The sequence below is a fragment of the Lepisosteus platostomus genome, chromosome 15, assembly GCF_059453375.1.
Source record: "Lepisosteus platostomus isolate fLepPlt1 chromosome 15, fLepPlt1.hap1, whole genome shotgun sequence".
Classification (NCBI taxonomy): domain Eukaryota; kingdom Metazoa; phylum Chordata; class Actinopteri; order Semionotiformes; family Lepisosteidae; genus Lepisosteus; species Lepisosteus platostomus.
The window spans coordinates 27,748,365-27,820,453 of record NC_142625.1 but is presented as its reverse complement, the minus strand read 5'-3'; the positions used below and the strand labels follow the sequence as shown (position 1 = coordinate 27,820,453).

Here is a 72,089-nt window from a genome sequence, read left to right as displayed (position 1 = left end):
GGCCAAATTTCCCATTGGCCCTTATCAATCATGGCCTTCTAATAATCCCCCTCTATGAATTGGCTACAGTACTCTGTTCTCCTCCCCACTGATAGCTGATGTGTGGTGAGCGTTCTGGCGCACTATGGCTGCCGTCGCATCATCCAGGTGGATGCTGCACATTGGTGGTGGTGGAGGGGAGTCCCCATTACCTGTAAAGCGCTTTGAGTGGAGTGTCCAGAAAAGCGCTATATAAGTGTAAGCAATTATAATTATTATTATTATTATTATTAGTAGTAGTATCCAGACTGGTAGGTCGGATCCCGGAGCGGATCAGACTCCCATGGGATCTGGACTGGTAGACTGAAACCTGGTGCGGATCGGACATCCAAGGGATCCGGACTCGTAGGCTAAAGTCTAGTATCCGGATAGACTAGTATCCGGACTGGTAGGACGGAACCCGGAGTGGATCAGACTCCCATGGGATCTGGTGTGGTAGTGTAAAACCCAGAGAGGATCAGAATTCTATGGGATCCCGTCAAGTAGATTAAGACCCGAACCGGATCACACTTCCAAGCAATCCAAACTGGTGAAGTAAAACTCGGAGTGGATCAGACTCCCCAGAGATCCGGAGTGGTAAAGCGAAACCAAGAGCGGATCACACTTCTATGGAATCTGGACTGGAAGAGAAAAACACGGTGCGGATTATACTTCCATGGGGTCAGGACTGGTAGAGTAAAACCCGGAGCAGATCAGACTCCCATTGTATCCAGACTGGTAGAGCGAAACCTGGAGCGGATCAGACATCCATGGGATCTGGACCATTAGAATAAATCCCGGAGCAGATCAGAAATCCAAGGGATCCGGAATGGTAGATTAAAACCCGAACCGGATCAGACTTCCAACCAATCCGGACTGGTGGAATAAAACCTGGAGCGGATCAGTCTCCCATTGGATCCGGACTGGTAGAGTGAAACCTAGAGCGGATCAGTCTTCAAAGCAATCTGGAATGGTAGAGTGAAACACAGAGCGGATCATCCAGTAAATCCTGGAGTGGATCAGACATCCAAGGGATCTGGACTCTTAGGCTAAAGTCTAGTATCCGGATAGATTAGTATCCAAATTGGTAGATCGAAACCCGGAGCGGATCACACTTCAATGGGATCCGGAATGGTAGAGTAAAACCCGAACCAGATCAGACTTCCAAGCAATGGTGGAGTAAACCCCGAACCGGATCAGACATTCAAGCAATCCGGACTGGTCGATCGAGACTACTATGGGATTCGGACTGGTAGAATAAAGCCTGGAGCGGATCAGACTCCCCAGGGATCCGGACTGGTAGAGTTAAACCCAAACCGGATCATACTTCCATGGGATAGGGACTGTTAGGTTAAGGAAGATCCTATGGAAGTGTGAATCGCTAAACCCAGAGCAGATCAGACTTCCATGGGATCCGGTATGATAGGGTAAAACCTGGAGCGGATCAGACATTCAAGGGATCCGGGCTCGTAGACTAAAGACTATTTTCCGGACTGGTAGATTTACACCCAGAGCGGATCACACTTCTATGGGATCAGGAATGGTAGAGTGAAACCTGAACTGGATCAGAATTCCAAGCTATCCGGACTAGTGGATTAAATCCCGGAGCGGATCAGACTCACATAGGATCCAGACTCGTAGACTAAAGTCTAGTATACGGATAGACTACTATCCGAACTGGTAGATCGAAACACGGAGTGGATCAGATATCCATCGGATTTGGTCAGGTAGAGTAAATCCAGGACTGGACCAGACATCCTGGGGATCCGGACTGGTTTAGTAAAACCCAGAGCGAATCATACTTCCATGGGATCCAGTATAGTAGTGTAAAACCTGGACCGGATCAGACTCCCATGGGATCCGGACTGGCAGAGCAAATCTTGGAACGGATCGGAATCTCAAGGGATCCGGATTGTAAGAGCAAATCCAGGAAATTTTAAGACTTCTATGGGATCTGGTCTGGTAGAGGAAAACCCGGAGCGGATCGGACTACCATGGGATTTGGACTGGTGGAGTAAATCCCGGAGCGGATCAGACTACCATGGGATTCGGACTGGTAGAGTAAAACCCGGAGCGGTTCAGACTCCCAAGGGATCCGGACTGGAAGAGTTAAACCCGAACCGGATCATACTTCCAAGCAATCCGGGCTGGTAGAGTAAAACCCAGAGTGAATCAGACTTTCATGGCATACGGACTGGTAGAGCTAAACCCGGTACAGATCAAACTGCCCATGGATCCGGATTGTTAGAGAAAAAACCCAAACCGGAACAGACTCCCATTGTAACCGGACTGGTAGAGCGAATCCTGGAGCGGATCAGAGATCCATGTGATCCAGACCGGTAGAGTAAATCCTGGAGCGGATCAGAAATCCAAGGAATCCGGACTGGTAGAGAAAAACCCGGAGAGGATCAGAAATCCCAGGGAACCGGACTGGTAGAGAAAAACCCGAACCAGATCAGACTTCCAAGCAATCTTGACCGGTGGAATAAAACCTGGAGCGGATCAGTCTCCCAATGGATCCGGACAGGTTGATCGAAACCTGGAGCAGATCAGACTCCCATGGGATCCAGACGGGTAGAGTGAAACCTGGAGCGGATCAGACATCCAAGGGATCCGGAATGGTAGAGTAAAACCCGAACCGGGTCAGACATCCAAGCAATCCAGACTGGTCGATCGAAACCCAGACAGGATCAGACTTCCATCAGATCCAGAATGGTAGAGTTAAACCCGGAGCGGATCATACTCCCCAGGGATCCGGACTAGTAGACTAAACACTAGTATCCAAATAGATTAGTATCCAGACGGATAGGTCGGATCCCATAGCGGATCAGACTCCCATGGGATCCGGACTCGTAGGCTAAAGTCTAGTATCCGGAAAGACTAGTATCCGGACTGGCAGATCGGAACCCAGAGCGGATCAGACTCCCATGGTATCTGGTGTGGTAGAGTAAAACCCAGAGTGAATCAGACTTTCATGGCATCCGGACTGGTAGAGCAAAACCCGGAACAGATCACTCTGCCCAGGGATCCGGATTGGTGGAGAAAAACCCCAAACCGGAACAGACTCCACAGGGAGCCGGGCTGGTAGAGCAAAACCCGGAACTGATCATACTTCCATGGGATCTGGATTGGTTGCGTAAAACCCATACCAGATCAGACTCCCACTGTATCAGGACTGGTAGACCGAATCCTGGAGCGGATCAGACATCCATGTTATCCGGACTGGTAGAGTAAATCCCGGAGCGGATCAGAAATCCAAGGAATCCGGACTGGTAGAGAAAAACCCGAACCGGATCAGACTTCCAAGCAATCCGAACCGGTGGAATAAAACCCGGAACAGATCAGACTCCCATGGGATCCGGACTGGTTGATCGAAACCTGGAGCAGATCAGACTCCCACGGGATCCAGACGGGTAGAGTGAAACCTGGAGCGGATCAGACATCCAAGGGATCCGTAATGGTAGAGTAAAACCCGAACCGGGTCAGACATCCAAGCAATCCGGAATGGTCGATCGAAACCCGGACAGGATCAAACTTCCATCAGATCAAGAATGGTAGAGTTAAACCCGGAGCGGATCATTCTCCCCAGGGATCCGGACTAGTAGACTAAACACTAGTATCCAGACAGCAGCCATATCACCCTGCAACTCACAACTGGCAACCCACTGAAGCTAAGCAGGTGTGAGCCTGGTCAGTACCTGGATGGGAGACCTCATGGGAAAACTAAGGTTGCTGCTGGAAGAGGTGTTAGTGGGGCCAGCAGGGGGCGCTCACCCTGCGGTCCATGTGGGTCCTAATGCCCCAGTATAGTGACGGGGACACTATACTGTAAACAGGCGCCGTCCTTCGGATGAGACGTAAAACCGAGGTCCTGACTCTCTGTGGTCGTTAAAAATCCCAGGGCGTTTCTCGAATAGAGTAGGGGTGTAAATTTCCCATTGGCCCTTATCAATCATGGCCTTCTAACAATCCCCCTCTATGAATTGGCTACATTACTCTGTTCTCCTCCCCACTGATAGCTGATGTGTGGTGAGCGTTCTGGCGCACTATGGCTGCCGTCGCATCATCCAGGTGGATGCTGCACATTGGTGGTGGTGGAGGGGAGTCCCCATTACCTGTAAAGCGCTTTGAGTGGAGTGTCCAGAAAAGCGCTATATAAGTGTAAGCAATTATAATAATTATTATTATTATTAGTATCCAGACTGGTAGGTCGGATCCCGGAGCGGATCAGACTCCCATGGGATCCGGACTGGTAGAGTGAAACCTGGTGCGGATCGGACATCCAAGGGATCCGGACTCGTAGGCTAAAGTCTAGTATCCGGATAGACTAGTATCCGGACTGGTAGGACGGAACCCGGAGTGGATCAGACTCCCATGGGATCTGGTGTGGTAGAGTAAAACCCAGAGAGGATCAGAATTCTATGGGATCCGGTCAGGTAGATTAAGACCCGAACCGGATCACACTTCCAAGCAATCCAAACTGGTGAAGTAAACCTCGGAGTGGATCAGACTCCCCAGAGATCCGGAGTGGTAAAGCGAAACCAGGAGCGGATAACACTTCTATGGAATCTGGACTGGAAGAGAAAAACACGGTGCGGATCAGACTCCCATTGTATCCAGACTGGTAGAGCGAAACCTGGAGCGGATCAGACATCCATGGGATCTGGACCATTAGAGTAAATCCCGGGGCAGATCAGAAATCCAAGGGATCCGGAATGGTAGATTAAAACCCGAACCGGATCAGACTTCCAACCAATCTGGACTGGTGGAATAAAATCTAGAGCGGATCAGTCTCCCATTGGATCCGGACTGGTAGAGTGAAACCTAGAGCGGATCAGTCTTCAATGCAATCTGGAATGGTAGAGTGAAACACAGAGCGGATCGTCCAGTAAATCCTGGAGTGGATCACACATCCAAGGGATCTGGACTCTTAGGATAAAGTCTAGTATCCGGATAGATTAGTATCCAAATTGGTAGATCGAAACCCGGAGCGGATCACACTTCAATGGGATCCAGAATGGTAGAGTAAAACCCGAACCAGATCAGACTTCCAAGCAATGGTGGAGTAAACCCCGAACTGGATCAGACATTCAAGCAAATCGGACTGGTCGATCGAAACCCGGAGCGGATCAACTCCCATGGGATCCGGACTGGTAGGGTAAAACCCGGACCGGATCACAATCCCATGGCATCCGGATTGGTAGAGCAAATCTCGGAACAGCTCGGACTCCCAAGGGCAAAACCGGAACATTTTCAGACTCCCATGGGATCTGGACTGGTAGAGGGAAACCCGGACCGGATCAGAATTCCAAGGGATCTGGACTATTTGAAGGAAACCCAGACCGGATCAGACTTCCAAGGATTCTGGACTGATAGAGGGAAACTCAGACCGGATCACATTTCCACAAGATCCTGACTGGTAGAGTAAAACCCGGAGCGGTTCAGACTCCCAAGGGATCCGGACTGGTAGAGTTAAAACCGAACCGGATCATACTTCCAAGCAATCTGGGCTGGTAGAGTAAAACCCAGAGTGAATCAGACTTTCATGGCATACGGACTGGTAGAGCTAAACCCGGTACAGATCAAACTGCCCAGGGATCCGGATTGTTAGAGAAAAAAAACAAACCGGAACAGACTCCCATTGTATCCGGACTGGTAGAGCGAATCCTGGAGCGGATCAGACATCTATGTGATCCGGACCGGTAGAGTGAATCCCGGAGCGAATCAGAAATGCAAGGAATCCGGACTGGTAGAGAAAAACCCGGAGAGGATCACAAATTCCAGGGAACCGGACTGGTAGAGAAAATTCGAACCGGATCAGACTTCCAAGCAATCTGGACCGGTGGAATAAAACCCGGAAAGGATCAGACTCTCATGGGATCCAGACAGGTAGAGTGAAACCTGGAGCGGATCAGACATCCAAGGGATCCGGAATGGTAGAGTAAAACCCGAACCGGGTCAGACATCCAAGCAATCCGGACTGGTCGATCGAAACCCGGACAGGATCAGACTTCCATCAGATCCAGAATGGTAGAGTTAAACCCGGAGCGGATCATACTCCCTAGGGATCCGGACTAGTAGACTAAACACTAGTATCCACATAGATTAGTATCCAGACGGGTAGGTCGGATCCCGGAGCGGATCAGACTCCCATGGGATCCGGACTGGTAGAATTAAACCCGATCCGGATCATACTTCCAAGCAATCCGGACTGGTGGAGTAAAACCCGGAGCGGAAAAGACTCTTAGTGATCCGGAGTAGTAGACTAAAGACTTTTAACCAGAAAAACTAGTGTCCGGAATGATAGATCGAAACTCAGGGCAGATCACACCTCTATGGGATCAGGACTGGTAGAGTGCATCCAGAAACCGGATCAGACTTCCAAGCAATCGGGGCTGGTAGAGTAAAACCCAGAGTGAATCAGACTTTCATGTCATCCGGTCTGGTAGAAATAAACCCGGAACAGATCAAACTGCCCAGGGATCCGGATTGTTAGAGAAAAACCCCAAACCGGAACAGACTCCACAGGGATCCGGACTGCTAGAGCAAAACCCGGAACTGATCATAGTTCCGTGGGATCTGGTTTGGTTGTGTAAAACCCATACCGGATCAGACTCCCATTGTATCCGGACTGGTAGAGCGAATCCTGGAGCGGATCAGACATCCATGTGATCCGGACCGGTAGAGTAAATCCCGGAGCGGATCAGCAATCCAAGAAATCCGGACTGGTAGAGAAAAACCTGGAGAGGATCAGAAATCCCAGGGAACCGGACTGGTAGAGAATCCCAGGGCGTCTCTCGTAAAGAGTAGGGGTGTAACCCCAGCGTCCTGGCCAAATTTCCCATTGGCCCTTACCAATCATGGCCTCCTAATAATCCCCCTCTATGAACTGGCTTCATTACTCTGCTCTCCTCCCCACTGATAGCTGATGTGTGGTGAGCGTTCTGGCGCACTATGGCTGCCGTCGCATCATCCAGGTGGATGCTGCACATTGGTGGTGGTGGAGGGGAGTCCCCATTACCTGTAAAGCGCTTTGAGTGGAGTGTCCAGAAAAGCGCTATATAAGTGTAAGCAATTATAATAATTATTATTATTATTAGTATCCAGACTGGTAGGTCGGATCCCGGAGCGGATCAGACTCCCATGGGATCCGGACTGGTAGAGTGAAACCTGGTGCGGATCGGACATCCAAGGGATCCGGACTCGTAGGCTAAAGTCTAGTATCCGGATAGACTAGTATCCGGACTGGTAGGACGGAACCCGGAGTGGATCAGACTCCCATGGGATCTGGTGTGGTAGAGTAAAACCCAGAGAGGATCAGAATTCTATGGGATCCGGTCAGGTAGATTAAGACCCGAACCGGATCACACTTCCAAGCAATCCAAACTGGTGAAGTAAAACTCGGAGTGGATCAGACTCCCCAGAGATCCGGAGTGGTAAAGCGAAACCAGGAGCGGATAACACTTCTATGGAATCTGGACTGGAAGAGAAAAACACGGTGCGGATCAGACTCCCATTGTATCCAGACTGGTAGAGCGAAACCTGGAGCGGATCAGACATCCATGGGATCTGGACCATTAGAGTAAATCCCGGGGCAGATCAGAAATCCAAGGGATCCGGAATGGTAGATTAAAACCCGAACCGGATCAGACTTCCAACCAATCTGGACTGGTGGAATAAAATCTAGAGCGGATCAGTCTCCCATTGGATCCGGACTGGTAGAGTGAAACCTAGAGCGGATCAGTCTTCAATGCAATCTGGAATGGTAGAGTGAAACACAGAGCGGATCGTCCAGTAAATCCTGGAGTGGATCACACATCCAAGGGATCTGGACTCTTAGGATAAAGTCTAGTATCCGGATAGATTAGTATCCAAATTGGTAGATCGAAACCCGGAGCGGATCACACTTCAATGGGATCCAGAATGGTAGAGTAAAACCCGAACCAGATCAGACTTCCAAGCAATGGTGGAGTAAACCCCGAACTGGATCAGACATTCAAGCAATCCGGACTGGTCGATCGAAACCCGGAGCGGATCAACTCCCATGGGATCCGGACTGGTAGGGTAAAACCCGGACCGGATCACAATCCCATGGCATCCGGATTGGTAGAGCAAATCTCGGAACAGCTCGGACTCCCAAGGGCAAAACCGGAACATTTTCAGACTCCCATGGGATCTGGACTGGTAGAGGGAAACCCGGACCGGATCAGAATTCCAAGGGATCTGGACTATTTGAAGGAAACCCAGACCGGATCAGACTTCCAAGGATTCTGGACTGATAGAGGGAAACTCAGACCGGATCACATTTCCACAAGATCCTGACTGGTAGAGTAAAACCCGGAGCGGTTCAGACTCCCAAGGGATCCGGACTGGTAGAGTTAAAACCGAACCGGATCATACTTCCAAGCAATCTGGGCTGGTAGAGTAAAACCCAGAGTGAATCAGACTTTCATGGCATACGGACTGGTAGAGCTAAACCCGGTACAGATCAAACTGCCCAGGGATCCGGATTGTTAGAGAAAAAAAACAAACCGGAACAGACTCCCATTGTATCCGGACTGGTAGAGCGAATCCTGGAGCGGATCAGACATCTATGTGATCCGGACCGGTAGAGTGAATCCCGGAGCGAATCAGAAATGCAAGGAATCCGGACTGGTAGAGAAAAACCCGGAGAGGATCACAAATTCCAGGGAACCGGACTGGTAGAGAAAATTCGAACCGGATCAGACTTCCAAGCAATCTGGACCGGTGGAATAAAACCCGGAAAGGATCAGACTCTCATGGGATCCAGACAGGTAGAGTGAAACCTGGAGCGGATCAGACATCCAAGGGATCCGGAATGGTAGAGTAAAACCCGAACCGGGTCAGACATCCAAGCAATCCGGACTGGTCGATCGAAACCCGGACAGGATCAGACTTCCATCAGATCCAGAATGGTAGAGTTAAACCCGGAGCGGATCATACTCCCTAGGGATCCGGACTAGTAGACTAAACACTAGTATCCACATAGATTAGTATCCAGACGGGTAGGTCGGATCCCGGAGCGGATCAGACTCCCATGGGATCCGGACTGGTAGAATTAAACCCGATCCGGATCATACTTCCAAGCAATCCGGACTGGTGGAGTAAAACCCGGAGCGGAAAAGACTCTTAGTGATCCGGAGTAGTAGACTAAAGACTTTTAACCAGAAAAACTAGTGTCCGGAATGATAGATCGAAACTCAGGGCAGATCACACCTCTATGGGATCAGGACTGGTAGAGTGCATCCAGAAACCGGATCAGACTTCCAAGCAATCGGGGCTGGTAGAGTAAAACCCAGAGTGAATCAGACTTTCATGTCATCCGGTCTGGTAGAAATAAACCCGGAACAGATCAAACTGCCCAGGGATCCGGATTGTTAGAGAAAAACCCCAAACCGGATCAGACTCCCATGGGATCCGGACTGGTAGAGTGAAACCTGGAGCGGATCGGACATCCAAGGGATCCGGATACGTAGGCTAAAGTCTAGTATCCGGATAGACTAGTATCCGGACTGGTAGGACGGAACCCGGAGTGGATCAGACTCCCATGGGATCTGGTGTGGTAGAGTGAAACCCAGGGAGGATCAGAATTCTATGGGATCCGGTCAGGACCATTTCCACAAGATCCTGACTTGTAGAATGAAACCCGGAGCGGATCATACTACTATGGGATTCGGACTGGTAGAATAAAACCTGGAGCGGATCAGACTCCCCAGGGATCCGGACTGGTAGAGTTAAACCCAAACCGGATCATACTTCCATGGGATCGGGACTGTTAGGTTAAGGAAAATCCTATGGAAGTGTGATTCGCTAAACCCAGAGCAGATCACACTTCTATGGGATCTGGACTGGAAGAGAGAAACACAGTGCGGATCAGACTTCCATGGGATCCGGTATGATAGGGTAAAACCTGGAGCGGATCAGACTTCCAAGGGATCCGAGCTCGTAGACTAAAGACTATTTTCCGGACTGGTAGATCTACACCCAGAGCGGATCACACTTCTATGGGATCAGGAATGGTAGAGTAAAACCTGAACTGGATCAGAATTCCAAGCAATCCGGACTAGTGGATTAAAACCCGGAGCGGATCAGACTCATATAGGATCCGGACTCGTAGACTAAAGTCTAGTATACGGATAGACTACTATCCGAACTGGTAGATCGAAACACGGAGTGGATCAGATATCCATCGGATTCGGTCAGGTAGAGTAAATCCAGGACTGGATCAGACATCCTGGGGATCCGGACTGGTTTAGTAAAACCCAGAGCGAATCATACTTCCGTGGGATCCAGTATAGTAGTGTAAAACCTGGACCGGATCAGACTCCCATGGGATCCAGACTGACAGAACAAATCTTGGAACGGATTGAAATCCCAAGGGATCCGGATTGTAAGAGCAAATCCAGGAAATTTTAAGACTTCTATGGGATCTGGTCGGGTAGAGGAAAACCCGGAGCAGATCAGACTACCATGGGATTCGGACTGGTAGAGTGAAACCCGGAGCGGATCAGACTACCATGGGATTCGGACTGGTAGAGTAAAACCCGTAGCGGTTCAGACTCCCAAGGGATCCGGACTGGTAGAGTTAAACCCGAACCAGATCATACTTCCAAGCAATCCGGGCTGGTAGAGTAAAACCCGGAGCTGATCGGACTGCCATGGGATTCGGACTGGTAGAGTTAAACCCGGAGCGGATCAGACTAACAAGCAATCCGGGCTGGTAGAGTAAAACCCAGAGTGAATCAGACTTTCATGGCATCCGGACTGGTAGAGCTAAACCTGGTACAGATCAAACTGCCCAGGGATCCGGATTGTTAGAGAAAAACCCCAAACCGGAACAGACTCCACAGGGATCCGGACTGGTAGAGCAAAACCCGGAACTGATCATACTTCCGTGGGATCTGGTTTGGTTGCGTAAAACCCATACCGGATCAGACTCCCATTGTATCCGGACTGGTAGAACGAATCCTGGAGTGGATCAGACATCCATATGATCCAGACTGGTAGAGTAAATCCCGGAGCGGATCAGAAATCCCAGGGAACCGGACTGTTAGAGAAAAACCCGAACCAGATCAGACTTCCAAGCAATCTGGACCGGTGGAATGAAACCCGGAACGGATCAGATTCCCATGGGATCCAGACGGCTAGAGTGAAACCTGGAGCGGATCAGACATCCAAGGGATCCGTAATGGTAGAGTAAAACCCGAACCGGGTCAGACATCCAAGCAATCCGGACTGGTCGATCGAAACCCTGATAGGATCAGACTTCCATCAGATCTAGAATGGTAGAGTTAAACCCGGAACGGATCATACTCCCCAGGGATCCGGACTAGTAGACTAAACACTAGTATCCAGATAGCAGCCATATCACCCTGCAACTCACAACTGGCAACCCACTGAAGCTAAGCAGGTGTGAGCCTGTTCAGTACCTGGATGGGAGACCTCCTGGGAAAAACTAAGGTTGCTGCTGGAAGAGGCGTTAGTGGGGCCAGCAGGGGGCGCTCACCCTGTGGCTCATGTGGGTCCTAATGCCCCAGTGTAGTGACGGGGACACTATACTGTAAATAGGCGCCGTCCTTCGGATGAGATGTAAAACCGAGGTCCTGACTCTCTGTGGTCATTAAAAATCCCAGGGTGCCTCTCGAAAAGTGTAGAGGTGTAACCCCCGTGTGGCTAAATTTCCAATTGGCCCTTACCAATCATTGCCTCCTAATAATCCCCCTCTATGAATTGGCTACATTACTCTGCTCTCCTCCCCACTGATAGCTGATGTGTGGTGAGCATTCTGGCGCACTATGGCTGCCGTCGCATCATCCAGGTGGATGCTGCACATTGATGGTGGTGGTGGAGGGGAGTCCCCATTACCTGTAAAGCGCTTTGAGTGTAGTGTCCAGAAAAGCGCTATATAAGTGTAAGAAATTCTTATTATTATTATTATTATTATCCCAGGGAAGTCCGCTCAGGTTTTGTTCTAACAATCCAGATCCCCTGGAAGTATGATCCGGTCCAGGTTTATTCCCCAGTCTGGATCCCACAGATGTCTGATCCAGTCCAGGTGTTGCTCTACTAGTCCGGATCCCATAAAAATCTGATCCGGTCTGGGTTTATTCTACCAGTCCGTATCCCATGGATGTCTGATCCACTCCGGGTTTTACTCTAACAGTTCTGAACCCTCAGAAGTCTTATCTGTTCCGGTTTTTACTCTACCAGTCCCCAACCCCTGGGAGTATGATCTGGTCCAGGTTAATTCTACCAGTCCAGATCAAATGGATTTCTGATCCACTCCGGGATTTACTCTAACAGTCCAGATCCCATGGAAGTCTGATCCAGTCCGGGTTTAACTCTGCCACTCCGGATCCCATGGATGTCTGATCTAATCTGGGTTTATTCTACCACTCCGTATCCTATTGATGTCTGATCCAGTCCAGGTTTTGCTATACTAGTCCAGATCCCATGGAAGTCTGATCCTGTCCTGTTCTACTCTACCAGTTTGGATCCCTGGATAGGTTTATTCTACCAATCCGGATCCCATGGAATTCTGATCCAGTCCAGGTTTTTCACTACCATTCCGGACCCATGGAAGTGTGATCCGCACCGGGTTTTTCTCTACCACTCCAGATCCTATGGAAGTCCAATCCAATCTGGTTTTATTCTAACAAACTGGATCCCCTGGAAGTATGATCCCTAACCCAGTCCGAATTCAATGGAAGTGTGATCCGGTCCAGTTTTTACTCTAACAATCCGGATCCCTTGGAAGTCTAATCCGCTCTGGGTTTTACTCTTACAATCCATATCCCATGGAAATCTGATCCAGTCCGGGTTTATTCTTCCAGTCTGGATCCCATGGAAGTCAGATCAAATCTGGGTTTTGCTCTACCTGTTCGGATCCCATAGAAGTCTGATCCGTTCTGAGTTGTACTCTACCAGTCCGGATCCCATGGATGTCTTATTTAGTCCAGGTTTTACTCTACCAGGATCCGGGTCCCATTGTAGTCAGATCCAGTCCGGGTTTTGCTCTACCATTCAAGATCCGATGGAAATCTGATCTGATCCGGGTCTTGCTCTACCAGTCCAAATTACATTTAAGTGTGATCCGATCTGGGTTTATTCCACAAGTCCGGAATTTTTTTTTTTACTCTAACAGTCCGGATCCTATAGATGTCTGTACCAGTCTAGGTTTTTCTCTAACAGTCCGGATCCCAGGGAAGTCCGCTCAGGTTTTGTTCTAACAAACCGGATCCCCTGGAAGTATGATCCGGTCCAGGTTTATTCCCCAGTCTGGATCCCACAGATGTCTGATCCAGTCCACGTGTTGCTCTACTAGTCCGGATCCCATAAACATCTGATCCGGTCTGGGTTTATTCTACCAGTCCGTATCCCATGGATGTCTGATCCACTCCGGGTTTTACTCTAACAGTTCTGAATCCTCAGAAGTCTTATCTGTTCTGGTTTTTACTCTATCAGTCCGCAACCCCTGGGAGTATGATCTGTTCCAGGTTTATTCTACCTGTCCAGATCAAATGGATTTCTGATCCACTCCGGGTTTTACTCTAACAGTCCAGATCCCATGGAAGTCTGATCCAGTCCGGGTTTAACTCTACCTCTCCGGATCCCATGGATGTCTGATCTGATCTGGGTTTATTCTACCAGTCCGGATCCTATTGATGTCTGATCCAGTCCAGGTTTTGCTATACTAGTCCAGGTCCCTTGGAAGAGTGATCGGTCTGGATTCTTCTATACCAATCCGACTCGCATGGAAGTCTGATCCGATCCAGGTCTTACTCCAACAGTCTTGATCCCATGGATGTCTTATCCAATCCAAGTCTTGCTCTACCAGTCCGAAAACAATGGAATTCTAATCCTGTGTGGGTTTTTCTATACCAATCCGGATTGCATGGAAGTCTGATCCAGACCAGGTTTGTACTCTAACAGTCCGGATCCCCTGGAAGTCTGATCCGGACTGGGTTTAGCTCTACCATTCTGGATCCCTTGGATATGTGTTCCGATCCGTGCTCATTCTACCAGTCCCGATCTCATGGATGTCTGATCCTGTCCAGGTGTTTCTATACCAATCTGGATCGCATGGAAGTCTGATCCAGTCCGGGTTTATTCTACCAGTCAGGATCCCATGGAAGTCTAATCCGCTCCAGGTTTTACTCTACCAGTCTGGTTTCCACGGAACTCTCATCTGGTCCAGGTTTTACTCTACCTTTCAGGATCCTTTGGAAGTCTGATGCGCTCCGGGTTTTACTCTAACAATCCTGATCCAATGGAGGTCTGAATCAGTCCAGGTTTTGCACTACCATTCCAAATCCCATAGAAGTGTGATCTGCACCGGGTTTTTCTCTACCACTCTGGATCCTATGGAAGTCCAGTCCGATCTGGTTTTATTCTAACAAACTGGATCCCCTGGAAGTATGATCTCGTCCGGGTTTATTCTCCCTGTCCGGATCCCATGTATGTCTGATCCAGTCCGGGTTTATTCTACCAGTCCGGTTTCCATGGAAGTCAGATCAAATCCAGGTTTTGCTCTACCTGTTCGGATCCCATGGAAGTCTGATCCGTTCTGAGTTGTACTCTTCCAGTCCGGATCCCACGGATGTCTTATTTAGTCCAGGTCTTACTCTACCAGTCCGGATCCCATTGTAGTCGGATCCAGTCCGGGTCTTGCGCTACCAGTCCGAATTCCATGTAAGTGTGATCCAATCGGGGTTTATTACACAAGTCCGGATCCCATGGATGTCTGATCCAGTCCAGGTTTTCTTCTACCAGTCTGGAGCCTGTGGAAGTCTGATCCAATCTGGATTATGCTCTAGTTTAGATTGCATGGAATTCTGTTCCCTTCCGGGGTTTAATCTGCCAGTTCAGATCCCATGGATGTCTGATCCGATCTGGGTTTTTCCATACCAATCCCGAACGCATGGAAGTCTGAGCCACTCCGGATTTTACTCTAACAATCCGGATCCTGTGGATGTCTGTACCTGTCTAGGTTTTGCTATACTAGTCCATATCCCATGGAAGAGTGATTGGTCCGGGTTCTTCTTTTCCAATCCGACTCGCATGGGTTTTACTCTAACAGTGCAGATCCCATGGATGTCCAATCCAGTCCAGGTTTTACTGTAAAAGTCTGGATCACATTGAAGTCCGATCCGATCCGGTTTTATTAAAACAAACCGTGGAAGTATGATCTGGTCCAGGTTTATTTTCCCAGTCTGGATCTCATGGATGTCTGATCCGCTTTGTGTTTCACTTTACCTGTCCGGATATCCTGGAAGTCTGATCCGGACTGGGTTTTGCTCTACCATTCTGGATCCCTTGGATGGCTGTTCCGATCCGGGTTTATTCTACCAGTCCCAATCTCATGGATGTCTGATCCCATCCAGGTTTTTCTATACCAATCTAGATCGCATAGAAGTCTGATCCACTCCTGGTTTTACTTTAACAGTCCTGATTCAATTGATGTCTAATCCAGTTCAGGTTTTGGTTTTGCTCTACCAGTCTGGATCCCATGGAAGTCTGATCCACTCTGGGTTTTACTATAATATTTTGGATACCATGGAACTCTAATCCATTCAGAGTTTTACTCTAACAGTCCAGATCCCATGGAAATCTGATCTGCTCCGTGTTTCATTTTACTTGTCCGGATGCCCTTGAAGTCTGTTGCAGTCCAGGTTTTGCGCTACCAGTCCGAATTCAATGGAAGTGTGATCCGGTCCGGTTTTTACTCTAACAATCCGGATCCCTTGGAAGTCTGATCCGCTCGGATTTTACTCTTACAATCCCTATCCCATTGAAGTCTGATCCAGTCCGAGTTTTACTCTACCATTCCGGATCCCATGGAAGTCTGATCCTATCTGGGGTTATTCTACCAGTCCAGATCCCATGGAAGAGTGATCCACTCTGGGTTTTACTCTACCAATCCAGATCCCATGGAAGTCTGATCTGATCCGGTTTTATTCTAACAAACCGGATACCCTGGAAGTATGATTTGGTCCAGGTTTATTCTACCAGTCTGGATCCCATGGAAGTCTAATCCGCTCCGGGTTTTACTCTACCAGTCTGGTTTCCACGGAACTCTCATCTGGTCCAGGTTTAACTCTACCTTTCCGGATCCTTTGGAAGTCTGATGCGCTCCAGGTTTTACTCTAACAATCCGGATCCCATGGAAGTCTGATCCAGTCTAGGTTTTTCTATACCAATCTGGATCACATTGAAGTCTGATCCGCTCTGGGTTTTATTCTACCAGTCAGGATCCCATGAAAAACTGATCCAGTCTGGGTTTTACTCTACCAGTCCGAACTCTTTGGAAGTCTGAGCCGCTCTGGGTTTTACTGTAAAAGTCCGGATACCATAGAAGTCCGATCCGATCTGGTTTTATTCTAACAAAACGGATACCCTGGGAGTATGATCCGGTCCGGGTTTATTCTCTCAGTTCGGATCTCATGGATGTCTGATCCAGTCCACGTGTTGCTCTACTAGTCCGGATCCCGTGGAAATCTGATCTTCTTCATCTTTCACTTAACCTGACTGGATCCCCTGGAAGTCTAATTCAGTCCGGGTTTTGCTCTACTAGTTCGAATTCCATGAAAGTCTGATCCAGTCCGGGTTTATTCTACCAGTCCGGATCCCATGGAAGTCTAATCTGCTCCAGGTTTTACTCTACCAGTCTGGTTTCCACGGAAGTCTGATCTGATCTGGGATTATTCTACAAATCCGGATTCCATTGTTGTCTGATCCAGTCCAGGATTTGCTCTTCCAGGCCGAATTCCACGGAAGTCTGATCTGATCTGGGATTATTCTACAAATCCGGATTCCATGGATGTCTGATCCAGTCCAGGTTTTGCTCTACCAGTCCGAATTCTATGGAAGTGTGATCCGGTCTGGGTTTTACTCTACCACTCCGGATCCCATGGATGTCTGATCCAGTTGAGGTTTTGCTCTACCATTCCGGATCCCATAGAAGTCTGATCTGCTCCGGATTTTACTCTTCTAGTCCCGATCCCTTGGAAGTCTAATCCTGTCCGGGTTTTGCCCTACCATTCTGGATCCCATGGAAGTCTGTTACAATCCAGGTTTATTCTACAACTCCGGATCCCATGGATATCTGATCCAGTCCAGGTTTTGCTCTACCAGTCCGGATTGCATGGAAGTGTGATCCAGTCTGGGTTTTACTCTACCAGTCTGGATACTATGGATATCTGATCCAGTCCAGGTTTTGCTCTACCAGTCCGGATTGCATGGAAGTGTGATCCAGTCTGGGTTTTACTCTACCAGTCTGGATACCATGGATATCTGATCCAGTCCAGGTTTTGCTCTACCATTCCGGATTTCATGGAAGTGTGATCTACACCGGGTTTTCCTCTAACAGTCCAGATCCCACGGAAGTCTGATCCACTCCGGGTTTTACTCTACCTGTTAACACAAGGAATCCCAGAAATATTGATGAACTGAAACAGTTCTGTAAGGAGGAATGGTCTAAAATTCCTCCTAACCGTTGTGCAAGTCTTATAAGCATCTTTTCTGGACACTCCACTCAAAGCGCTTTACAGGTAATGGGGACTCCCCTCCACCACCACCAATGTGCACCTGGATGATGCGATGCAACGGCAGCCATAGAGTGCCAGAACGCTCACCACACATCAGCGGGAAGGAGAGCAGAGTAATGAAGCCAATTTATAGAAGGGGATTGTTAGGAGGCCCCGATTGATAAAGGCCGATGGGAAATTTGGCCAGGACGCCGGGGTTACACCCCTACTCTTTTCGAGAAACACCCTGGGATTTTTAGTGACCACAGAGAGTCAGGACCTCGGTCTTTTTACGTCTCATCCGAAGGACGCTACACTGGGGCATTAGGACCCACATGAGCCGCAGGGTGAGCGCCCCCTGCTGGCCCCACTAACACCTCTTCCAGCACCAACCTTAGTTTTCCCATGAGGTCTCCCATCCAGGTACTGACCAGGCTCACACCTGCTTAGCTTCAGTGGGTTGCCAGTTGTGAGTTGCAGGGTGATATGGCTGCTTTTATTGCTGCTAAAGAAGTTTCTACCAGTCACCAAATACAAGGTTCACATACTTTTTCAGCTTGGACCGTGAATGTTTTAACGATGTTTTCAATATTCACAATAAGTACAATTGTTTGTGTGTTATTTGTATAATGAGATTGTGTTTGTCTAATATTGTGACTTAGTTGAAGATCAGACCACATTTTTATGTGTAATGCCTGAAGAAGGCTCCACGGCCGAAACATTTTCTTTCTTCTTTTTTTCACCATGGAATAAACCTATTACTTGTTCCCGTATATAATGTAACTTTGTTGTGTAGTTTATTGTAATAAATATGTTTTAACCAAGTGTGCCTGGATTATTATTCCTCTCAACAAAGCTGTACCAGAGAACAAAGATTTCACATGTCTCTAGTTATACAAGCTGCTCGAGTATATGGTTAGAAATCACGTACAAATTTGGGGTTATGAATAATTATTTCACCGCTTGACTAAACCGCTTGGTCAAATCCTGATTTTCACCAGTTTCATAACCCCCCATTTGTAACACACACAATATACAAATTATTGATATAACCAATATATACTCTATTAATACATTTGTTTCTTGTTATGCATTTCTGTTAATGTTTTACAGTTTAGCCCATAGGTTCTAACAGTCATATATAACTAATTCAAATTTATAATCACAGACGGGTAAATATGCATTTACTTCTGTGAACTAAACATTGCTGCATGGTCAAGGTAGACAAATTTTATTAGAAATCATTAATAACACTTAATTCTAACTAAAATAGGCCACATCGCTACACCAATAAGATAAGATCTCTTTATTAGCCAAATACAATTTCCCGTATTAGGAATTTGACTTTTTGCATACCCCAGCTTGCTCTCCATGAGACGCACACACAGACAGGGAGAGAAGCCGGGGGTCAGAGCGCAGGGTCCGCCATTTATACAGCGCCCCTGGAGCAACTGGAGTTAAGGCTCTTGCTCAAGGGCCCAATGGAGTAGGATTCCTCTGCCGGCCGCAGAATCTGAACTGGCAACCCTCCAGCCACAGGCGCAGATCCTTAGCCACCGCTCCGCCAAGATATCACCAACGATCGATTTCAAATGATCGCCAAATATCTCGATTGATCACCAATGACCTCTAGCGATCACCATAAATTAAACAATTACCAACAACCTTAAGAGATCTCCAACAATCTTGAACTTGAACTACATGGAACAATCTCAAAAGATCACCAATGATCTTTGAACAACCACTAGGTGTGTGAAGGACAGCACATTGATGAATGTCTCAAGTCTCAAGGCAATGGTGTGCATGAAAACTCCAATCCTAAGGTCAGAAATGATAATAAAAAACCACTGTAAGCACTGAACTCTGTTAAACTGAACTTTATTATAAACTCAAATAGTTTTTAATGTTACAAACAAATGAGTAAATACGTAATTTGATGTTCTTAATTTATTTCCAGGAGATCTTTAGGTAACTGGTACTTTTTCCTAATACAATGACCTTCAAATATACAAAGCTACAAAGGCAACAGTGATACAGACACAGAACCCTCCGAGACTTCCCTTCAAGAGCCCAGGAAACAATGCTTATATGAAAATTACTTAGCTAATCTCCTGGGCAAGCATGAAAATGTAGATTGATTACATGTGTGTTGTAATAAAATGAAAAAATAGAAATGCATTTCTGAATTTGTAACACAGGTTTCTGAGATCACATGTTTTCCAGTAGTAGCTCCAGCTGAGCAGGTCTTTATGTGAGGCTGAAAAACAAAGGTTTAAAAATTAATTTAAAATTTAATACTCACAAAATGAATAGATCTTAATGAAACAACTGCATTTCAGAATTTAGTAATCAATGATGACCTAACTAAACACCTTCACTTAAAATCATTTCCTCAAAAAACTTTTTAATTTTTGACATTTTTAATTTTTTAGTTCTGAATCACTTTATTATAAAAAAAACTTGCTAGAGAAGTAAAAAAGCAAACACATTTACATAGTCTATTAGCTCTTAAACACACTGGTAATTTTCCACTGAAAAATGTATAAGCTATGGTTACTGAAGGAGGTCTGCATTAATTATGTAGGTGACGCTAGAAATGTTGTGCAAATACCTCGTGCATAACCATAGAAACTCCTTTACTGAAAATTTAAAACTATAAAGACTAAGTTATCTGTGATCATTTGTCTTTGAGCATTTTAAATGAGGTCCCTAGTCTCTTTTCAATACCAAAAAAGTTAGAGAAACAAATCAGTAAAAAACCTGAATTATCCAGATTAATATCCTGTGACTGAATGTTCTTTTTGACGTAGGACAATGATACACCTCCATCTCTTAACCACTGTTAATTTCTCTTTGGAATACTGACATCCATTAATGTTGTATACTTTAACCATCTATCTCTTAAGGATTCTTTACGATTTCCAATCATAAACACCTGTTAATAAATTATTGGTTTATTAAGTGCACTTTCTGGGTTTTGTCCTTAACACTCCTACAATTTAGGTATAAGGATCTATTTATTTCACCCTTTTCATTCTCTTTTTAGGCCCTACTGCCTCTGCATCTCTCCTTCAGATGACCTTTTTTACAACCCCCCTTCCAATCTAGGTAACATGTTTTAAATTTCTCTGTAAATCCTTGACACAAGCTGAATGGTGTCCATCTCCTTCAGTTGTTTTGTTTTCATGAGAAACTGACCTGTCAATAAGAGAGTCCCTCATGGAGGTGGCTATAGCACTGGGTTGAGCATCACTCAATCTGAAAACGCTTTCAATGACAGACAGTTCTGTGCTGGTGGTGTCCAATCCACAGAATGCACACCAGTCATTGACTACCATTCCTGCTGCTATCACCTCACTTCCACGGTTTACCGTGCCTGCCTACATGGAAAAAAAAAAGAGAAGAAAGAAGTGTGAAAAACAGTTAAAATAATTTGAAAACAACTCACTGCATGAGATACTCCTTTAAGTTGAATCCAACTGCCTAGAAAACTGTATAGTATCTGGTAAAAAGCTTTCTGAACACCTCATTTTTGGAAACATGAAGTTGCAAAAATATGTCTCAAGTCCTCAGCGCCACTGCTAGTCTACCTTCAGAAAGATAATGACAGCTCTATTACTATTTGCTGGTGTACATAGTTCCCAGGCAGGATATGTTCAGCCATGTTAAGCACAGAGAGAGACATCTAAAATAGGCACAATTCAGACCTGATTACACCGAGTTGGCAGTGTCCCAAACAGCCAGTAAATTTGACCTCGCCTCCTGATGTCAGCTTAATGATCTTATTTCTATTTCTTATTTCTAAATCTTAACTTACATTGTTGAATTTACTGATAAATGTAATGTTTTGTATGGTGGTGCCAAAGACAAACTTCCACCCTTTTTTAATGTTAAATAAAAAAGTTAAAACTAAAACCAATTCCATTTGTCTTGGAATACTACGTGGTGTCAGGTAGAATACAGTCTTTAAAAGAGTATTTTAGATTTCTACAAAAAGGAAAATACAAACCGAATAAAACATGGCATTGCTGCTGTGGTTCTCTTCTGATACAAGAGTGACCATGGAGACATAAGAGCAGCTATACTTACCACCAGGGGCACCTGCAGCAAGGAAGAGAGCTCATCCTGATCTTCAATAGACGTCTTGGGGTGCACCAGACCGCCCTGGTTACTAAATGTGCAGTAGCTGCCCACGAGCACATGCTCTGCCACAGTCTGCCGGAATACTTCTACCTTCAGGCAATCTGCCAAGATTTCCTCTGTTTCCTAATAAAAAAAGACATAAAGGGCTGTAAAAAAACACCAAAGGCAATCAGTGCATTCTCATTTCAGACAAATACACACTGGCTATAAGCTAATAAAATCAGACACTTCCAATTAAGCTCTTCAGGAAAAATTCATTTCTTTAAATGGAAATAAAAATTTAAAAACTACACTAGGGGTGTAGATCATCCTCAGACAGCATTCTAGGATCTCCACATCGGCACCCAATGTGCTCCAACCGGCAAACCCAGTTACACTTTTTTTTTTACAAAAGCTGTGACGAACCCAAGACCAACTACAGAAATCAGTACAGCACACTAAATCTATATAAAGTTGTTACTCTATGGTTTTCTTTAAATTCTCTCGTTAGTTGTAAAAGGTACATATGAACAAATTTAATTTATCAAATTGCAGTTGGACTAATGAGGGCTGCCTCCTAACCAAAGTCTGCTCCAAGTCACAGCTGCCTGCTCTTCAGTCATGAGGCAGATCACAATGCATCATTCACAATCAGCATCTAGATTTTCTTCTTGTGTCATTTTAAGAGTTTCCTGCTTGCCCGGACACTTCGCATGTCAGTGGCTCCTTCAGCACACAGTATTAGCCAATATAGCTGGGTAAAACTAAGATTATATCATAATAAAGGTAATATATTTATCCTTTAAAACCTTCAAGTCATGAATGAAAAATAATTTTGCATCAACAAATTGAAATCCCCTTCACACCCGTGGTTGAGCTCAGCTCAAGACCACCTTAGGATCATCTGTTCCCAAAGCGTGAACCCTATCAAAACTGAAAGATAGCCCCTGGCCAACCCAAAACTGGCTCTGCGCTGCCTGTTTATGTCACCTTACCAGTAAGAATACACAAGTAACAAGCTACTCACAGACTGACCAGCAGACAAAAACTGTAAATAAAGGCACTGATGTACTTCACATAGAGAGTTCTTTAAGATAACTTAGTGTACAACTAACGAACTGGTGCTTAAACAAGAATATGTCTCTGAATGTAGGTAAGACAAAAGAGATGGATAATTTACTTCAGGAGGGCCCGTGCTAATCACTTCCCACTGCACATCAACGGCTCCCCTGTGGAAACAGCTAGAAGTACTGTTTCTTGGTGCGCATATCACAGATGACCTCACTTGGACCATCAACACCACCTCCCTAACTAAAAAAGCACAACATCTCCACTTCCTGCGGCAACTGAGAAGGCAAACCTTCCCTCCCCGATGCTATCCACATTCTGTTAAGGTTACATTGAGAGCATCCTGACAAACTATCATTGTTTGGTTTTGGAATTGTAAGATCTCAGACTGCAAGTCCCTGCAACGAATTGTCAATATAGCAGAAAACATCATTGGAGCCTCCCTTCCGTCCATTCAGGACATCTACCACAAATGCTGCACACACAAAGCCTCCAGTATTGTGGACAATCCCTCCCACAACCTCTTACCAACCATCTGGTTAAAGGTATCGTGGTATACTGGAAAATGTCTATGTCAGCATTGTCTATAGCATTGTCTTGTCTGAATTCACACCGTAGACCTGGAGAACGATATCTTGCTCCTCTGTATACTTGTATATGGCTTGAATGACAAATAAACTCGAACTTGATCAATGCTTCCCAGTCCACAGCTCCAAGAGGGAGGCACACCTGGACTCCCAGCTGTGGGTCACCCACCATAAATCCCCTAAGACACCTGGAGTGATCCACCAATGAGGAATGTCCCACACGGAGATGCCACTGGACCCGATTACATCACAAAACCTAAAAGCTTCTTAAAAGCTGCTGCTCCTACCAACCTGACACCATGCTAATGACTGACTACTGATGTCTGAACCTCAACGAAAACAAATATTGTTTCAGTAATTTTTGGGCTTAGAAACTTGCATAATTCAGACAGTTGTGACTCCCTTTGGTAATTTCAACTGGTCACAAAAAATAAAGCAACACTTTTTGACACCACCGAATATCAATACAAATTTCAAAGTAGCAGCAACAACATACAGACTAAGCAGAATCCATAACTCTCTCCCCATGTAAGGCTCACTTGCAACCATGTCAGTAAGTTAAGATCACTTTATTAGCCATCTACAATTTCTTCCCTTAGGAATTCGTCTTTTCGCATACCCCAGCTTGCTTTCCATGAGACACGCAGACAGGGAGAGAAGCTTGGAGTCAGAGCACAGGGTCAGCCATTGTACAGCGCCCCTGGAGCAGCTGGGGTTTAGGGCCTTGCTCAGGAGCCCAACACAGTAGGACTCCTCTGTCGGCCATGGGATTTGAACTGGCAACTTTCAAGCCACAGGCAAAGATCCTTAGCCACAGAGCCACCGTTGTACTGATTGTACTGATCCAACTTCAGTACAACCCTGAGCACAGAACTCTTCTCTCTACCAAGCAATAAAAAAGTCTATCCCAATCTTGCCTCTTTTACGTTCACTGGGTACTAAGTATCCTTCAAAAAAAGATAGAGGTTTAAAGCACATACAGCTTGTGCCCTGCCCTCATACTCGTACCCTGTCCAAGTCAGGGTGTACCAGTGCCACATAGTCATTGCAAGCAATGACATTGCCAAGAGCCGACAGACGCTCCTCCACACGCTGGATCTGAACTTCATCTGGTAGGCAGTTCCTGATGTGCTGCAGCTCCTGGTCTGTAGTATTATTGGGCACTAGAAGTCCATGACGATTCCCTAATAGTAAGCAGCAGAGAGAAGGGTAAGAACGTAAAGGTACCTTGTATATCACAATTAATGTTCCTCTATAAACAGAGGGTAGTGAGGAAGGCTAAGAGCATTAAAGTTCCAATTTCTCAGACTGGTTATTAAATCTCTGTAACAGAATAAATTAATTGACAATTTCACAAAATTTTACAAATTCCAAATTAAGCACAAATAGCGAGTTAGCACAAATAACAACATGAAACAGCCCTTCCTGCTCACTAGTCACTATAATGACTAAATTACTGTGCTGTATGAGTGAATAAGCACAGGTTGTGCAGTGGACTTTTCACTGCAGAAATGATCCAACATGATCAGCATGCACAGTTTACAAGTAGTATTTGTCAGTAAAACCATCTTGAAGTTGATACACTGAATTCAATTCAAGTGTAGTTATTCAAATCAGCAGTCTTGTTCAAGTACCTAAAAACGTATTCTGCTTTGGAGTTTACATTATTATGAAGTCTAACAGTTCATAATATTACATATATTTTCATTTCAGATAATGAACCATAACTTGTGCTCAAACTAGGTATCATTCCTATCATTTCTGCTGACAAAACCAACCAATGAAAAGAAAAAGCAGCGAGAGGGTGACATCAGTGCTTGACAGGAAATTAGAAAAACTCATGATTTAACCTAAGTTAAGATGTGCATTAAATATGGTTTTACAACTAGGAGCAATATTTCTATCAAAGAGATGCATTCACAAGCCTGCTTGTTTACAATGTAATAAAGCTGCTTCACATTTCCAGACATTTGTTGCCTCATTCGGAGTTGCAGGCAATGAGAGCAATATGGTGCTACGCATACCTGCAAATTGTCTATTTTGTGATGGAAATTAAATGTTTTGACATATTACTGTGTACTTTCTTTCATTATGGTTTGAAATAAACTCATCAGTGCCAATTCCTTATAACTCCAAAATGTAAAAATATCATTGCAGTTCCTCTTTTAGGGGTGTGTGGCACATCCCCTCCACTGAATTTATACTACTCCCATCTGGGAGATACCCGTGTTCCCAGGTGCAACAGTGATTGACACAAGAAACCTTTGATCCCCTATGCACTATAACTCTCAATGTAAATAACGATGAAGCTCAAGTCTAGTGAGAAAATCCCTAATTTTATAACCAGCACTTTCTTATCTATCAGGAACCCCACTGTTACATAAGTAGCACAAGGATACATTTTGTCCTGCTGAAATGTTTACACAAAAGAAAAACCCACAGGAAGGGACGCAAGCGAGATCCAAGAACCTATTCAAGGCAGTGCTGTGTTGCCAAGCTGCCATAATTTACTTCAAGTGGAGTTCTGTTGCAACTATGTCCTAGACCCCTTTGATTAGTTTGTTGGCAAATTACACATCTTTCCACTCTATATTTTGTTCTTCAGATGAAGGCAGAGTGGATAATGGATGTCAAATTCATGACACTGCGGTACTTACCTACACACATCCTTCCTATGATTCGACAGCCAGCTATGGATGCATGCACCACAGGAATGGTTTCTGACAGCTCACCTTCAAAGACACTGCAACCATGAGAACAATTTAAAAGAGATTACTCTGATTCCACAATCAAAACTTTTACCACATAATCCATTAACATTTCAAAAGTCATTAGCATTTCAGGATTTAAATTCCAGAACAGTTGCTAAACCGTAAACTTTCTGTCTTTAAAATTACAAAATAGTTATCACCCTGCAACTCACAACAGGCAACCCACTGAAGCTCAGCAGGTGTGAGCCTGGTCAGTACCTGGATAGGAGACCACCTGGGAAAAACTAAGGTTGCTGCTGGAAGAGGTGTTAGTGGGGCCAGCAGGGGGCGCTCACCCTGCGGTCCACGTGGGTCCTAATGCCCCAGTATAGTGACGGGGACATTATACTGTAAACAGGCGCCGTCCTTCGGATGAGACGTAAAACCGATGTCCTGACTCTCTGTGGTCATTAAAAATCCCAGGGCGTCTCTCGTAAAGAGTAGGGGTGTAACCCCAGCGTCCTGGCCAAATTTCCCATTGGCCCTTACCAATCATGGCCTCCTAATAATCCCCCTCTATGAACTGGCTTCATTACTCTGCTCTCCTCCCCACTGAGAGCTGGTGTGTGGGGAGCGTTCTGGTGCACTATGGCTGCCGTCACATCATCCAGGTGGGGCTGCACACTGGTGGTGGTGGAGGGGAGACCCCATTACCTGTAAAACGCTTTGAGTGGAGTGTCCAGAAAAGCGCTATATAAGTTTAAGCAATTATTATTATTTTTATAAAATAGGGGTGTAGCGTCAGAAAACAAACTTGTTTTGAAGAGACCGTATTCAGCAGTTTCAGTGATTCAGAATACAGATGTAGAACACCTAAACCTCTAATATGATATCTGAAGCTAACGATAACTCAACACGTGCATTTTTAAACTAAGAGAAAAATGTTGACTTACCTGTAAAAGTTCTCCGAGCCCCCTATGGCTACTAGACAGTATCTGTTTGTAAGTTTGGCGAAACAGCCTATTTCATTGTTATTCTCAAAAGACGCCCGGACTGCCATGCCTATAGAGGTGATCACACCAGCGGCCCGCAAACTAGAACGACACATAATTCCATTAAAGCAAATGCAAGTTCACTTTTTTTTAAAAGAATTTACCTGAACTCCCTTCGGAAATTCACCGGCAGCTTTGCCCGCTGTACTTTTAAATCGAAGTAGCTGAACCATTTACAAAAATGAGAAAATACGGATCTCACCATTACAGCGTTCCCTATATTCGAATTGGTTAGAAATGTAAACGAAACTAAATATAACTGTTTACAAAATCAAAAAAGTAAATCATTAAGAGATAATGACAGCACAAAAAACATATAAACTCATGTTCCTCTTCGCTGTTTACTCGATTTTCTCTCACAGCAAAACAATATAAATTCCATAGGGACAAATTTAGTAATTTAAAACAATATTGCCATTTGAATGACTGATATGAAACCGTTTACAATAATCACAGTACCTGTGAAAGCTCTAAATGTTTCTGTATAGCTGCCTACACTACACCCGTACAACCAGGCCTCCTGCACTCAAACACGGCATGGCCCACACCCACGTGTCTTCTTCTGCTTCTGGGATTGCTGTGACGTCACGGGCTCCTTCGTCTCAGATAGAGCTTTTCCACACTCGCCATTTTCCTCACAGGAAGTACTTCCTTTTGTGCTCTGTTTACAGCCAGGTTAGTCTGTACGGATCCATGCTATATATCATAATATCAAATATTAAACGTATATACTCGTAATTCACAATTTGACTTTAAGTCAAAACAGCATAAAGTGAGCAAGCTACATTAAATTACATTATTTTTTACAATTATTTTTTTTTGGATCTTACTTTAATTATATAAATCTGAAGAAATTTTATGTGGAAATCTCGGACTTTCTGTAGTATCAATTTCAGCTTTTCAGCTGGTAGCCATATCGTTATTCGGAAATGGTAAGTTCCTTCCTTTCCTGTCCAAAGCCACTGCCAGGCACTGTACATATACGAGTCTGCTCAAGTAGCTTCAGACAGCACAGCATGTACCTTGGAGGTTTTCTGATAGGATGCTAATTTGTTGACACTAGTATACAGCAAAAGGATGCGAGGCGTCTAAAAATAATTTATTAAACAAGAGAATACTGTGTCAGATAAAGCACGTTTCTTATTTGAATTCAATTATTATTATTATTATTATTATTATTATTATTATTATAGTGGGGCTTTTTACAGCAATATTTGTTTTACTTTTTTAAAATAAGTTTTTATTTAAATACCAGAAATACAGAAAAAAGGAGACAGAAGAATGAAGTAGATACAGAAATAGACACTTCACAGCCAGAGGAATTCACAATTTTACAGCAATATTGCTCCTCGTCCGCAACGTCATCTGCGCAGCAGCTCCAAGCGCACGTGCCCCACCCACGCGGCGGGCCTGGTCAGGCGTGTGCCCCGCGCGAGGTGCAGCCCGGTGTGACGTCACTGCTGCAGCGACTTCTGCCTGGAAACTGCGAGCTCACCAGCCGGGCAGGGTCGCCGAATGGCCGCAAAGGACGTAGACAGACTTGTCATTAAGCACAATCTGGCTTCTTGTTAATTACGTTATCTCCTGCATATCTGCTGCTTTATGTAAGCATTTGAAATGGTGGAGGTTCCAGATTTATTTTGACCAGTTAGCTTGTTAAGGTGTTGTTTACTGAATATGATTAGGTATTTTAAATGTAATGAGCTCTGTTTTGTACGCTGTCTGTTATTTGTTTCAAAGTGTTTTCAGTTAGTAACGTCACGAGGTTAAATGGTATTGTAACAGTATTAAAAGCTTGATTGTGATCTGTAAAGTGTTGCAAAGGGCGTAATAGCAGATAAGCCGATTAAAAATAGTGCACTCCTGTTTAATATATTAACTGATTTAGCAGGAGATAGATATATTAAACTCACTTTTCTTCTTCTGCACTTACTGAAGATCTTACAAACTCAAGTATCAGGAAACTTGTTACCAAGCAGATATTTATAAATATTTTCTCAGTTGATCCAGTTGGTCTTCTTTTCTAAAATGAAACATTAAACTGAAGCATCACGGTGTTAATATTAATCACATTTTGTAAATTTAGTCATTAAAATAAGAAAATCAAAGATTTTCCACCTATTTGTACAAGGTACCATATTTAATTTAGTTTAAACAAAGCTTAAAGATGATAGGGTCTAGTTAATACAAGTCAACAGGACCAAAGAATATAACTACATGTAATTCAGATGTAGAATTCATGTGTTAATTATAAGGAACTGGGAAACTATGTAATGCAATTTCTTTGATAGATTTTGAGATGCATCACTGTACTGCATCTGCACTGCACTTTTGGTTTAGTGTCCCTTGTCATCCTTTAGATGTCCAAAAGAGGTCAGTTTATCTTATGATTTGCATTTGAAGTGATTTGCCAAGACAGAAACTGGTGATCCCATACTCCCAAGAAAGTGTATTTCTTAATAACACGTTGCATCATAGGTTTAGACTGCATTTCGTGTTTACTCACCATTAAATGCCTTGAAACAAGTGCTCAAGTCCCATTTAGTCTTCAGCTAAATCAGCTGCTTTATTGTGTAAACAGATGCTCTCAAACAGCTCTCTGTCAGGGTTATCTTATAGATAGGTGACAGCAATCTTGTTCCGTACACCGATATTTCTGTTGTTTTTCAGAAAATGGGAGAAGGGCAGAGCAGAGAGAAGATTTCTGTGTCAGAGGATGCCTGTTCATCACTCCAGGATTCAAAAGTATTCACAGGACCACCTTCAAGCCCAACACCATCAGAGACCACCCAGAGACCAGAAGCAGACCTACCACAGTGTCAAATAGGGAATAAGAAAGTAGATGACATGTGTTTTATGATCACATGCACCAACTGGTATTAGACACTACACCACAGACTGAAGTCCTTGACGTTATGAAGTTGAATTTGGAGGAATATGTTTTTATGATGAGTTGATCCGTTCTGACATATCTTTGTAAAATTAATAAATATGCAGTTTTCGAAAGTAAAACTATTTAACTTTTTGTTTGTCTGTAGGTTAGAATGTCACACGTGCACCGTTCACCATAAAGGAGCAAATTGTTGCAGAAAAATATCTTTTCCACAGTAGAAAGCCATTGATTATCTTAAATGTGTGTTCTGAGTGTCTATGTGTATTTGTGACTGCAAATTGAAAAAAGTATTGAAAATTCAAGTCACTGTGACAAACTTTAAGACAGTGGTCTGATTCTTGACACTTATTTAATGAACAGGATTCCCTCATTGTGATGATGTCAGAACCATATTTATAGCACAGCAGCCCTCAGTGCAGCTGGTGGAATCATGTTGATTTATAATAATAATTTATTAATATAATAACAATTCCTTACATACCACTTTCCTGGACACTCCACTCAAAGTGCTTTACCGATAATGGGGACTCTCCTCCACCATCACCAATGTACAGCATCCACCTGGATAACAACGGCAGCCAAAGTGCACCAGTACACTCACCACATATCAGCTAGAAGTGTGGAGATTAGATTGATGAAGCCAGTTCAGAGATGAGGATTATTAGGTAGCCATGATTGGTAAAGGACGGGAAAATTTGGCCAGGATGCCGGGGTAACACCCCTTCTATTTTCGAGAGACACCCTGGGATTTTTAATGACTACAGAGAGTGAGGACCTCGGTTTTACATCTCATCCAAAGGACAGCGCCATTTTGCAGTACAGTGTCCCCGTCACTATACTGGGGCATTAGTACCACCACAGGCTGCAGAGTGAACGCCCCCTACTGGCCCTTCTAAGACCCCTTCAAGCTGCACCCTTAGTTTTACCCAGGAGGTTTCTCATCCAGCTACTGACCAGACTCGCACCTGCTTAGTTTCAGTGAGATATCAGTTGTAGGTTGCAGGATGACAAGGGGTGCTGGCAATTTCCAAAAATATTTTCAAAACGTTTCCTTCCATTATGAGCAGTGTATAAGCGTTTAGGTGTCAGCGACTAGGATTCCTGAAAGCAGCGATACACTGTTGACTAAGCACTGCTTAGGTTACGTGTGTTTCATTCAGTTAGAGTATCCATTACTGGCCATACAGCAGCAAACCAGGTGGCTTCCCAGGTGCCTGTGAGCTTCCTGTGTTGTTGGAGCGGCAGTCGTTTATTGCTAACTTTCCTGTGGGCACTGTCAGGCCTGGAGCTGGAGAAGGTTTTGAAGGTCATGGCAGTGGTGTAATTAAAACTAAAAATGGGGTGGATGAGCCAACTGGCATTCTCTCATTTGCAGTTCTTAATGATTTTGTAAGCCAACACCATTTTCAACAGATGTGTAGCAATAGAAAATGATGTTTTCATACTTATATATTTAAGACTGAATTGAAAAGGCAGTAATTGAATAGGACAGGAATATTGATACAGTATGTGCAAAAGCAAAAACAGATTGTCATGTTGGTTCCTTTTTTTATTGACAAATTTATCTGAAATACAACACGGTGAGCTGTCCTTTGATACACAGTGTGAAAGTATTAAAGAATAAAACAAAGTACCTTGCTCCAATCATTTATGATTAACATAAGAAAAATGTTTGCTTATAAAGCTTGTAACTCAACATAAAATGAGGTAAAACTTTTTTTTGTAGCAAAGGCAATAAGAGAAAAATGCAGTGTTAAATTAGAAATGTTTAAGCAACAGCAATAGAAAAAGTAGCTATTTTCCAGTGTGAGTAGATTTAATGAATTATTTACATTTTTTCACAGTTTTGTAATGGGGAACATCAGAGTTCTGCTTTGATGTGGGCTGGATTTGTTGAGGTTGTTAGCGTTTTGAAGTGGATTACCAGTGCCATACCTCATAATAAACATCAGCTCAGCACATGTATTGGCAGAACATAAACAGGGTTTTGGAAATTCTCAGCAACAGGCGCTTGCACCTTTATGACAATTTTCTTACAATGGTATTAATTATTTGATCCAAGGAGTGGTTGTGCTTAGGGCTTGACTACACAGAAAGGCAAGTGGGACAAGGAGTCAATGTCCAATGTTGGGCCATCATAATTGAAACATTTCGGAGTATATTAGTACTATTTTATTTTTATAAAGACATTTTCACAGACTTTATCAGAGTATTGTAACCTACTTTGGCTGTTTAAAATTACAGTTTTTGTTTTCTTTATCACTTACCCAGCAATTTAATACATTTGCAAGAATTAAGCTTGCCTAGCTCCTTTGAAATAAAATACACTTTTATTTTATATGGTACTATAGACTTCTTTAAAAGATGAAGAATTAAGTACAGTGTACCAATTTGTCAAATCTGATGACTTCTTAATTTCGCTGTATCTGTTTTTTTTATGGTGTATAAAATTGCATTTTTTTTAGTACTAGTTTTAACAATTTAAATGTTTTAATAAAACCTGTAATTTTGAATATGTAAATTTTGAATAAAATGATTTTTTTTCAAAGAACATGAAAATCTTAAAATACATTTTTCTATTTGTAAAATAAACAACATTACACCTGGTAACAAAGAACTTTCAAGTGAAATTTTGATTTGTTTTCTAAAGCAAAGTCTTTTTTTATGTTAAAATACCCTGACTTCTACTAAAAATTTCTACTAGAACAGGTTTCAGTTAAAAACATATATTTTTTTATATTAGCATCTAGTCATTTGGGCAGCTCAACCTATTATTATAGTTATTGTTTTGTGATATCGATGAAGAAGAAAATTAGACAATGAAGGCCCAAAGTTTTTTGGCTTTTGTTGGTTATTGTTGGTTACTGTAAAGTTCAAATGTCCTTGTAGCTCTAAGTAAAACATGCATATATACTGTAGGATTTTCTCTGGGATTTCTCTGTATTTGGGTATTAAAATCAGTTTTTTTATTCCTTTTGTTTTATTGTCAGTTAATCTGAGAATGAGAAGAAATGGGTACCATTCACTAAGTGTTTACCACATCCTTCTCAGAAAACTTTTTCTAGCCAAATGACAGTACTACTGCAATTACTTTCGAAGCTATTTGCCATGTTTATGATACTGTTGTTTTATCCATTATTTCAAAGGCAAGCTGAATTGTTTAACATGTCTCTAAATTGTCTTGATGTCTTGACATCACCCTGTCACACCCTGGTCCGACATCCAGGGTGTGACTCCAGACATACTACTTGTTGCCATGACCCGGAATAAGTAGCTTTCCGATAATAGGGATTTGAAACACAAAAAACATGATAAATTATTTTAAAAGATGTGTGTTTTACATATTTGTGAATGACACATTTATTTCAAACATGTTTAATCAGTTTCAAGCGCCTTTTTTTTACTCAATGTATGAATCCATATTTATTGCCCTTAATAAGTTTGGAGCTTCTTTTTATATTCTACAAGAACTACTTTTAATTATTTTCCCCTGAAGAAGACTAAAGATGATCACTTCAAAGTCATATTTTAAGAAATCCTGTTACAATTTGTTCTTATGTTTATCATGAACCCTGTTAAACTAGCTTTCTTCAAAGACTGCTCTTCATTGTCAATAAAAAGCATATCAGAAAAATATGAAAAGGGAAATTCATTCTGTCAAATGAAACAAAGGACTAACAGTGATGTATTGTACAATAACCTAGACAATTATACTATACTAGGCAGTGTATACTGGATAAATAGTATAAAGTACAATGTTTTGTCTGAGCTCACCAAAGAGTCATCTTTTCACCCCTACAGCATAGTTTGCTTATTCAGTAAGGTCACAAAACTTATCAATGCTTTACACCAAGGAGCAAAGAAAATAGATTAAATTTTCAAAATTCTAACTGGAATACCCCTAAGAAAGTTCAGATTCAATTCTTGGAACATGTTTGCTAACAAATGAAGGACTGACCCACGATATCTCTGTAGTATATACATATATATATACACCAGAGGTCAGCTTTATAGCAATCATATAAATTATCATTTCATTATTATAAGTGTATCATTATTATTTAATTAAATGTAATGTAATGTATTATCCTCATGAAGGCAACCAGTTGGATTTCATTTTCACAACAGCATTGACCCTGGGCATACTGCAAGACAAAATCTGCATTACTTGTAAGAGGAAGAACAACATATTTTAAAATTGATGTTGCCAGAAGCATAATGTTACTGAAAAACTGAAGAATGACCTTGACAAACATAGGAAAATAAAACTGTAACTCATAAACATATTCTGAGATAATTAGGACAGTAACAGGCCTCTTTGAACTACAGAATGTCTAGAGTTGTTGTTTATTGATTATAATGGAGAAGATTTGCATGTGAAATGCATTTAGCATTTCCCCTCTATGTCATTCTTACCAGAAGTACAGTATATATATACAACATTTCTTTTAAAAATGTGTGGATAATCCCACCTTATTTGTAAATTATAGATATAGAAAAAAATGCACCAGAATTGCAATCATTAGATGCTAACTATCTGCTGACAGTTTGGTTCTGGAGCTAAAATAAAAGATTGATTCATTCAGTTACACATACTGTATTAGAAATCCAATTCACACCATGTCTCAGAAATAAAATAGTGCAAAAATGTCAGCATCCACACAACTCTTTCCTTTGTTTTCTAAAAGTAGTCGGCCTAAGTGAGACTATAAAATGTCATGTACGAAACTACAATGTTCTATTAATATTGAGTCTATATGTAAACAACAGAAATTAAACTTTTTTCATTGATGACTATTAAGCTGTATCTAATAGTTTAACAGCCATAACAAAAACTTTGAGCAGTGGTCTTCTCAAAATTTAAGTTTGTTCAGAAAAGCATCACACAAGCATTACCTATATACTGTATGTTGTTTTCTTACACCTAGCTTCAAATTTGTAGCTCCAAGTCTAGGGAGGTATGTAAGCCTCTGTTCTCTAGACATATGATATATTTATGCAAGCCCACTTGGCAGGGCTGTACATGTGTTCTACAGTGTGCAAGGCACTGTCCAATTTCATGGATTATTTTCCACACAGCATCACTCATCAGTGATGAAAAGATCATTTATTATATCACTTTCTGGGGCTTATGCAATCCAGTGATCAACACCACAAGATGGACCACGTCTTCCCAGTTTATAAATTGGAATGTGATTGACAATATCTGAGAAAAAAAACTAGTTTACAGCTATTCACAATAATTCTAGCAATGTTCAAGTCTGTAATGTATATTTCAATAAGAACTACTGTATGTTAAGGGGCTGGAAACAGCTCAAGAGAACACCAGTGTACTACAAAATGTTTTTTGAGGTGCATTGAATGTTCCATTTACTTAAGGATAATTATGTTTTTAAGGTAGATGGAACTACAAAGCTAAAATATAATATTAATTCTAATATAGTTCTGTATTAATTTGCATAATGGTCAAACACCTTCAAAATGAGGTCAAATGTGACCCTTCCTTGCACACAAAACACATGCCATGGTCATGATCCAAACTGCATTTCTGACCTTAGGCCCTAGGCTTGGGGATTTTAAGAATACTTAAGAATCCCTCAAGTTTGACTCCTTCCTTAAAGTTCAGCCACAAAATCATGCAGCCTTCTTTCATAATTATTAGGTGTAACATTTGGAAACTAATAAGATTAATATAAACAGTATATTAAAATAAAAATTGTTAACATTATTGAAATGAACAGAAATTTCATTCACTTAAAATGAGACTTAAAAAGTATAGCAGTCTTGTGTTAGAACTGAAGGGATCAAAGTCGGGAGTTTAATACAGAATACATAATGCAAAGCTAAGTTCTAATCTTCAGTTCAGATCTTATTAAAGGTCAATAACATCTGAAATGTCTCCATGTTTCATGTACAGTACAGTATCACTGTCCATATGGTCTATATGATAATGTTATATCACAAGAAGGAGAAGTCGAGATTTTTATAAACACCATTTAGCATAACCCTTCTGGGGTCAAGATTAGATCCTTCCTTTGATAGTAATTATTTGACCTAGGGAAGTGCTGGAACAATTTTTGATACATCCCATATATAAGTAATAACAGGTAATGTAAAACATTCCTTAATGAAGTCAGTAGTATAATGGAATAACGTTTTTTTTTTTCAATATGAGACTATGTTAGTGGTATGAAACAAAGGGAATTCATCTAAAACTGTTGATTGAAAGTTCTTCCTATGGGGTGCTGTTGGTTTTCTTTTCCAAGGCTGTATTCAATTCCATCATGGTCTGCTAAGCCCCTATACTAGATCATTTTAGGAAACACTGAGTCTGCTCTATATAGACTGGAATCAGGTGTCTCCTGGATTTTAACAGCTGTTTAAATTTGTTTACTGGCACTTTACAGAAGAATATGGAATCAGGCTGACTCAGAAATATCTTCTTATAAATCACATCCTCAGTGGCAAACTCTAGCCCTACCACTCTTCTAGTGAAATTCTGAGAGCACTGTAGCTACATTTTCACCCACCTAAGCAGACTGTTAGATTTCTGCTGTAGAACAGACCTGTGATACAATGACAGTAATGAAAACACTTATAGACAACAGATATATAAAAAATAATTAAGGCTGCTTCATTATAGCAGTTCATTTGGCCCCCAGCCATTCCTGTTGACAACATGCCAGACAAGTATAAACTGTCACTGAGGATTATAGAGAACATTGCTGTGAGTTTCTCTATATTATGGAAATATGAAAAAATCATTTCCTCAGCAGCCATTAAACACTAGTGAGTGACTGTAATATTAACATCCATTTCACCTTTTTCCATACAAAAAGATTTTTTAACTTATTCAGTTCAATAACCAAATGTTATTTCATCAGGCTGCTACTGTAGGTCCAAGCAAAACCAGTCCAGTCAATCCAGTATGCTGTCTCCATCCAAGAGCCCCGTTAGTAAATGTGGAAAGTGCTGAGAGTTTGAGGCTACCTGGGAGTCACAGGAGTTCACCAGAGAACTGTTCGTTTTGATTCATGAGACATGAAGAATTTTTAAATGATAAACTTCAAATGATCTATGGAGCAATCCTTGGTTTCCTTTTCTGTGGCCTTTCTACCTTCATTGCTTTGTTTGCTTATCTCCATGTAAACGTTCATACTAAAGGAAGAGATGGCGGGTGCACAGGAGATTGCTGGTATCTGGCTATGGACACTTACACAGGGCTCCCTAGCCCTCCTGCGCGGAAGGTTGGATGGGAGTCTTGGGAACTGGATAACTAATAAAATGGCACACCCAGAAATAAAGGACACATAGCTCAAAAGGCAGGAGAGGAGGCAGGTCTGCTCTCTCTAAGTCAAGGGCCTCTCTGCTTTTGTGCATCTTCTCATGCTAAAACATTAATGTGGCCATTTGTTAATGATCTCTTGTTCTTGGAGGTTTAATTAAACCTAATACCCCCCACCCCCCATTCCCCATTTTGTGCAAGGCAGCCACTCATCAGATGGCGCTTCATTTTCTTGTAGCCCTCTTAACAATGTTTCTTAGTGGCTCCCAGCCTGTCATACCCACTCTTGAACCGGGCGTTTGTAATAGGTGACGTTCTGCTGCACACCTTTGTTCTTGAACTGGAAGATGGTGTAAACCAGCACCAGGATGCAGAAGGAGAGGATGCAGGGGATCACCACAGCAATGGCATTGACTGTGCTTGGCACATCATTGATGGTCACCATGATGTCTACATCATCATGAGGAAGATGCCTTTCTTTGCTTTTCTCCACATCTGACTGGTGGCATCCCATCCAGTCCTTTAGAATAGATTTGGGGTAGCCAGGTTCAACATTCAGCTTCTGGTTGTCAAATTTCCAGTATTCTTTGCCTTTGTAGAAATAGGTGTAGACTAGAAGGAAACAGGAGAAGAACAACAGTGAAACAGATAAATTAATATTCATTTCCGAGATCATGACAAGTGATCACTTTTTAAAATACCAGAGGACTGAAAGTCTTTCTTTTTAAGGAACAAGAAATATATGCTCCTGTTTCATTGGTCAGTGTCCCCTGGTGAAACTTAATGTGGACAAAAAAGCTATCTGTGGCAAATTTTATATGCACAATGTGGATTAGAAGTAGACGTATATTTAGACATTTTACTATATAGCATTATGAAAATGTAAGATCTAATTATGGATAAAGATGGATACGTCCACAAACAAAATATTTAAATTAAGTACACAGATAATAAGGGGGAATTTGTGAATAATGATTATCCTGTCAAGCATAATGGAACAAGTACAAGCAAGTATGCAGATTTCTAGGCACATACAGTACATCTGCCTGCTGAGGAACAGAGATTTTGATCTACATGGAGGTTAACTTCCTAACTCTTCTGTGGTATATAGAGCAGTAGGTTGTGACATTTGTGGCTAAAATGTTAATCGCTGTTTCATGCAGACTCCATTACCAGCAGAAAAAAGTCCAGAGCTGTGCTAGCGCAGTAACCCCAATGACCTCAGTTTCTTCTGATTCATTAAGTACATCACCATACACGGTGCTTGGAACATACTAGTTATATGTTTTTATAAAGGTCTGTGCCACACCTCCAGGGCACATGTTGCTGACCCTGAATGGACACCATTAAGGATGTGTAGTGGCTGTGACAGATTCATATATGCCATGATATACAGTTACCATAATATACACGTGGGCCAAAGCACTGTGGAATTGTAAAACAAGATTTTACTTTTTGTTTCAAAGAATAATGTCATGTGAAGAACTCTGCCCATAGAACTTAATATTGTGTCCTGTAAGTCCTGTGCCGTGACAGGATACTTACAGCCTTCCTTGCTGACAAATGCTCCTTGTGGGGACTCTGGGATACCCTTCCAGACAGTGATGGGTTTGGGGTACCCTGGATCAGCTGTCCTCTTTTCCTCATTGTACCTCCAATACTGGTCTCCTTTGAAGAAGTACGTCTTGCCCACAGGTTCCCAGCGCAGTGCGGTGTCAATGCCCTCACGAGGCAGACAGTTGCCCAGATCAACCAGGCTGTGTGGATAACCTGGCTCTGCTGTGACTTCCTTAAATACCCAATATTTGTCACCTGACAAGAGAAGACACTACACTTCTGTAGCAGAACAAAAGTGCATTTAAAACTGAGAACAAGGTGAGAACAGCAGCTCCCATGCTTACTCATTTGGTCGGCAATAATTTTCTACAAAGAAATACATAATCAGTTATCCATACCAGTCCAAATCAGAAAAAAATGAAAAATAAATAAAACTGGGAGCAGGAGGAACACTTCACATAATGTGTTGAGGCAGTCTGGAACTTGCTGTTTAGCCTTGTTCTCAAAGCTGATGCATTGTTGTCTTGAAGAAATGGCTAGATAGAGAAAGGGATTTTGTAATTGCATAAAGACATACAGTTGTGAAAAAGTTTGTGAACTCTTTGGCATTGTCTGTATTTCTACATTAATTGCTCCTGAAGTGTGATCAGATCTTCATATAAGTCATAAAAATAGATGAACACAATATGATTAAACACATAACACACAAACAATTGTACTTTTGTCTTATCTATTTTTAACACATTGTTTAAACATTTGCTGTCTCTGCTAGAAATCTCTAGGATAATTAAAGGGGGGTAATTGGAGTCAGGACTTCCAGCCAATGAGATGACATTCAGGTGTGAGTTTGAGGAGCTCTGTCCTATAAAAAACACCAAGGCTAGGTACCGGTAGAGCATGCTCTTCACAATATGTTTTTTAAGTGAAACATGCTCCAAACAGTCTGGTTTCAGCAGACCTCAGAAGAGTTGTTGATGCTTATTATGGTGGAAAGGGTTACAATGCATTTCTAAAGACTTTGGCCTCCATCAATCCACAGTCAGGCAGATAGGGTTCAAATAGAAGAAACACAGTACCATTGCTTAGGAGTGGTCATCCAACAAAAATCACTGCACGAGATAGCCATACAATGCTTAAGGAGGTGACAGAGAACCCTAGGGTGACAGGTAAGAGCTACAGAAAATTCCAAAATGTTCGCAAACTTTTTCTCACCTCTCTCTGTATAAGACAAAGAAATATGCAGAAGCAAGAAACCCAATTTTCCAGGAACTAGGACTAGCAGACGAGTTCTAGAGCACAAGTTTTTTTATGAAGGGAGGAATAATTCTGAGAAACCCCACAGCTTTGCTTGTAATGCATTTCTGTGTTCTGTGCTGAGGTTATTAATATCTCACCCAGACACTTGCTGACTCTTAGAGATGTCAAGAGTCAATCAAGTCAATAGCCAAATTAAGCAAGATGGGCAAAGGAACATTGCAAAAAGGAGAACTGGAGTTATGGAACTTGATTAAACAATGTTAATCAAATCTCTACAGTGATGCAGCACCTTAATCACAATGACATAACAATCAGCTGCTGTAGCAACAAGCTTTGAAAGCTTGAAAACCCTTTATAAAAAAAATGTAAAAAAATGTTAAATGCTTTACAGTTAACCCATTATATTTTAACATGAATATTAACATATTTTTACTCAAAATGTAAAAAAACCAACATGCAGTACAGGAAAAAAAATAATCCATCAATCTTCTAACCGACTCAGGATTACAGGGAAGCCAGAGCCTAGATCAAAAAGCAACAGACACAAGCCAGTGCACACCCTGGACAAGGTGCCAGTCTATCACAAAGCACACACAGACACACACTACAGCCAATTTTCCCAGAAGCCAATTTACCAGTATATTTTTGGGCAGTAAGAGGAAACCCCCACCAACACAGAAACGCCAAAGGTCCAGAATTGGACCCAGGTCCACAGCACTGCAAGGCAGCAATGATAACCTCTGCACCACCATGCCACCCTTCTTTTGAAACACTGTACTAAGCAAGGAGAATCCCACAGATTTAATTGTTAAAGATTAGTTATTTGAATTGCTTTTATTCTGCATTGATCTTTTAAGGCAGAATCATTTCTGTAAGGGATCGTCAAAAGCTGAATTGCACAGACTTCACTGAAAGCTCAGTTACTTGGAATCAGTTTGCTTGTTATTGTCACATCAGGTTTGTTCCATGGATTTATAGTCTCTTCCTAAATCAGAATGCATGTGAACAATGACTTCTCTGCCTGCATTACAACAATGCTTTTAATTGTCTCAAGCGCTCATCATTGTGAATTTTAGATACTTCAAAAGAAATAAAACATGAAGAATTAATACATACCTTTAAAAAAGACAAACTTCCCATCTGACCTCTCATACGCAGCATCAATCCTGGGAGGGAGGCCTTTCCAGAACTGATCAATCTGCATGGGATATCCTTCCTGTACTTTGTTGTTGCGCAGTCGCCAAAACCAGCGGTCCTAAAACAAATACCCACGACTCAATATCAAATGGCTCCAAAGCAACAAGGACGCCATGATGCAGTCCTGCATTTCTTACAGTAAGAAGACATTAACAGTTACAGCACCAGTAAAAAATACCTAGTTTCTTTAACAGATATGTCCACTCGCACTTTGAAATTCACTTAAAAGAATCAAACAGAAGTTTACTCAAGTGTTGAGCAACATGGTGCCCTTAGTATATCCTTAAAATATTCCTCACTTTGGAGAAAAATATTAATTACAAAATTCTTTGAAGTGACAACAGCAAAATATTTGTATTTACTTTGTGCAAACAAGTCAGATTTGTATTTTATTTCAAGTGCTATACAAAACATGAATGCAGGAACATTCCACAGCCTTAAGGCACCATAAAATGTAACAGAAGTGGAATCATTTATACTGTATTAACTAAATGTAAGGGAGTCCCAGAAATGTAGAACAGGAAAAAAATGACCTAAGTGAAATGCATCTGTAGAAGAACAGTCAGACACAGAAAGAATGGTTTAAAATGATGTTTAAAAGCTTTTTTACTTTTAATGCAATTGGTAAATAACACCCACATCTCTTTGAATACGTAAGTTCCTCTGAAACATGAAACCATAAAGCATTGTGACATTCGTAATATGCCTTACTTAGCCTGATGAATGTTCTCTTTATTGACCTGAAGTGCTATCCAACTTGTTAGCATGTTGTAAGCTCTGTCCTGTATATACTATTTTGAGTTAAGCCAAAGCAAGATTTCAAGATAACAATTCCAGTAAATAACACTAATTAATTAAATCCACTGCTGCACAGAAGCAGAAAAACATTTTTTAAATATATGGCAAGTGTGCTGTAGAAAAACAATAACATTTTACACAATTCTAAATACATAGTGCCAATGAAAGATCCCTAGCACTTGGAATACTTTATACATACCCAACATTTAATTACATTAAATTTAGAAATGCAAATTTGAGAAATGACTACATACCTGACTGCAGACAAAGGTTTTAAGGAATAATTCCAGTACAAATGGGAGTGTGAAAAAGACAGATTATAGCAGACTCCCATTTGTTTTAATGCAGGTCTCATTAGGTGAGTCAGAAATCAATATGAAATGTGGACATACAGAGAGATGGTCTATGAGCCAGTTAGAGCTATGGAAATCAACATAACTCAATTGAATCATGGCACTACAAAAACTTATATGCATTTTTCTTTTTCATAAGGAGCATACCCTTATGGGGATTGAGAAATCCTTGCTGTGAATAAGATTAAATTAAATATAATAAAATGATCAGAAATAAAATTAAATATTATTTAATATTAACAGAATAGAACTAGCAAGTATATTCTTTCTATTATTGTGTTCTGTTTTGGAATATGCTGTAAATACACAAGCTAACAGCTGTTAAATCTGTTTTATTCAATTGTTCATTTGTTTGTTTCCATTAATTCAATGCACAAAATAAAGCCTCAGAAAAAGATACTAATGCAGTACATAAAACATTAAATTTATCTTACCTTATTGTAAAAAACACTCACAAGAAAAATGATAACTTTACAGTACCTGTATTCTAACCTACACATTCCACTCTAACAGCTGTAAAACCAAAAGGTTTTTCTCTAACTAGAAAACCAAAAGGTTAATTTCATTTCTATTCTTTATTAATTGATTTTGGTCTGTGAAATCCACACAGAAAGATAGGGTTCATCTGATCACTTTGGGATCACTTTGGGCATACGATTATATGCTACATTGCAATAAAGGTTTTTCCATAATATACAGTCAAACATTTAAACTTTTCACAGTTATATTTTTCATATTTATCTTTAATTTTAATTGAAGATGGTGTAGTGGTTATTGCAGCTGGAGCATAGCTCTTGTGTCATTGTGCATGAATGTGCCAGGCATTCGGGAAGGGGCAGCACTAGTGCTTGTGTTGAGAATTGGTTATGCTTACTGCTATCCACCAATATTGCTGAAATATCTGGGGTCTTTCAAGAGACTGCTCAAGGTGATCCCTGGATCAATTAACTACCACATGGGCTAGATGGGTCCAAAGGGTTCAGTTTTGAGTTGGGCAGTTCCTGTATGGGTTTTGCACATTTTCCATGTGTTCGCATAGGATCTATCTGGGTGCCCCGGTTTCCTCACACTTCCAAAAGACTGAATTGGCCCTTTGCCATGGGATAAGTCTGTCCCTTATCCAGCACAAGAGCTGTCTTGTGCTCTCAGTCCCATGCCACCTGTCAGACTCTAATCCCATCCCGATTTTAAGATCCACCTTTTCATCCACCTGCACTCAGACATAGTCTTAGCTTCTACGTTGCTTCTGCATTTCCCTACAATACTTCACTCCTAGGCTACCTGGAATATGAGCTCCACATTTTACAGACTAGGATTTGGATTACGTTTTGCACGTTTGCTTGTTTTCTGAACCTGCATATGAATCCAGTCTCCTGCCTCAGACCACTGCACCATTGTGAGTACAGCAGCATTACACTGCGCTGCTAGGACAAACTGATTTGCCACACACATCACCGGGAGAAATGGGTTCTGATAATGACTAGACAAGATGTTTAATTAAACAGCATTTACACAGATAGTCAGCATCCCTTGATTAAACACATTTTTGCCACTTCAGGAACTTCCCACCTTGAACACAAACATCTCTCTCCTGAAGAAGGCCACAGTGTTGAAGTTGCCATCACAGATGTTGGGCTTTGCAGTTCCAGGGGAGGCTGGCTTGTCTCCAGAGGGGGGTCGAGGTGGCCGTGACTGTCGGTCGTGCTTCCTTTCAGAGGTGGAGTGGGTCCGGCGAGCTGGCAGAGTGGGCAAGGGCCTGGTGGGCTCAAGCATCGCTGTTGGTATGCCTGCAACCCAAGCACACAGAACTTCACAGACTGCAAATGGACTGCATCCACATGGCAATTTAAAATAAAATATTTCAATATTCAATATTTCAAAATATTCAAATAAAAATTTGAAACAATACATTTTAATTCACTAGTCATGCACACCATAATTTATGTATAGTTATGTCTAATTATTTGAATAATTATTTTACATGACTTTTTACAATGGCTTCTTTTGCTTTATGCTTTTAAAGCAAAAGGAATTAGTGAATATTTGTTCATAATACCTCCTGTCAAAAGTGAATTTGGTTTATTTTCTGCTGACATGAATAAAGTCTGTATTTATATATTTGTATGCACATAAATCAAGTAGGTTGAAAGATATCACTATGCCTTTGCTATAAATCAATGAACAGCTTTTAGTTTTTTTAAAATATCAAACTGGTAACAAACTTATCTTTATAGATACCATTAACAGGTATTCATGGTTTCAAAGCCATCGATGTAGAATGACCTCCCAATCTGCCCAATGTTATAACAGAGTCAATATTGCATTTGCCTAAATCTTTAATATCTTGCTGCTTTAATGAAGGAGGCATGTGGATCTAGGTTTAGAGTGAGCATGTGAGTTTAGGATGTCTGTGGATTTTATAACCTTCCCTTTCCAGACTAATGAGGTCTGTAAAAATTTGTTTAATCACAATAATAAAGATAAGAGGCATTGTACATAGCTTAATAACAATTTAGTAAAGACATATAACAGGAAGAGTTCAGTATGTTCTATGCATATAGGGAGCAAAACAAATACTCTGAGATGGTCCCACTGAATGTTAGTGTTTTTTTTGTATGAGTGAGATGCAATTGAACCTGAAACATTCATACACCTTTAATGTTCCACAGAATATTTGTTTTAAACATTGGACACAGCATGTTCAGCATATATTACTTCTCAAAACTTTTCATTTCAGTACAGACTAAAGTTTGGAATATCATTGCTTACAGTACAGATGACACATACCATAGATTTTCTGAATGCCCTGAAGGTCATCCAAAGGTAATTTGAAGTTGTGTGTTTCCATGTACTGGTAGAAGGGGGCCATTATAGCGCTGGGATCATTGGAGTGCTCCAGACCTAGGGCATGGCCTAGTTCATGGACTGCCACTAGGAACAGATCATTCCCTGAGACACAATGCAGGGAGACAGTTACAGCACAGAGGTGCACAGCTACAGGACAAGGCTATACCTCAGAGGATTTTATTATTTTGTCAGGAGTTGCTATATACTTCAACACAGCTTTTTCAGCCAATTGTGAAATGTAACATGGTTTTATTGAAAGGAGATGAAAACTGTAGTTAGAATCAATGTCAAAGGAAGGCTTTCTCAACTTTCTCCCACCTCCAAAACACATACATGTTACTTTTGCTAAATTGTCCTCTTCCATAAAGAATATGGCTAGGCTCCACCTTGCATTTTTTGCCCATTAAAAAGTTGCTCTGGTGCCTCTCTCCCCTAAAACTAGTAATTACAGTATAATGTGTCTTACCACATAGTGGATTAAGCCTCAGATTTAGACTGTCCAAATTTAATTTACTTATTTTTTACAACCTGCAGTTTTATTAGTGAACAACACTAATAGGTCAACTGTGATACAGAGGTTGTGGCTAAATTGTCTGCTAAACTGCAAGATGTGACCATATCTTAATTCATCACCTTTCTTACCATCATGATTGGCATTGCCCAGAGTCCAGGGTTCGTCAGAGTCGAAGTGGGTGTCCCCCCCAATGCCAGGGCCAGGGAAATACGCATGAGCCAGGAAACCCCCCTCACCATCAAATGGGGAGCTATCTCCATGGAAACCAGAGGCAAAGAAAATCATGATGTCAGCTTCTTTCCTCTCATTCTTGATCTCAGAGTAAGGGATTTCCTCAAATGTCAGTGGCGTCACTGTCTCCCACACGTCAAAGGCCTGTCGGATAGCCTTTTGCGTGTCTTTTTCCCCCACTTTTGGTGTAAAGTTGTGTATGCTGAAAAAAAGATACAAAACAACTGGTCACAGGTGTTGTCAATATCACTACCCTGTCAGAAGACGACAAGCATATTAAATGTACAGCAAAAACTATTGTCTATGGAATGATAAACTCACTCCTCCAGATAATATAGCTTCATTAGAATAGGCACCCATCTGACATTTTTATTAATTTCCATGTTTTTTTTTCATTTTTACTTATTGTATGTAAGGAAGTATACACTATGTTGAAAACACTAAACAGCAATCCCTCACACCGTAATTATAAACAGCAAACTGTTTAAAGGAATCCACAAAATTAAAAGGGCTCTGAAAACTGCAAATTTTACAAATGTATTTCTCCCCAGAAACAAGCACTGCTGTAAGGACACCTAAAACATTCTGGCTTGGCTTCTTTGTAGTTCTGACAATTATGCATTTTGACAGCACTTAAAGAGAAGGCAATGCTCATTCTTTAAGACTGTTCTAAATATAGTGCAATTCTAAGTGATTTTATCTTAGGAAAACAATTTTTGTTTTCTCCTCATTGTCAAAACTGTACAATATGTGTCTGCGCACTACTGAAACTGTGATAGCTGAATGATCAAACTAAGGCAGAAAAAAAATCTATACTGTGTAAAAATTCACACACTTGTATGTGAAAAAACATCAAAACAAAATCCTGGAAATGAGCCAAACAGAAAGTAGATGGAGAGCTCTGGAGAATCAATACCAGCTGTAATGTGATGGAGCTAAGAGCTCTATTGCGGGAATTCTAGCTCTGGGCCACTGACCCTAGGATCAGCTTGCAATGGCATCCCATGATAAAAAGAGTGATGCAAAGCATTAATAATTGAGACCATTGAAAATACCACAATTGTGCTAAAGGAAGGCAAAAAGGGGAAAAATGTGTTCTAGGAAAGCAAGTAATTTACAGAAGGAGTTCACAGGGCTGTTTAAATTCCTCATCTTCTTACATTCTGAAGTGGGTACAGCATGAAAGTTCCTAAAACTAACTTCAGCTTTGATAAGTTCTACACCAATCAGATGCATGGACAAATTACGAAAACATGAAGGAATCAACTTTATGTCCATTAAGATTTTGATATTTTTATACCTAAGGCTTTATGGTTCTTTCAGAAAGAAGGAGCTGTCCTACCTATAGGTGATGTGTTTCTGCCTCCACTTCTGGCCTGTCAGCGCGTAGCGTTTATTTCGCCTCCTGCGGCTGATCCGTGGGTGATCAGGGACCCCACAACGAGGCTTCCTCATCCACCTGCACACAACAACAGAGGTCTGAGCTGAGACAGGACTGAAGATGCTCTTCTAGGGATCTGAAGTCCCCTGAACAGGGGAACTGCTGAGAATTAAAAAATACTCAGATGTTCAACACCATTCATTATCCTAGTTGTTTATCATATTTTGTCAGAGAAAAATATGAAATATGAAGAAAAAAAGGAACTTATGAGGTTTAATTTTAGAACTCAGAATAAGGATACCAGGATGGAGGTGTGATTTCCTCATGGCATAAAGTGGGAAAAAATACACAATGGAAAAAAAAAACTCATTAATAGCCAGGCATTTTCTTACCTGAGCGTGTGTACAAATATGTGACTTAAAACTTTGTTATTCTTCACAGTACTGCATTTGTTATTACAGCATGCTATAGTTTTCTTTTGGCTACAGTCTTCACTTATTTAAGCTAATTTAAAACTTTGTTCCTTAGCAATGATTGAAAATCAGTTGATAAGCCTGTCCCCTCTAGTGAAAGGCTTAGAAAAGCTTGTCATCACTCACTCTATTGTGGTCTGGTCCAGCACTCCTGTCACAGGTATGCCATAAAACCGCTGCATGGCAGCGACAGCCGACTGCATGGCTTTCTCCGACCTGAGGTCTGATGTCCGAATGTCATGGGGCAGAAGATAACCATAGTTTTTCAGCCATGTCTGAAAATCAAAGCAGCAGAGTGAAGATGCTGGTATTCATACATGGCATTTCAGAAGTGTCAAATAAATACATTACTTTTAGAGAACACTTATGAGAAGAATTCATAAAAAAGCATAAAAAGCAAAACTGCTGACAAATAGATCATTTCATTTGTGAGATGCACCATAATGTGATCATGTCTGAGCCTGAGGCAAAGAGGACAGAAGAAAATGTGCATGGTGATATCCTGTATTTCAGCACATTATTGAGTTTAAAACATGCATGTTAAGCACATGCATGTCATTTCAAATAGTGCAGCTTAAAAGGAGTGTTTCTGCTTTCCTTTGTTTGTAAATAAAGGATACATAATACTCCCAATACTCCAAAAGATTAAAGTAAAATGGACTTACTGATACACTATATATGCAATTCTTCAAAAGAGGTTGTTCTGTAAAACACATCAAGGGTCTAATTGCTATCAGTCTTTTCACTCCAAAGATATACCCCACCTTGGTATACAGTACATGCTTACACCTTGGTTTCCAAGGTTTTATATATTCATAACAGAGAGCCATGATTATTACAGAAAATAGTAAAAATACAAAAAAAGTATAATCCTAGTATCTCATTTGTAAAGTTGTGTATTACCAATTTTAATCACAGCCCTTTGGTTATTTACTGTTACACTATCACAAGAAATATGGACGTACATCCAGAAGACTGTGTGAACACATTCTAGATTCAATACTTCTGTTGTAATCTCAAGCAAGAATGCTAATGATTCAGTAAAACGTTCTACTGTATTATTACAACTGAAATTTGGTCATTTGCTTTAGATAAGTGAAGGATTAATAAACAGATGATAAGAAATAGCTATGATGAAGGCAAACCTTACAGTATTCCTGAAACAAGACCTCTAAATGATCTAATTGACCATATAAAGAAAATGAGGAAAACATTTAAAAAAACAAATCAACCAAATATTTTTGTTTTATACAACATTCCGCTATGTTAAATAATCCATGAGCTTTTTTTCATTTTAGCATTTTAGCAGTTAAATATCCCAGAACTGGAGAGAGAAAATACACTCTGACTCCGAATACAAGTCACCAAATTTAGAAAAATACTTTGTTCCTACTTTTTAACACTATTGAGTCTCTCTATTATGCTATTTGGAATGTCAGCCCACCATACTGTAACATTTCAGATAGATAAGACTTTGCTGAGCATGCTGACATCATCTAGGAAAAGAAGTTATGAAAACCCTGACAGGCAGGAAATACTTAAAAGCTTTTTGTCCACATGTTTGAAAGTTTAAATAGCACTGCAGAAAGCCCTTGGTGCCTCAAAACCAATTATGACATGTAGCTATTTTTTTAAAAATGTGGTTTTTAAAAATTTTAAATTCAGATTTTAACATTAGATACAATTGTGAACATTTTCAGTTGCTTCAGTGCATGCATGTACCTGATAACTGCTGCTAACTGCTCATTGATCTACTCTATGTTTTCATGTGTCTCAAAATATCACAGTGAGCATATCAGCACTTTATTTATTAGTATTTGTTGACTCAAAGAGTCATGTTAAAATGTTAGCCTTTGTTACATATGTAAGTACAATTCATTTAATTCTGACTGGTCTGTATGATACAGTGTTCATGGTATATTGTTTGATAAAGTATTTATAGTACAGTGTTCATGAATCAATTTATAAATTAGTCCTAGGACATTTGTGGTGTGGTTGTGCCTGTGAATGTAGTACTGACTTTGCAATTTGTGTTTGCAAAACTGAAATAGTTCATCACAATCAGCAGACACTAGTAGCTATTAGAATGTCTGAAAATTGCACATTGAATTATTAATGGGATCAAAATAAATGTATTGAACTAAAAGCCTGTTATATGGAATTGTCAACAATAACAACACAGATGATTGTAGAAATCATCACTGCTGTTGTGTCTAGGTGTGTCTGCATGAAGCGGATGATAATTATAATGAAGTGTGCCATCTTACAACAGATTAAATTACCACATTTCTTCTTGTGGGTATAAACACTGGATGCCCGAGATGAATTGTATTAGACAAGATACAGTGAAATAAATGGGAAGCAAATTTTGTTATGGAGAAAAAAACTTAAAAAATTACTCTGTAGACCATCTCATAATAATGATAAAAAATGAGAGTAGGCAATCTGGCCCATCTAATGCATTTGGTAAAAAGGCACCTCCTCACAAGATTGCTTGGTTATCTTAGGCTGTGCTTATCATAAAACCTCCTTCACACAAGGTATCACCACCTTACAATTTATAGCCCTACCGCACAAAGAAGTAGAAGATATTCAACTTTATATTCAACACAAACTCAGACACAAGACCCCTCCATAAGTGAGCTGCTTCAGTGGGTCGATTTTCTTTATAAATATTTTAATAAGAAAATGAATTTTTAAAACCTGTGGTTTATTCAATAGGGATCAGTTAGAGCAGCCTACACTTACTTGTAGGTCTATTGCTGCTACTTTCTTTTCAAACAGAACATTACAGAAATAATAGTAATCTGCAACGAAGAACAGTATAAACATACTCTAGTCATGTAAGATGGCTCAGTTTAAAGTGAGGTTTGAATTAGAGCGATTAGAGAACCCTCCTTTCAATAAACAGAACTGTGGGATAACACATAGACATCAACACTGAACATAAATTTGGACAAAGAAAGTAAGGAAGAAATATCACAAAATTTAAATAATTTAAATAATTTCATAAATAATTTTACCATAAATCTAAAATGAAAGTGCATTGCAGAAAAAAATATTGCCTCAAAACCCATTGTGGACATAAAAAAGATTGTGAAATGAACTTGAAAACGTTTTGCCTTGTAATGAAATTTGTTCCATTTACTGTCAATTAAATATATTTTGAATATGTGGGTCAGGGCATCTTGGTTGATGCCAAACCACAGTTTGTGTTGCAAATGTAATGTCTTATCTGTCCCAGTACACCTGTCTAGCATGAAATTACTTCATGCTCTTTGAACATGAGCAGTTAATAATCCCTCCAATCACTACAGGTGTCCACTGCTTGGAAGCATGACCATAATTTCTTCATTTAGATAGAGCAACATTATGTTATCAAAAAAGTTTGGAGGATGGGTTTTTACAATCTGTACAAACTGTACACATTTGAATCAAGAGTTTGTTTTGTACATATAACCCACAGTGTCTTTTTTCAGTGTGAAAAATCATGTCAGTCCATGCAGGAGTCTTCATGTAATTTGCTCCATCAAAGCTCTTTTCCAGCAGTTTTACTCCTCTTCAGTTCACAGGAGAACATAAATGAAAGTGAGTGAGGAGCTGCATCAGAGTATTTTTTACATTTTCCAGTGAACAAAAGGCTTCAGTTTTAATGTTAAAGATTTTATAATATACTATAAAAGGTTGAATGTAATTATAGTGCAATTCCAGAAATAAATGAAACAGTAAAGTCTCACTGCAAAGGAACAAGTAGAGGTTGATTCCAAGCTGAAAGTAGAAAGAACAAACACAACATTGATATCTGAAAAAGGCTCAACAGCCAAAACGTTGTTTCTTCTTTCTACTTTTCAGAATGCACTTGACCTTGTTCCTAAATGAGAGACAAGTTGATAAATGACCCGTTTATATTAATTTAATTTTATGGGTGATTCACCAAAGAGTTAAGAAAAGGGTAAATTTCTACACATTTGTATACAGATGCACTTTGCTTGATGGTATTTTTGTAAAACATTAAATATACAGCTAAAATTCCTGTTTTATCAGTGAAAATAAATATTTTTAACTGTTACTCAAACCTCTCCTCAGGCCCATTCAAAACACACCAGATCAGAACTATACTGTACATCTCAAGTGTAATGCAGAGGTACAAAGCAACAGCATGGTGAACAAGGGCATGGCTGACATACAGGAGCCTGTGACTTCAGCACACTGACCACCTGGACAGACTCCATTAAATGAGTTTGAAACAGCTACTATGCTGAATTTGATATCATAATCTCATAGGCAGAACAACATTAACATAAGTACAAGACCCAGATTGTAATACCTGACAATAAACAATTGTTGCTTAAGATTAGTAGAACAAGCTAATGTAGTCGTGCCAACTGAAGCTGCCTCTCACAGCTCAGGGGAAATAATTAAAATTAAATAATTCACTAATGTTTTTATATTACAATTACTAGAACATCATTAAAGCACCAAACAAGAGTGGATTTGCATTCATAAAACCACCACAAACCCAACTAATGAAAGCCATATTTGGGGTTTAGGAAAACCAGATGGTATCGGCACTGAAGAGGTACTCGGTTTTCTCTTTAACACGAAGCTCTATGATTCCATACGACATGCTTCTCTGCCATTTCTTTTATGTTGTATTCTGATGAGACTAAATAAGGAAATGGAACTGACCTGGGTTAAAATCAACATACGATATTTACCGTGGTTTCTCATTGACAATATACTAGTCCATTCATTCTATCTCATTCAACTTCTTTAAGCTGTGCCTTCATGGTCTACTTTCCTAAAATTGTAAACCTTAGACTTAGATTCAGGTGACAGGATGAACAATTGTACAGTTCTTGGGCCATAGGTTCAATTCCATACCTGGGTGTGGAGTTTATATGGTCTCCCTATGTGTTGTGTTTTTTTTCCTCTGGGTGCTCTGGTTTCCCTTGTAGTCCAAAGACAACACTGGTAAGTTGACTGGCTTCTGGGGACACTGGCCCCGGTGTAAGGATGTTTGTGTCTGTGCCCTGTGATGAACTGGGGCTTCTGTCCTAGGGGAATCCTGCATTGTGCCTCTTGCTTGCCAGGATAGGCTCCGGCTCCTCTGTGACCCTGAATTAAAAGAACTGTCTAGAAAATGGATGGATGTTTTAGACACTACCTGTACAGTTTCCTACCATATTGTGATCACAGCTTGGGATCCCAGAACCTAAATATTATCTCTTCTCTGTTTTCCTGACTGTGTCTTGGGTGTTTGACATTTTTGCTCAATAGATGTAGTTCAATACCGGCATTCCCTCTTGTATCTCTGATGAACTAAGTAACCATTAACCATGTGTATGGTTTCAGTTCCTGCTGCTCATGTGCTTGTAGGCTTTTCCTAGTCTATTGTATCTGAGGAAAGTCTCATTATTAAGAGCTGTGGTTGCTATACAGATCCCTGTTGAAATACACAATTCAACACCAAAAAAGCAACATGAATAGGCATGTCTGGAATTGACTTTAGACTGCACTGTAAGATTCTCATGAAAATACCCCCTTCGTTAGCAATCTTAGCAGTATGTATTCTAGCATCCCATCACAGCTGTCACAAAAAAACTATATACCATACTATTACCAGAACCAGACCTCCAACCTGTTAAAATACTCTGGGGCACATATTACTGCTCCTTTCTGTTTCTTTACTTAATAATAACTTTACTTAAAAGGCTGGAGCAGTGGCACTGTGGCTAAGGGCCTGTGGCTGGAAGGTTGCTAGTTCAAATCCCACAGCTGGCAAAGGAATCCTACTTCTGTTGGGACCCTGAGCAAGGCCCTTAACCCTAACTGCTCCAGGCATACTATACAATGGGTGACCCTGTGCTCTGACCCCAAGCATCTCTCCCTGTCTATGTCTCATGGAGAGCAAGCTGGGGTATGTGAAAAGACAAGTTTCTAATGCAAGAAATTGTATATGGCTAATAAAGTGATCTTATCTAATAAGCAAAAATAACAGTGAGAGAGAAATTAAAATCTATTTCTTCTAAACAGCATCAGTTAATACCTGATATATTTTTTTATTTCCATATAAACGGTAACACTATAATTAACCAGCACAACACCAATAGGTACATCTCTGGTGCTTCTAGAGATCACGTGTTATATTATGTTATATTTTAACTAATCCTTTGCTTCTTCTGCTTGGGCATTTGGCCCCATTAGAATGTCCCTTCATTCCCTGAATCAGTGGTTCTCAAACTGTGGTACGCGTACCACCGCCATGCCATATGACCCCAGAACTTTGTTGTGTACACTGAAAAATTGGGACGGGTTTTCATATTTTCTATTTTAATAAAATTAGTTTGTGTAATACGCAGCCTATGTACTATGCGCGCTAATACTTGAGTGGACACAACAGCTACTATATAATTCTATGCCATAGCCTACGAACGCAAGTGACCAACTGTATCTAAAAAAGTTATCTCCAGCAAATAAGGAGGTAGGAGAATGTGCGTGATTTTGGAACACCGCCAATGTTGTGAGCACAGGAAAGCATAGAAATGCATACTACGAACGCTGGCAGTCTTGTGAGCACAGGAAAGCGTGATAGATAGAAATATATTTAAGAACTGTTCTAGGTTAATTTGAGGAAAAATACACAGAGCGTCTCTGCGTTTCGCTCCCATGCGCATGAAATAAAAACTTATTTTAACTTCTGAGAAACTCCTGAAATGGAAAAGGGGAAAAATCCAAGCTTGCGGATTGCTAAAGCAGGTAAGCCGCACACTACTTGTGAAGAACTTTGTTTACCGTTGGCAAAAGAGCTGACGCGTATTATGTGTGGAGAAAAAGCTGCTGAACAGCTCGACCTGTTGCTCCCTCCGAAAGACACAGTCACTCACAGAATTATTGATATGGCGGATGATGTCAAAAGTAACGTGATAGAGCACGTTAAGATGAGCAGTTGCTTTTCGTTGCAATTAGATGAGTCTATAAATGTCGTTGATTTGGCCAATTTGCACGTTTACGTTTGATACGAGTTTGAGGGCATGTTCCATGAGGACTTTCTGTTTTGTAAGCCGCTACCAACAGGAACTACAGGAGAGCACATATTTCAGCTTCTGAATGAATTTATCGAAGAGAATGGCATCAACTGGATGCAATGCGTCGCAGTTTGTACAGATGGTGCTAGAGCGATGACAACCCAAAACAGTGGTGTTTCACTAATTAGAGAGGTTGCTCCAGATATGAACTGCAGCATCCACCGCGAGGCCTTGGCCGTTAAGAAAATGCCTGACGATTTAAAATCTGTTAGACTCTGTTGTGAATTGTATCAAGGCTCGACCAATGAATTCACATCTGCTCTAGAAGCTTAACAGATCTTAAGCTAAAAAGAGGTTTTAAAGTAGACTGTGGTGGTCTGTATTGCATTACTGTGTTTTTATTCAATCGTGCAGTATAACATGGTTGAACCTTTCAGTAATCTGGTTAAAAAACTCTTCTGGAATTAAGGAACATGCAATACAGTGTTAGTACAGTATGACTGCACTGCTCCATCTACAGCCCTCTAGTGCCGAGTCGGACGGTGTGTAGGACACCTTCCTCTCTCTGGCGACACCTGTCTCCTCAACCTGTTCTAGCCAAAACTTTACATGTGTTTGGAATTATATTCCCTGCAAATCTTGGACTATCCTCTTGGCTGTAATGTTGTGACAGCATATCCAGCTGTCTCATACAGACTTTCCTGATAATGTAATTACTTAATTCCAAATCAGACAAAGGTTTTGAAACAGAAGTACTCTGAACTAAAAATATGGAATTAATGGACACTTTTTACCCAAATTCCAGTGTTTAATTTAAACACTGAATTAAACTAATTCATTAACAAAAACATTACATAGACCAAGACCATTCTGACACTACACAGGGTCTGAGAAAAGTTATTTTTGGTCATAATACATTGTGACCTAGATTGGGCCAAATAGAATAAAACACAGAATTACTCAAATTGATCTCCATTACTCCATGATATTATGTCAAGCATCTTTTATTTCACACTAAATAAGATTACACAGTGTATTCAAACACAATCGGAGTAAAACATTGCAGGATATGGTTGAGATAAGCACTGACATGCTGGCAATGACACTGAAGACTCACTTCTCAACATAGTGGACTTGCCCATGAACGACAAGGAGTACAGTAAGATGCTCAAGGAAAAGGAGGACAGAGAGGGAAAGAAGAGGAAGGGGGAAGGGGAGGTTAAGAGTCATCTGGGGATAAGGGAGGAATGCAGTTCAGCAGTAACAAACCAAAACTGCTCTTCTCTGAAGATAAGACTGAATAATGCAGTTGAATCAGTAATGAATGTGCATGACTGAGGCAACAAACTACCAAGGCTTTTGAGCTAATATTTAAACTGGTTGTACAAGACCAGTGAAGGCTTCAATTGCCATTATCCTTCTTGTTAAATTTCCTTAAAAATACAAATGGATTTTATGCTTTCTCTGATGAAACATGAAATTAAACCTGACTCTTCCAGATCCAAGTAGTACTGAAATCTTAAAAATAAATGCAGAATTGTCATATAATCTTTCATAAAAGATTAGATGCCAGGAGAGACAACAAATTATGCTGAAGACTTATATGGGACCTAATATAATAATTCAACATTCCCAGGACCTCAGGATAAATAGTGAAACACAAACCAGAGGTTACAAGTAGTAACTTCATAGAAGTGCATTTAAATCTGATAACTGTAGGTACTTCTTAACTCAAAGGGTTGTGGGAGAATGGAAAAGCTGTCCAGCCAGGCTATGTGCCAACAGCTGTAACCACAAAGCAACTGTGCTGTCCTATAAGATAACAAATGTGAACATTTGTACACTATAAAACAATACAACTGTAATACTGTATTAAATTAATTCATTTAATAATGATTCTTTTTTACAAATTACATCAATAAAAAAATAATCCTGTGTGTTAAAGATCTTGAAATCATATTTTATTTAAAGACATATTTTTCTTTAAGTATACAAATATCAGGACCTCCAGGTGACTGAATCAGGATCTTTACTGGGTCGTGTCCGAGTTGAATAATAATCCACCTGAGATTTTCCATAACTCACAGAGGGCTGAGGGAACTAAGAGGCAAGGATGGAATGTGAAAATATATAATAATAATAATAATAATAATAATAATAATAATAATAATAATAATAGCTTACACTTATATAGCGCTTTTCTGGACACTCCACTCAAAGAACTTTACAGGTAATGGGGATCCCCTCCACCACCACCAATGTGCAGCATCCACCCGGATGATGCGATAGCAGCCATAGTGCGCCAGAACGCTCACCACACACCAGCTCTCAGCGATACAGATGCTCCATTTTGGTGGTAAGAATTGTCTGGTCTGATTTGTCCTCAGACAGTCTTTTGTTCAGTTGAAATGACATTGAACCATTAACCTCAGCTCACTTGTAACGAACAGTTCTTTCCGGACCCTATGCGGATGACACAATCCGAAGAAGTGGGGAAACACTGGGGAAACGTCATGCAGGAAAACGGGGCTGAAGACAGGGGGGCGTGTCCAAGGTGCACTGGTGCACGGGGGAGGTGTGGCCGAGGCAAACAATCCAAAAGAATAATGCTTAGAGGGTATCCAAAACACAAGGGTAAGTCCAAAACTAGGAGATCCATCAAAACACGGAATTAAAACCAGAAGCCGGGTCGGAACCGGCGGACAGGGAACGGGAACGGAGATTAAAACCTTAACGGGACCAGGCGCTTCCAGGTCCCAGACTCGCACGGCACGGAAACCAGATGCAGAGCCCGGATGAGTGTCAGCGCCTGGCTTTTAAGGTGGGTTGGGAATAGGAAACAGGTGCACAGAATAAAGTCTCAAGTGAAAGGGCTGGAGCACCCTTAAGGAGGGGGGACTATAATCGTGACATCACTGATGTCTTTAACGTTAGAAGACCCTTAGATCAGGTCACCTGAGCCAATACGTGAACACAACATAATGAAACACTCCTGATAAAAAAATATGATGCATGCTTTGTTATACTTGCATATGTGAGAAAGAAAATTCCAGAAATGGAATAATCAACATTTTACATTAAATCACACGATTCCACCCTAGAGGGTAATGTGTTCAAATCCCAGGTGGGAATTTGTAGCTGTTACACTGTTTACAAAGGTATTCACTCAGGTTACTTCAGTAAATACCTTGTTTTATAGATGAGTTGTCTCCAGGTCCTCATTGTATATACAAATGTATTCTCAATTTAGTTACCCATTTAAAGCATTTAATTTAAAAAACAATATTGATACAGATAAGGAGGATTCTGTAGCTGAAACATTAGTTTGTTTTACTATTCACTTTTCAGCTTGGAATCAGTATGATCATTTAAAAAAAGTGTACCAATCATGAATCATACCAATCTTAGCACATTCTGACATTTAGATCTCTGTTATGTTATAATCTTATTCTCAGTATTTCTTTTAAGCTAATGCAGTGCAAAACATGTCACATTGGATCTATTCTACATTTTTAGTTCGTAATTCTATCTGCCACTCAGAAAAATATGCATTCATGCAATATGTCACCAAATTGCCTTTTAAGAATCCATGCTAAAGCTTGTATTTTACATTAATTCCTCAGCAGTCGCAGAAATCCTACAACAACATAGTTTACCTGAAAAAACTACTTTATCTGAGTGTCTGATTTGTCTACATAAGCCAAATGTCCTGTTTCCCAGGGTATAGGATATACAGTATGAGGCTACATCACCCAAACCATACTGGGCAAAAATACAGTTTCTCAAACTAATAATACACGTGAATAACACTCAAAACATGAAAAAAAATATCTTCTGTTTGTAACTTTAGATTTGGGACATAAGTTATTGTGATACTTTCTTGGGCTATCCACTACTCAGTCTTGCAACTCAAAACAAGACCACAAACCCTTTGAGCCCTACAGAAATATTGTATTACTCCTCCAAGCTCCTGTGATCTGTGAACTAAGCAAACATTTGTAAGTCTGACTTAAAATGGCTGACTGCTAATCTTTAATTATTCTGCTTTGGAGCCTCATTATCAACATAAAAAGGTTTCATGCAAGGCAGCCAATCAATCATCCCTGGAAATAGAAAACTGCAAATGAATTAAAAGCTGTCAAGTGACTCAACACCAAAACCTCACGAACCTTTATGTGGAAGAGTAAAGGCAAACTTTCAAAAAGAATATAGTAACTTCACTAAATGAAACAGTCCATTATCATTGAACCTAAATGTAATAGAATTATCTGTCTTATTCACAATATATGCCTAAGGAGATAAACCAGTCAAAACAGTTTCTTACACAAGAGCTCCTTGAACAAGATAGAAGTCTGCATGGGATAGGATGCTTTTATACTCCATGTTTTGAACATGAATAAATTTAACCTCATACAAGCATTTTAACTCTAAGAGACGCAGTATTCTCTTTGAAGTAACATCTTCCTAAGGAGAAGCACAAATACAGAGTGAAAATAACTTTTTTATGTCAATACAAAAATTTTATCTGGCGGAAAACCAACACAGCAAATCATCCAGTCAGCACCATCCATACAGTCCAGTATTGTTGCAGCAGAATATTAGAAGAAAACCTGTATCAGTCTGCTAAGGACTTAGGGCTACAGTGAAAAATCATTTTTCAGTATGGTAATGATCCAAAGCACAAGGCAAAAGATACACTGTAGTTGCTAAAGAAAAAGAAAGTGAATGTCCTGGAGTGGCCCAGTGAAAGTCCTGACATGAATACTATTAAGAGTCCCCGGAAAGACGTGGAAACTGTTTTTTTTAAGCAAGCCCTTGGCAACTTCAGAGAGCTTGATCAAATAATCTGCAGAGAAGAATGGGTAAAAACTGTATCAAACTGGTGTGAAAACTTTGTAGAGACTTATCCAGAGACTTTAATTGCTGCCAAAGGTGCATCTGGTATCTGAATTCTTATTCAATTAACATATTTTATTTTTTTCTCTTTAGTTTTCACAGACATTAATGTAATTTGTCTGAAACCTAGAAATCTTCATGTTGAACATTCAGGTTTTGAGTAAAATATTAAGCTGTATGTATAGTAAAAATATATATTAATCATTTTGTGATTTAACAAAATGGGACACTATAGGAAGGGTGTGAATACTGTTTAGACAGATTTACATGTTGATTATACAGACAATTGTTTAAAAGTGAACTGTCCGTCCTCATAGGAAGGTACTCTTTCACAACTGAAAAGGGCTAAAAAAAAATTCTCACTCCCCAGAGAGCATCAGGCACTACTGTTCTTATACAGACAGGTTACAATGATTATCTTTGTTGGATACATACAAATGGGAACAACTGTATTAATTTCATCTCAGCCAAATACAGGAGGTAGCACAATCCTATTACTTGCCTTAATGTAAAAGGGTTCCAGCTTAAAAAGCTAATGATATATGCAATGCATTTCTTCAGATTTAGAGGTTAATTGTATCTTCAATACACTCATTTTGTGACCATGTATACAGCTGAATATGTTGGAAAAATCTGGATAAATTGCTTAAACTTGCTTAAGGCTATGGGAGCCATGTCCCTACCTTTTGAACATGCAATCCCCCCATTACTGTAAGTATTGAGAGCTGCAACAATTATTTAAAACTGCTGCTCACTCATCACTCTGTACTCTTGCTAATTGTTTTTGAAAGAAGATTGGTAAACTTGATAAGTATCTTTTCATTTGCAAAGGGTTCAAGGTTTCATAATAAGTATAAGCAGTTGTGGTCACATTTAAACTCACTGAGTACTTAAAGCACCACAGCTTTTGATTCTTGTGTAAATGTATTTATACTGTACTTTGCACGTTCCATTTTTCCCTGACAGGCTTCCCAGTCCCTATTGACAAGCACCCTATCCCACGAAGCTGCCATCGCCATTGCCTGACGGTTGGCATGGTGGTGACTGGGTGATGCGCTGTGTTGCGGCTTGCAACAGTCATTACACTCTAGATTCAATGACTTCCAACTCACACACAGAACTCTGCAAATCTTTCAGAGTAACAGATGGCTTCACAGTGGCATCCCTAACCGGTCTCCTGTTTGGCCAGTTGCTCATTTTGGAAGGGTGGCCTTATCTGTGAAGTGTCTGGGAGTTCTGATGCACATTCCACTTCTTAATGATAGACATCACAGCACTCTAATAGGAATGTGATCCTGATATGTCCTTCTACAACTTTATCTCTAATTTGTTTCAAAAGCTCCTTAGTCTTTGTCTCCACTGTCAATTTGTCATGAGTGTGGGCTGTGGCTTGAAATGTAATATCTATCATAGGGAAATTACAGAGACAAACATATTTATTCTGAAGTTAAGTTATACCATTTTGGTTACACACAGACAGACACCATTAAACCAATGTTGTGACCTTTCAAACTATTTTTGTGCACCTGAACTGATTTAGGGTTGCCGCACCAAATGTGTTGAATACTTATGTAACTCAGAATCTTCCTTTACAATTTTCCTTTACAATTTAATGTAATATATGTTAAAATGTTTTTCTAATTTTAAAATCAGCTTGATCTAGTCTTCATTGATAAATATAAAGCCCTGTTTGAATGTGTCAAGTTTGCAAAGCTGACAGTAAAAAGTTTAGAAGCCATGCAGAGGAGAGAATACTGAATGCAAGGCACTCTATACGAAGAAACAAAATTAAATAATGGAACAGAAATACAGACTGTAGGCATTCAAAATACAATCAATCATTATTTGAATATCGAGGAAAAGACAAAAAGGACTAAAATCTAATTTGTCATGCTGTTTTAATACCACTTCAGAGTTCAGTAATTCATGTTTTAATCATCTGAATGCTTTGCCAGTTGAAGAGAACTGTGGATTACCTTTTCTAAACAAAAAATGTCTCATCTATAATTTATGATGTTCTACAAATGTTTCTGGAAGAAATCCACTTATCAAGATTATTACTAAAGTTAATGGAGTGTGCAGAGTTTTCTTGCAGTGATATACAAATTTGCCTTACAAGTGAAGCAAAGTTTGAAAAAAATATATACATTTATTATTTTAGCAATACAATTAAAGAAATAGGGATATCACTCTGACACCTAGTTATTAAAATTCTACACATGAATCTGGTAAATTAAAAAAGTGCTTACTGAGTAAATACATCTGTATGAAGTACACCTTGAGCACTTTAACCTTCTCTTCCCACTTCAGCAACAAATTGAACTAGCAGCAGTAAAACAGTATTTCCCCAACCACCGTGACCCTTGTAAACAGTTCCCAATGAGGTCTGGGACACAGCAGTCCTGCTAAACTCGGCTTCCTAAGGTTAAACATTTCAACAGAATGGACACCCTAGGAGACCACACATTGCTTTGCAGTTCGCCTCTACCAAGAGATGCAGGATTAAAGACAAATAGGAAAAAGCCACTTTCTTTATGGTTCATTGTAGAGGGGTGAGGTTAAAATAATCAGGAATGGAAGATTTAGAATATTTAGATCTTTCTGTTTCAGCCTACTGCACTGGTTAGCTTTAAAGCAAAGCAATCATTCACTATCAGAGGAAGTGTTGTTATTTTTTACAGTGCATACAGTGCATGCATCCTTTGAAATGACTTTCGTACTTCTTAGACTTCCCTAAAATGATCAGGGCTACCACGCTTCGTTTCTGCCCGAGACGAGCTGGAATGCTATGGTGGAACGAACCGACTATTTCACAGAATTCTAAAACCTAAAACTGCTTTCTTACCTCACTGGAGAAAATCCTGGACGTAATTACTGTACGTAATTAGGACTATTTTTTACACGAAATTGATCAGTCAGCATTTTTGTAACTTCAGAGTACTTTTTATTCTACAGCAAAAAAAACCCTATTAATCGTGGCAGCCAATTACAGACATACAGTAAATACGAAACTGAAAAGCCACAGTTTATACCTCTCACCCCCAACCACAAGCCATCGTTTCTACAATGACTTCAAAGTAATCCCTACAGTTCCCGCGTTTAATCATCTGTGTTAACATGAAGAACAATGCAGACATGGACTCCAATTTCAAATTTGATAAAGATATGCATGTGATAACTGCATAATTTGTTTGTTTTATCTTTTGTTAGGAATTTTCAGGATAAAAGAAGTGCATATTTCCACAAGAATAATAGTGTATTCCTGTTTCTTTCTATCTTGTTGAAACGTCCTTTCGGTGCCATTTTAATCAACTAACTCTCTTAACACATTACATATGAAGAGTTCAATCGAACATAATTAGTAATCCTATTTAATACAATATATACGGTACATTCTGCTTTTAACGCTACATGTCACCAGTGCCCCCTTCTGCTCTCATGCGTCTCTTTGCTGTTTTGATAAATTATGAAAGAAGCTATATTTGGAATCCAGAAGAATTCTGATTTTTGCGCTGCACACATGAAAGCAAGCGCAGGTGTCGTCGTGTTTCACTGGCATTGTCTATTTTGTGTTCTGTCATTGCAAAAATAAAAACGATTCAGAATATAATGTATATAATTAATTCAACAGCACAGGGAGAAGGGCGGGTGAGAGATGTTAAATTTATCTCGAATGATGGAGGTTATTGTGAATCGTGTTTCGTATAGGTGGGTGAATTCTAAACAGTAACACAAATCGTAGCACGCGTTTTACTATTTCTAAGGAAATAAAAGGCCAGGCCAGTATAGTTTTTGTATATTATTCAACCACATCAAGACAGACTTCAGAGTGAAACGTCAGAGCCGAATCTTGATGTTAATAATATTATTTATTTTAGAAGTGAATATTAATGTATGCAATCAAAATAATACAGTGAATAATGCGCGAAAATAAATGTGTATCAAGTGAAAAGAACTTATTTAGACCCCTTATTTCGTTCATTACTACAAATCAATTGACATGGCAAACGTTTTCAGCAATACATCAAGACAAACGCATCTTTGAATAAAAACAAAAAATTGGCAGTAAAATCAACACCCTATGTTCCCCATTATTCTATAAGCTGGTTTACAATATATAAAGGTACATCTATACATTTTAATTGTATCTGTAGAAATACAGCCACATACAGATTTTATGATGTACCTCAGTCTTTTATTGTTATATATTTCCGTCTTCTAACAATTATAGCCATGGTAACTAATGTGACGACTGTTATTCCACTCAAATACTGCTTTGCTGTAACATTGATATCCTCATAGCTAAATCTGTATTCGATGCCTGTAAAATCTGCGTGTAAATAACCTATTTCACAAATTACACGTTTCAGTGCGATTTCTAGCCAACAGTGGTAGTATCGAATTGGTTCAAACAGAGAATAAAATGCTTGTACATGCAAAGCGATGCTTTGAAAGAAATTCCACTCGTCGTTTCGGTTCTTCTGACCTACCTCTACGATGAAGGTCTTCTCTTCTCCACAGACTGAGACTACCCAGAATAAAATATGAAAATAGCAGGTTTTCCAACAGAAACCGGGAAGCCCAGCTTTCCTCCGCTTTACTCCCATTCCCGTCATGGCTAACCCCTGTTATCCCCCTCGGTCTGTTTTTGGGTTTCCAGTCTTAGATCCCGGCTTTATTCCTTAGTGGACTGAAGCTCCTTTATTCCCTTTTCAGGTTTATTTTCACCGCAGACCAGGCACTAAACTCGGGCCCCCATTGCGCAGACTCTATTCTTAAAGCCGAACGCCTTGCTGAAGTACAGTACTGAACTGGCAAAGCTTTCTTGACTGAGCTCTTCTGCAGCGTAAGCTTTGGCAGCCTGACTGGGGACGCGCATCTCCGAGATGCCACATCAGTTGCTCCGCCACAGGCAAACATTAAGCTCCACAGCTAAATACTTAATTATAGAATGAGATTGCATTGCTTTATGAGTAACCGCTTTCGGAGTGCATACTGTCTCTATCGCGCCGTTAAAGCCAATCCTAATTTCCTCAGTTTTTTGTTTGCCTTTTGTTGCAGAGAAGAAAAAAAAACAATCTCTATGGCTGATGCTCACAGTTAGTGGTGTCCAAGGGTGATAGTGCATGTCGAGGATAATTGAGGGTTTATTCTGGTTCAGAACTTATTGTTTTAATGCAGTTTTTTTTTTACTGGTGATACAAAATATAGAGGTTAATATACCCAAAATCTCCAGATGCATTAAACACTTATTCTATCTTTATTTTACATAAATGTTTATTCAGAAAGTCTGTATCTAAACATTAATATCCCAGTGTTAAATGGACAAAAATAAATATATAAAGTTTGGAGTCACTTTGCCTGTTTGCCTGTTGTTTGCACAAGGTAGTTTGAGGTGAACAGTTACAGCAATAATTAAATATGTGTTTTATGCTAGAAAACATTAAAAAGATGTGTTTAGAACACTTGGTAAAAATATTTAATATGTTAAAAATACAAGTACACAATAAATGTATGCTCCTCTCATCGCCTCTCAAAATAATGGATGGAATTGAGAGAAAATAAAGAAGTTTATGCATCTCCTTTTCTCAATTCAAGTACAGCAACAAGTCTTTGTCAAATATTTTTAGATAATACTTTCTGTACTTCAGCAGTTTATGACTGTGTATAACACAGTTTATATTTGAAAGTGCAAAAACAATAATATCACCTCAGGGTTAATTGAAGTTATTTGTTATGTAAATTGGGGAAAAGGTTAGGTGCTCACTGTAATTCATAAAACATCTGCACAGGAACAACAGCTAAACCAGTGAATCACAGGACGATCCCAGTGATACTCTTACACAATCTACTGCACACAGTATGAAGATCTCAATGTAAGGAAATCATCCTCCTGCTTCTTGAAGGCACCCATGGTATTGATTTCAACAATAAGGCTTGGTGGCTACATTCTGACTCTCACAGCCCTTTGTTTAAAGAAGGTCTCCTATTCTCAGTCTTACAAGCATTCCCTTTAGTTACCACTGGATATTAATCAACCTTGTTACCTAACGTTTGTTGGATACTATAAAGGCAAAGTCCCTTTTGAAATGTGTCAAGATCTTGCTTAGTTTAATTTAAACAATTTCCCTTAAATTTAATTCTACACTTCACAGTTCAATGTAGCATTTTATTGGTCTTTTTATAGCTTCACCGCATTGTCTTGTTCTTGGGACAAGACTTTGAGAAGTCCACAGAAACACCCAACTTTTTTCACAGTTGCTTTCTCAAGCTGAGTGCCACCCTTTTTGTATTTTAATGTATATTTATCTTAAAAATGTCAAAAATATTCAAGAATACTGTTTCCAACAATTCCAGCACCTAGAACTTTATGCAGCCTCTATTCAACTAGTTTGCCATGTGTGTGACAGACTCTCCCAGAATTAGGTTACGTTTCAGGCAGCACAAATGAATGAGTACAGTGATGAAACTCAGAATCAGGTACAGCACTGATACCAATTACAGTTCTCATTTGACCTTTTAAAAGATTACACCAAAATTACAAATTAGCCCCAAATAAAAAATCTCTGAAACCTATAATTAAGAACTCAGCTGGAGCAAAAAGCAGCAGACAGCATACTGACAGGGCCAGGACTAGGACCAGCTGTCCTACTGAAAGCCTGTGAGAAATATGCATTCAATACACTTGCTCTTGCTTCGTCAACCTCACGCTGTACCCACCCACTAAACCTCCCCCTTTCTGTTCTTTAACTGTAAGGTTGATTGGCGTGAGTACAGTTCATCTTGTGACTGTGACCCCCAAGCCAGCGGTGTCCCTGTTCTTTTGATCCTGCTCACCTTTCACCCCACTTTCAGTTTCTGATTTTCAGCTGGACTTCTAATAAGAGTTTATCATATTGTTTAGCATGGTCCTTTATTCTGCATGTGGGAACTCAATTCAACCTGACCCTGTTAGATTATCTACCTTTATCCATTTTATAATTGTATCAGTTTAGAATTGATAAATATTCTGTCTCTGTTTTAAATTGTTACATTTGTATCTTGTTGTATTATATTCACTCAGTTACAGTCAGATTCCTGAATTAATGATAAGCTCATATTACTTAATATCTCAACAAAAAGGCCCTTCACTTCCACTTTGACATCACACAGCCAGGTGACAGAATGTTTAGCGTGCCAGGGGATTGTGAGCTTGAAGCTCTGAACTAATACAAACCTCACACAATTGCCTTAGCTGTTTTGTGTGGGAAATATTTAACTAATCATCACAAAATAAAAATGTCAATTTTCCCTACCATACTGTTTCTCTAAATTAAATTACACTTTCTGTACTTCCAGAGAAATTATCTACTAGTACAATGTCATATAATGTTGCACAGTGATCCCTAATTTGTTTTTATCCTGGGAAGTTACCTTTGTTATACTCAAAAAACAAATCAGAGAACTGCACAAAGCACAGTTATTTACATCAGGTTTAGCCAAACTACAGCAGCTTCTAGCCTCACAAATAAAGACCAACTTTGTGTAAGGAGCTGAACTCTTGATGTAGGAGCAGTGACTCCCTTCTCACACAGAGAACGTTTCACTGCTGGCTTCACAGCGTCATCTCTAAGCAGTCTCCTGCTTGCCCAGCTGCCCAGGTGGGAAGGCTGACCTGATCTTTGAGTGTGTGGGTGTTATTATGATCATTACGCTTCTTAATACATGGAGTTCACCAAACTGAAAGGGAAAAGTAACCTTTTCCTGATATATTCCTCTCTGCCACTACCACTGACTAGATCAGAAAACTTCTTGGTCATCATTGTTGATTTGTTGTATCACTACGTGAGCTGTCGATTGAAATTCAATATGTATCTGAGTGAACTTACAGAGATAGATGCATTACTCTGACATCAAAAGGCATTTATATTACACTATCAAACCAATTGTCTGACCTTTCAAACTATTGTGTTGCACCCTAACTGATTTAGAAACAGATCATATGCATTGAATACTTACGCACTTTAGAATCTCCTCATTTTCATTTAAAAATCTAGCTCCCAGCATTTTTTAACTTTATTACTGTGGAGTAGACTGTAGATTGTAAATATATAAAGTCCCGTTTGAAAGTTTTATGAATGCAAACTTAGACGGCCACAAAATTCCAAAACTGTAGGGGAAAGAATACTTTTGCAAGGCACTTTATACGAAAAGAGAATATTAAATAATAGATCAGAAATGTGTCATTATTGCAGCCTCAGACAGTGCAGATGTAAATAAACATGGATGGCTGGATGTTGTTTTTTTATGGGGAGAGCTGAACACTTTTACAAGGCACAGCAGCAAAGCTTGTTTTAGCAGAAACAATAGTGAGTGTACATTCAATATTTGTTGCTTAAATACATGAAAACATTAGCAATGGCAGGACTAACAGTAAGGGATGAAACAAAATATTATAATAAAAACATAATTTTCTATATATGCCATTTTCAAATTTATTAATTCCCTGAAATTGAAAACATTAAACAGTATTATCCTCTAATACTTTTAAGTGAGCTGGTAGTTTACAAGCATTAGAATTTTTATAGATGATTCAAAATAATTGACTGTCACAGGTTGTTAAAGAAGGCTGAACACAGAAGGAAAACACCATACTACTTCATTTTAGGAAAAGCTAGAGTTAAAAATCAAGAATGAGCATCAAGAAGCTAGTGATGACTTTAGAAAAAGCATAATCCATAAAATCCATAAGAAAACCTAGTTTTGACTATGCATTGCCAATACGTTCAAGGCTAATAAGACAGAATAGCTATTCCACCAGGAAGATAAAATAAGAAAGATGCCAGACAGAAACTAACTGACTCACTAAAATGCAATTGAATGATGATGCTGGCTGAAACACAAAGTCAGATTCTGGACAATAGTCCCAGGAATATGACTAGCACCGAAACGTGAAGCTTACATTGAAAAATGACCATAATTTCTTTTGTAAGGAAAATAAATGGATCTGCTATGCTCTGCATCTTCTGGTCTTGATGTCTTTGTTAGAATTCCGGGACTGATGGATTCCAGAGCAAATCAGGATCTTTTATTCAAATAAATGGTTTATCTGCCACGAAACGTAATCCTGGATGCAAATGAACTTTGCAGCAGAATAACAATACAAGTTATACTTCTAAATCTAATTGCTCAGGCAGCATGACATCTGCATTCTTGATTGGCCACCACAATCTCCAGACCTCAGTCCAGCAGCAGCTCTCCATCACAGACCAGGTAGTCTTCAGGAGCTGGATACATTCTAAATGGAAGACTGGTCACATAACCCTAAATGAGAATATTAAAAGGCATCAGTAGCCTCCTCTATGTTATCAAAGCCAGAGGAAGATCAACAAAATTAAGACTGCTAGAAAAATAAAAATGATCAACACATACCAATTAGTATACAGTTACAGTACATATTGCATATACTTATTTGTATACATGTATAGAACTAAATCTGCTAATATTTTACACAGATTGTTTTTGTTTCATTTAGCATTGATCGTTTAATCATTTTTTATGCAATAATGCAATAAATATGCAATATTTTTTTTTGCTGAAACCAATTCATTTATTTTGTATTGGTGGTATAAATACCTTTAGAGACAATGTATAATAACCATAAATAGATGTGTGTAACAGAATCACACCATCATACCAAGAAATATAAAATAGAAATTTGAATAAATATGAAAGGCTTTAAGGTTAATTAAGCTATTTAAGTACAGTGCACACATGGGAAACTATGGATTAACACTGGACAGCAAAGTTACAGAGAAGTTTCCATTGCAGCCCAGGGGAGTGTGCTATGAATCCATAATGACAGACCATCTAGCCTGCAAGTGAGAAATTAATGTACAGAGACAGACCAAGCAACAGCTATCATTAAGCATGAGTACCAGAAGCAAACACGCCAGAATCTCCGTACAGCTGGTTAACTCAAATTAATCTTGAAAGCAGCTGAAAGATGTTGTAAGGGACTGCAAGGTAATTCAGTAATGCATTTTGACAGGACTGGACTCTTCCCTTCACTTCTATCTTAGAATCGGTTAAGATATATTCACCTTCTTAAGGCAAAAATCAGAAAAAATAAGCTGTTGTCAAAATATCTGCTTAACCTGTTTTCAAATGTTTGCTTTATGAGAATAAAATGAAGAAATGTAATTTCAGATTACAGATATTAGCTAATGTAAGATGCATATTTGTGTAATCTTAATTTATGAATAGAATGTCATCAGATTTATTACACATTATATTTACAATGAATTCAACAATGAAATCTCTAATTTCTGAACAAGAGTGTCATCTAATTTATGCACTGACATATTTCAGGAGAGCTGTGAAAAGTTTAAAATTAATTCTCAGTAGAAGCAGACACTACTGTCTTTAACTATTCTGTGTTAATTTACACTAAATGTATTCCTAAACATCAGCATCTCATTCAGGTCCTTGTTTATCTCACAGATGCAGAGATAGGGCAGTGGTGTAGATTGTCTAGTATATGTCCAGTTGTACACATGGGTCTCTAGATAATTACTGTAAATAAGAATTTATCAATTGACATACCTGTTCAATTAAAAAAAATGGATAGTAAGGTGTGTCAGTCATTTTTATTTTTAGTGTTTGAACCATTGTATTGATGTAGTTTAAGTAAATAAACATAATGTAAGCATGCAAAATAAGCTGTAGCAAATCTGTTTTTAATTTAGTAAAAAGCATGATTTGATGCACAGTGCATGCAGAAACTTTATAGCTGTGTGTTACGCTACATGGGAAAGAGCTTTATTCCATCTGTTTCAGACTGTCACTGCAGTCTAAAAACCAGAGGAGACAAGGCCACTGTTCCGCCTGCCTCTGTCCAGTCCTCCACCTGACTCTGTTTGGCAGCTATGCCCTGCACTGCTGGCACTGTACAGGCACTCGCTGGCACACTGTTCTTCAACACACTCCCTGACAGGCTGTGTTCAGTCAGCAAACTCTCATCTTGGAGGAAAGTGGCAGCTGGGAATTCAGTGGGGTGTCTCACAGGTACAGGGATCCCACAGTCGTTATCTCTGCACACAGATGGCACAGCTTCTCTGGCTTCTTACTTAGAAGTTTTTCACAGTGAGCATGGGTACATTCACACAAATCCTTTTATTAGTGTTTCAAAACTGCAAAATATTTGTAGTTTCCCTTCTCAAGCAAGAGACAAGAAACTGACCAGGACCAGACCCAGCCTTACAGACAGTCCCAAAATTTAAATGATTTTCCCCTCAATACTTAATAAAGCTGTAAAAGTATCATTATACATGAAAACGTCTGAGAAATTAAAAATCATGTTATCATACTGTATATCTTGTTGCTATTAATAGCATCACAGCTATAAAATCTTATTTCCAGCAATCAAGAGAGATGAAGTGAAAGGACTGGAAATGGAGAAGGTGGAGAGACTGAGCACCAGCCACATGCTGGGAAGCTTGTGTATCTGGGTCACAATCTGCACCATTCTCCTCAGTGGGAGGTACATAATTCTACTGCACACTGTGGTGGCTGCGGGAATTTTTGATCACTTCCAGGAGAGCAGCAGGGAATAAATTAAATCACACCCCTCCATCTGGAGCCACAGCCTGGGTCTTGCTCTCCCTATTCCCCCTCCTTGGCTGTAAGGCAGTGGCATGGAACCTTGGGCCTCAGGTCACGCAGAAGCAGATGGTAACTTATACTGTAGGTATTTATAGTTATCAATTGAAATGTTCCAATAATCTGTAGACCCTTGCTGATGTACAGTATGGACCATTTCTGCTTGATGCTTTCAGATTCAATCTAGCCAATTACCCATCTATATTTTTTTCTCTTTTTTACTCAGCAGTGATAGAAAGTATGACAGTTATGTATTAGACTGTAATTCACAAAGTTGACTGTCAGAGGTCTATCATTCTAGTAAAAAATAAACAGAATCAGAGCTTAGGCACTCTTTAATCAAAGGTAAGTTCTCAGTTTTTCAATAACATTCAATACTTTTTTAATTAGGAACAGAATGCTTTCATTTGATCCTTTATAAGCTGGGAGACAGAATGTGGTGTGCATACTTACCGCAGTTCCTTTAGGTTAGCCGCTATAGAAACACAAAGAAAGAAAGTCTTTCATGTGTTTAAACTGAAAGCTGGCAGGACTAGAGATTTTTGCAAACCCCCCTTACAAACAGAGGATTGTGTTTTACAAATTGTTTCTTTTGGTGCTGCATTCAGCTATGCTGAAAAGGGGTGAGCTGTTCTTCAGACCAAAAACTTTATTTA

General features: G+C 40.3%; 2 protein-coding genes and 1 long non-coding RNA gene across 4 annotated transcripts; 1 reads left to right on the top strand and 2 right to left on the bottom strand.

The window, feature by feature from the left end:
• Window positions 1-19,426: 19,426 nt before the first annotated feature.
• On the bottom strand, window positions 19,427-27,702 carry eif6 (eukaryotic translation initiation factor 6). Its single transcript, XM_088608025.1, has 7 exons — window positions 27,543-27,702; window positions 26,985-27,125; window positions 25,999-26,084; window positions 24,350-24,525; window positions 21,654-21,830; window positions 20,763-20,944; window positions 19,427-19,821 (listed from the first exon to the last, which is right to left on the bottom strand). Exons 2-7 carry the CDS (start codon window positions 27,089-27,091, stop codon window positions 19,812-19,814), a joined length of 738 nt encoding a protein of 245 aa, XP_088464151.1. The 5' UTR covers window positions 27,092-27,125; window positions 27,543-27,702; the 3' UTR covers window positions 19,427-19,811.
• A 36-nt stretch (window positions 27,703-27,738) lies between these two features.
• Window positions 27,739-30,095, top strand: LOC148648467 (uncharacterized). The gene is made up of 3 exons (XR_015926762.1): window positions 27,739-28,015; window positions 28,339-28,687; window positions 29,754-30,095. It is a non-coding gene; the product is annotated as an uncharacterized LOC148648467 (long non-coding RNA).
• A 1,409-nt stretch (window positions 30,096-31,504) lies between these two features.
• mmp24 (matrix metallopeptidase 24) lies at window positions 31,505-64,815 on the bottom strand. 2 transcript variants are annotated; one of them, XM_088608023.1, is made up of 9 exons: window positions 64,284-64,815; window positions 47,996-48,144; window positions 47,358-47,474; window positions 45,913-46,217; window positions 45,211-45,372; window positions 43,993-44,210; window positions 41,192-41,330; window positions 38,807-39,073; window positions 31,505-37,873 (listed from the first exon to the last, which is right to left on the bottom strand). In XM_088608023.1, exons 1-9 carry the CDS (start codon window positions 64,407-64,409, stop codon window positions 37,536-37,538), a joined length of 1,821 nt encoding a protein of 606 aa, XP_088464149.1. In that variant the 5' UTR covers window positions 64,410-64,815; the 3' UTR covers window positions 31,505-37,535. The 2 variants fall into 2 exon arrangements, with proteins under 2 accessions (XP_088464149.1, XP_088464150.1); XM_088608024.1 differs by lacking the exon at window positions 64,284-64,815 and adding an exon at window positions 57,082-57,620.
• Between the last annotated feature and the right edge of the window lie 7,274 nt (window positions 64,816-72,089).

Excerpts from the sequence above, each read along its gene's own strand:
- eif6 (XM_088608025.1), bottom strand. The coding sequence starts at position 27,091 with ATGGCAGTCCGGGCGTCTTTTGAGAATAACAATGAAATAGGCTGTTTC. Across the intron at positions 24,526-25,998 it reads CATAGGAAGGATGTGTGTAG|GGAATCGTCATGGACTTCTA; the intron begins GTAAGTACCGCA and ends GCTTACTATTAG. Across the intron at positions 21,831-24,349 it reads TACACCCTGACTTGGACAGG|GAAACAGAGGAAATCTTGGC; the intron begins GTACGAGTATGA and ends TTTTTTTATTAG.
- mmp24 (XM_088608023.1), bottom strand. The coding sequence starts at position 64,409 with ATGACGGGAATGGGAGTAAAGCGGAGGAAAGCTGGGCTTCCCGGTTTC. Across the intron at positions 44,211-45,210 it reads GGGCATTCAGAAAATCTATG|GCATACCAACAGCGATGCTT; the intron begins GTATGTGTCATC and ends CTTGGGTTGCAG. Across the intron at positions 41,331-43,992 it reads GAGAGATGTTTGTGTTCAAG|GACCGCTGGTTTTGGCGACT; the intron begins GTGGGAAGTTCC and ends TATTTGTTTTAG.